The sequence below is a fragment of the Lactuca virosa genome, chromosome 5 (genome assembly GCF_052849685.1).
Source record: "Lactuca virosa cultivar CGN04683 chromosome 5, Lactuca_virosa_CGN04683_v6, whole genome shotgun sequence".
NCBI lineage: Eukaryota > Viridiplantae > Streptophyta > Magnoliopsida > Asterales > Asteraceae > Lactuca > Lactuca virosa.
This window is the reverse complement of record NC_136430.1, coordinates 373,956,945-374,017,892: the sequence shown is the minus strand read 5'-3', so window position 1 is coordinate 374,017,892 and position 60,948 is coordinate 373,956,945. Positions and strand designations below refer to the sequence as shown.

At 36.1% G+C, this 60,948-nt stretch overlaps 2 protein-coding genes and 2 pseudogenes across 3 annotated transcripts; 2 read left to right on the top strand and 2 right to left on the bottom strand.

The window, feature by feature from the left end:
- The first annotated feature begins 8,869 nt into the window (after positions 1-8,869).
- Positions 8,870-10,778, top strand: LOC145117326 (vacuolar protein sorting-associated protein 28 homolog 1 pseudogene; annotated as a pseudogene). The gene is made up of 3 exons (XR_013712603.1): positions 8,870-9,079; positions 9,670-10,299; positions 10,547-10,778. The product of XR_013712603.1 is annotated as a vacuolar protein sorting-associated protein 28 homolog 1 pseudogene (transcript).
- Positions 10,779-12,401: 1,623 nt separating this feature from the next.
- Positions 12,402-13,336, bottom strand: LOC145113653 (pentatricopeptide repeat-containing protein At2g15690, mitochondrial-like; annotated as a pseudogene).
- A 483-nt stretch (positions 13,337-13,819) lies between these two features.
- Positions 13,820-19,625, top strand: ELF8 (binding protein). Its single transcript, XM_079053626.1, has 23 exons — positions 13,820-14,188; positions 14,447-14,513; positions 14,620-14,814; positions 14,897-14,997; positions 15,093-15,146; positions 15,270-15,386; positions 15,497-15,560; positions 15,637-15,851; positions 15,949-16,134; positions 16,226-16,318; positions 16,491-16,559; positions 16,646-16,738; positions 16,832-17,122; positions 17,210-17,290; positions 17,401-17,559; positions 17,639-17,734; positions 17,804-17,905; positions 18,000-18,107; positions 18,204-18,428; positions 18,502-18,768; positions 18,847-18,918; positions 18,988-19,254; positions 19,349-19,625. Exons 1-23 carry the CDS (start codon positions 14,048-14,050, stop codon positions 19,487-19,489), a joined length of 3,204 nt encoding a protein of 1,067 aa, XP_078909752.1. The 5' UTR covers positions 13,820-14,047; the 3' UTR covers positions 19,490-19,625.
- Positions 19,626-21,697: 2,072 nt separating this feature from the next.
- Positions 21,698-23,429, bottom strand: LOC145117324 (uncharacterized). Its single transcript, XM_079053624.1, has 4 exons — positions 22,881-23,429; positions 22,415-22,772; positions 21,919-22,313; positions 21,698-21,832 (listed from the first exon to the last, which is right to left on the bottom strand). Exons 1-4 carry the CDS (start codon positions 23,107-23,109, stop codon positions 21,825-21,827), a joined length of 990 nt encoding a protein of 329 aa, XP_078909750.1. The 5' UTR covers positions 23,110-23,429; the 3' UTR covers positions 21,698-21,824.
- Between the last annotated feature and the right edge of the window lie 37,519 nt (positions 23,430-60,948).

Genomic DNA, 60,948 nt, shown 5'->3' with positions numbered 1-60,948 from the left:
TGCAACGTTTGGAGAGTTAGGCGAAGGTGTCTTTCATGCTCTGCCTTTGTCTTGGAGTAAATGAGGATGTCATCAATAAAGACGATAACAAAACGGTCGAGATAAGGTTTAAATACCCGATTCATCAAGTCCATGAATACGACAGGGGCATTTGTTAGGCCGAAAGGCATAACGGTGAACTCGTAATGACCATAGCGGGTTCGGAAAGCAGTTTTGGGGATGTCTTCTTCCCGTACTTGAAGTTGGTGATAACCCGAGCGAAGGTCAATTTTTGAGAAGCATGAAGCTCCTTGAAGCTGATCAAAAAGGTCGTCGATCCGAGGTAACGGATATCGGTTCTTGATGGTTAATTTATTTAACTCCCGATAATCGATACACATACGAAACGAACCATCTTTCTTTTTGATGAAGAGAACCGGGGCTCCCCAGGGTGAAGTACTAGGGCGGATAAATCCCTTATCGGTTAATTCTTGGAGCTGACTTGCCAATTCTTGCATCTCGGCTGGAGCCAACCGATATGGAGACTTGGCTATTGGAGTAGCCTCAGGAACGAGATCGATGCGGAACTCTAGCTCACGTACTGGAGGGAGTCCAGATACGTCATCAGGAAAGATGTCGGGAAAGTCTCGTACTATCGGAATATCTTCGATCTTCTTTTCTTTGACCTTTTTTTCCACCACATGGGCTAAGAAAGCCATATATTCTTTTCGTAGATATGATCGAGCTTGAGTACATGACATAAGACTAAGCTTTTTCGAATGAGTCTCGCCATAAATACGAAGACTTTGACCGTCGGCGAGAGGAATACGAATGAACTTATCATAACATACTATTTCAGCATGGTTTTGGGATAGCCAATCCATTCCTACGATGATGTCGAAGCTACCAAGTTCCATAGGAACTAAATTGACAGAAAATTTATGACCGCAAAAATCGAAAGTGCAATCTTGGATGACTGCATTGAGTGAAACGTATTTTCCATCGCGACTTCTACGGTAAAGTGCTCATCAAGAATCGTGCGAGATGTGTGAAGTGTGGGCTCAAATTCCAAAGACACAAAACTTTTATCGGCACCTGAATCAAAAAGTACTGACACGTAGCAGTCATTTATGAGAAACGTACCATTTACGACCTTGTTATCGGTCTTTGCTTGGGTTGCGGTAATGACAAAGGCTAGGCCTTTGGGAGCTGGAACCTGCACTGTTGGATTTGCCTGGGCTTGGGTGTTGATGATATTGACTAGCCTAGGACACGCATTTCTGAAATGGGTGGGGTCACCACAGTTGAAGCATGTTCCAGTTGGATATCGGGTTTGTGTTTGCTGATTTGAGGGTAGATAGAGTGGTCGCTGAGTTTTTGGTGCACGACATGTGTCCGCCAAGTGGCCATAGCGACCACAATTCGTACAGAGGCGACACGGGCTGGTGGTCATATGGTGATAGTTACAGTGGTTACATAGGGGGTGAGGTCCGGTATACGGCTTTTTATTCGGTTGGGCTTGTGGGGTAACTTGGGTGATAGGAGTAGCAGGGGTAATAACAGCATGGTTGTGGTGATGACTTTTCCGCTTCTTTTTGTCATGTCGGTGGGAGGACTCGGACTTGACAATTAGGGGGGTCTCAGGGGTCGGCTTTTCAGTTGACATCTTTGAACCCTTGCGTAGGAGGACACCATCGTTCATATTGTCCTCGTTGAGTTGACCTGCTATTTCAATGGCGGATTCTAGGGTAGATGGCCTGCTGCTGGTCACCGAATCACGGATCTGGCGTGGTAACCCTTTGATGTAGCGGCGTATTGCAGTTTTCATAGGTTGAACCATGTGAGGTAGGAGTCTCAAGAGATCATGGAATCTATTGGTGTAGGTCGCGTTGTCGCCTCCCTCCTGTTTCAGATTCCAGAATTCATCCTCGAGAGTTTGCAATTCGCTGTCAGGGCAGAACTTCTCCATCATGCGTTCTTTTAGTTTTGACCAGGTCATTCCCAAGGCAACAGCCTCTCCCTTTGCCCGTTTTTCTAGGTTCCACCATGTGATAGCATGACCTAGGAGGCACCCTGTAGCATGACGGACCATCAGGTCCTCAGGACACTCGCTATGGATGAAAGTACTCTCCATTTCTTCAATCCACGTGAGGAGTGCGGTGGCACCATCGATGCATTTGAAGTAAGGCGGATTGCAGTCACGAAAGTGCTTGAACGAGCAACGAGGAGTGGTTGCTGGAGCTTGTGGCTGAAGAGAATGAAGTTGGGTTGCAATTGTTGGGATGACGTTTGCTACCTCCTTGGCGATAAGGGCAGCTAGCCTTCGGTTGTTGCGAGCAGCGTATGGGGGTCGTAATGCCATCTACGAGAAACACTCATATGGACTTGTGAGTTATTTGTAAATTGATTATGGAAATAAAGTTTTTAGACATTGTTGGGTAAAATAATTTTAAAACACTTGTTGGGCCATGGTTAGGAGTGTTGGGCACCTTTTGGGCTTTCCATGGTTACTAAATGTGAAACATGTAGCACTTGCGTGGGCCCCCATAAAATTAAGTTTTCACATGTCTTTCCCACTTCTAGGCCCATTAGGGAACTTAATAGTCCAATGAGTTGGCCATTTTGGAGTGTATCCTTTCGGATACGTTTGATAAGGTCGGGTATTTTGATGGCTCAAAAGTAATGTGAATGACGCGCTTTGGCCTATAGGTTTGGGAACTCTCGCCTTTGGTCCCCAGGTAAGCAAATTGGTCCCTCGGTTGATTGGGATGTATACGAATGCTTACCTAGTCAGGACTTTCGGGCTACCGGCACCTCCCCCTTCCAGTTACTACGCGTCCATTACTATGATCCTACCCAACTAGAGTGGATGGCTTTGAATTTTCTATGAGCTCTAAGGAATATATACGTATATACAAAACTACTTGAATATGTGTATGATTTTCAGAGAAAGAGGAGAATATTCACAAGTGTATGCACACATATAAGTGTCAGGAGTAATACGTATGCACATAAGGGAGCAATTAACACACAAAGGCATTCCTAGAATTTTCTAAGTGCGAATTGCATACAGTTGTGTGTGCATTTTATAAACTAACATACGAGAGGTCCCTAGAGGCTATAGACTAGGTCAAGGCAATTAACCTAATTCCCTATAGTCAAGGGCTCGGATACCAATCTGTCACACCCCGATCCTTGTCGGAATCGATCAAGGCGTGATATATTGTTCAAAGTCTCATGACAACTATGTTATAATATGATTAGATTCAATTAAGTACTAAGTATGCAAACAAGATCCACCACATACAAATACAAATCCAAATACGAACAACATTTATTACATCAAATTTAAATAGTCTTGTGGATTTCTAAGGCACAACCTATTTTTCATCAACTTCATTCTTCAAATCTGCATCATGGGTAAAAACAAGCCAACTACGAGAGTGGGTGAGTAATCTAATTTTAGTAGAGAAAATTGTGAAGTTGAAACATTTATAATTTAAAATTTGTTTTCTTTTGAAGTCGGCAAACAATTGTATTTGAGATAACGGTTTATAAATCAAAAATTGATTAACAAATGATAACAACAACAACAATAAGTCCTCACCCTATATATACATATGCATATATATAAAAATATATATAGGATGGAGCATCTAATCATCATACACACTCAACCACGTGCGATCAATCACCTTAGCGTCCCAAGGCGGGGTGGTCAACCCAATAGCACTATTATTGTCCATAACGTACCTCAAGAATACGGGCATAGTCATGGAGATTAGACTAAAAATGGTAATGCACTACAAGTACATGTAGCGTAAACAAACAGTAGTTATACAATTAATGACTCACGTATAAATGTCTCAACAATGTCTCAATTGTGATAAAACAATAAAATGAAGTTGGAACATATTAGCACCACATGATACACCCCAAAAGTATTGAAAATTATAAAATATGGGGAAGATTACTCACTTTAGTCCCAAAACGGAATGCGTGTGTCGTACGATAGACGGTTCGGGTCAAAATGGCGTAGAACCTAATATAATTAATAGTTTTGGTTTAGGAACTGCTAAACGAGAATGGAGTATTAATACAAATAATTAGACACATATTCTTATATTAGATGAATTAACAATAATTCATTTTGATTATAATATTAAGGTATTCATTTGTTAAATGAATTTTAAATTGAATTAATTACTTTGCATAATTAATTTATATTTTCAATTTATGCCAGATTTTAATAATTTCTTATTAAAATAATAACTTGCCCAATTATAATTATTTATAGATTTTAACAATTATTTATATGAAATAATCATTAAAATGCATTTTTACATGCTTAAATACTTAGGAAAATGGTTTTAAATAGTAAACAGCCTTGAAAAATTATGAAATTATTAGAAAATCATTATTTCATACAATATTAATTACTGTAAAATTTTTATATTTTTCTGAACTGTTTTAGTATTTATTAATACTTTAATGATTAAACAACAACAAAAATCGGGAAAATAGTAAATGATTCCCAAAAATTCTGTAAAATTAACCATAGTTTTATAACATGATATAGAGCCCAGTGTATAAGTTTCAGATATTTGTGACTATGGGAAGTATTTTTTATATATTTCATTATTAATTAATCAATAAAATCATAAATAATAGTAAACAGTAATATAAATGCATGAAACTTCATAAATCATGTTTAATCAATATATAGGTCATCCCAGAATTTTCTCAGAATTTATTGAAGGCAAAAAGTATTTTATGTGAATTATTGCCCTACTTTATTGAAATAATTATAGTAATTCAATAAAAATAAGTTATTTTCTGAAAATTTCCAGAACTTCTTATTTTATTGATGGTATTCTGAGAAAAATCAGGTTTATGCATAAAATGAGTTTTAGATATTTTGGTGGATTTAGTTTGTTTCTTGTATGAATTTGAAACTTTTAACAACATACCTTGATGAATGCTTCAAGAGGGATGAAGATTTGAGTATAATAGATTGTTCTTGGATGGAATATGAGTATTTCTTGGAGGAAATTTCGAGATTGAGAGTGAGAGAAAGAATAGAGAAGGTTTAAGTGGTGAAGAGAATAATGTGTTGGGAGAAAAAGGAAGGAAAGTGGATGGGAGGTGTGAGTGGGAGACCATGAGAATAATCTTTTTGCTTTTGGTGGTCTTCATAATTTCCCACTAACACAAGCATCTTTTACATAATTAATATAAGAGTTTTATAAAATTTAAAGTAACGTTTATAAAAATAGAGTTTTATAAAATTTAATGTAAAGTTTATAAAAATGGAGTTTTATAAAATATAGGTTATCATTTGATTATAACAATCTACTTTGATTTGAAGTTTAATTATGACATTCAAGTTTGATTCTTTTAATTTAATTAGAGCATTATACTTTGATTTGATTTTAATATGGTATCATAATTTAATTTGATTATAGTTATAACGTTGTACTATACTATGTTGCTATTAACGTCAATTTATATCGTAGTGTATGGGTTTTGATCCTATTAGCGTCAAGTAATCTTGAGTAGGGTTTATTAAATTTCCAATTGGGTTGGGTTGACCCGAATCCATTTTAGGCGGATGTCACATACTACTCATCACATTATGACCTTAATAAAACAAACATGTTTTAAGGTAATCAGTACTTCAAGATGTCAATTTAAAAGACAACTGTGTACTTACATTTTCCCATTACTTTCAGATTGTGACAGTTCCACTTGAAAGTTAATGTAAACTATTTTCGAGTTAAGATAGTTATAAACTAGGGAAAACTTACATCTTTTCAAACGACAAACAGAACAGTCGAGTCGAGTACATTCAGTAGGAAGGGGCCTATAATACTAACTTTATGATTCCTTAGTTTATACATCAGGGATATATATTAATAGGATCCGACAAGTAGTAGGATGTGTGCTTTCCGCTTCATTTCCTGTTCCTTGTTTGGTTGTGGGCTTAGAGCAGATTCACCCAACCTACTATCTATCCGATCTTAGCTATATATACATATATATATATATATATATATATATATATATATATATATATATATTCCGTATACACCAAGTAATCATAAGGAGTACCAGGTATAGGTCAGGTCACAGTATACTATTTCAATACACCGTTTTCTAGTACAAAACATACTTTTCAAATATAGCATTTGGTAGACAAAACTAGAAACTTACCAGTGAAAGGGTTTAATCCATTTTATTAAACCAGTATAACTTAAAGGACCTTAAGTGGTTAATTCTATAATACCTTAGTTTATACATCAGGGTTATATATAATTAATACCCGATAGGTAGTTGGATGTGTGCTTTCCGCCTTACTTCCTGTTCCTTGTTTGGTTATGGGCTTAGGGCATATTCACACAACTAACTATCTATTCGATATTAGATTATATATAACTAGTATAAACTAAGTGATTATAGAAGGAACCATTGTGGTTACCATTTTTACTAAAAGAAATAAGGGTTTTCTTAAGGAATGTTTTCATCAAATATAAAGGAACTATTACAGTTAACTCCGTGAGTACCAGGTGAATACGCCAGGGTTATATACAACGATGATCTAACAAACAATGGGATGTGTGCCTTCCGCCTCATTCCCTGCTCCTTGTTTGGTTGTGGGCTTAGGGCAGATACACACAATCGATTATTTGTTTACTCTGGGTTTTATATAACTTGTATCCATTTAGTACTCATAGAAAGGATTGTAGAGTCATTTTTACTTACCTTTCATCAAAGTAGGAAATATAGGATTTTCTGGAAGAACATGCGAACTTTTCTAAAAGAACTTACAACTTACTTACAACTTCTTACGACTTACTTACATCACTAAAATCTTATGAACTCACCAGCTTAAATGCTGATCTACTCTTTCAAAATAACTTGTATTCCCAGGTAACTAGTAGACAGGTACGCGCACTGGGATTTCAGAAGATGGAGCATAGTAGCTTCATGTCTTGTTTTGTTATTTACTTTTGTAGTCTATGTTATGTGAACCACATACTTTGTAAACAATTTCTTTCTAATGAAATGGTTGTTTATTACTTTGATTACTATGATGCATGTCTTGTGATACTAAACATGACGTCCTCCACCCCCGAACATTTCCGCCGTTCCGGTTTTGGGGTATGACGGTATGTCAGACTCGTACTGAGGGCTTGATGGTATTTCAGTCCGAGGACTGATCTGGTCAGGGAGCAAGCCATACATAGGCCGTGGGACCCGAGGGCAAGCCATACTTATGTTGTGGGCTCATGGGTAATCCAATCTTTTAGTTATGGACCCATTGCATGTTGTTATTGTATATGTTATTTGGTTATGTGATGGTACTTTAGGGGAACTCACTAAGCGTTAGTTTCAGATTATGTTTCAGGTACTCCGGATGACCGCGGTAAGGCGAAGGCGTGGCCGTACACATCCTCTGTTTATGATATATGATTTTGGGAAAACTCTGATGTCGGAAATGTTTTGAAAACTATTTTGTAAACACTTTATGGTTTTTGGTTGTGTTTAGAAAGTTTAAATTTATCATGATTTTTATCGGTGTTACAACATACATGTTGTGCCGCTTTGGATCATGTTGCACCACTCTGGTAGATGTTATGCCAAAGTGGAAGAAGTTGCACCGGCCTTGGAGATCTTGCGCCACCTTGGAAGGAAGATGTGCAACTTAGAAGGAAGTTGCTCCATGCTTGAAGGATGTTGCGCCATCCTTGCACAAGATGGGCCATCATCATGCAAGATGTGCCATTTTGGTGCAAAGTGTGTCATTTTGGTTCCTTGATGTGCCATGGTATCCCTGAGGAGCCACACATGCTTAGAAGTTGGTGATGCTCGAGGAATGCACCATGCTGTGCCACAATGATGGATGTTGGGCCACTAGTGTTCATGATGTGCTACATATACATCATGATGCCCCATTATGTCTCATGGTGCTCCATCATGTGCGTTGTTGATGTTCATGTGTTGCATGTCATGGATGGATGTTCCAGAAGCTACTGCATGGCAGATTGTGATTGGTTGACACCATTCATGGGCCTATGACCTAATAGGCTTGGCCCATTAGGGTTTTAGGTATGATCTCTTTAGTATAAATAGGGATGGATGCTAAGTCATTTGAAATGTCTTGAATTCTAGAGTGATAGACGAATCTCTGTGAATTGTACTTGTAACCTCTGTTTTGAGAACTTTGAAATAAAAAATACCCCCTCCTGCTCGTGGATGTATGTCACCTTGACCGAACCACATATATACGGTGTCTTGTGTGCTTTTGATTTTGCTTGTTTTCCGCTTTACTTCCTAACAAGTGGTATTAGAGTTTGACAAGTGGCATCGGATTTTGTTACGAGTCTTGTGTGCTTTTGGTTTTGCTTGTTTTCCGCTTTACTTTCTAACAAGTGGTATTAGAGCTTGACAGGTGATATTAGATTTTGTTATGAGTCTTGACAAATATCGTCTAATTCCTAACACTTGGTCTAGAAGTGCAATATGATATCACAAAATACATAAAAACTTTGTACCATATTCTATGTAAGGTTGCATATTTCTACATTATGGTTGAATGCTATTGACAAAATTGTTTTGCTAGATTATATGGATTAAGAAAATCAATGCTAATGACTTTCAATTGTTTAACATAATCTAATAATAAAAACTCTGCATGACATCTAAAACATGCAATACTTTATTGGGTTTTTATGCTACTTTGTGATCTAGTTTTATATAGGGTTTGTGATGATCTTTTGATTCAAATGTTATGTGTTTCCCGACCTTGATGGTCATTAAAAAAAAATCTAAGTAATATTTTACAGTGAATAACAATAAAACAGAAACCCATCAAGGAGACTAAAATTTAAATTTAAGTAAGCTCAAAATGCAATAGGGAAGGATTAAGGAAGGAATTGAATTTTCTTCTTCCTTGACCAAATCGTTCTTATCATCGAAGACAAACCCTATACCTCGCTATAACACTAACTCATCGAAGCAGACGCTACAGTTCGCATATCTGGTCATCGCCCTATCATCGGTCGTTGCTCTGCTTTATCTTTGTCATTCATTGAATCAGGTAACGCCCTCATCTTCTTCTTCGTTGAATCAGTCGTATCTATTTCGATGTTCAAAATCTACATAGATTAACGATTAAACCCTAGTTTCATATACACTTTGCTGATTTAGAGCGAATTATGATTTTTTTTTTCTACTTTGTAACCCTAGTTTATCGAAGATTAGAGTTGATCTTGAATTCTATCAGCTTTCCAGTCTTGATAATCATTCAATAAAAGTTCAAACTGCTCCGACCGATCACTTGGTCCCAACTGGATCTTGGTTTCGTCTGATTTTATGTGCAATAGAACCCCATCCGTTTTCACATATTATGTTTTAAATTTTTTTTGACTAATCTAATCTTAAAGTGATATCGAATGTTATAAAGTTTTATATCCCCACAATTCACAAGAACAACATGCGCTTTGATCTCCGTTGACTAATTTTGAAGTGATTTCAAATGCTTTACGAATTAGAAAACTTGGATAAATGAGCTCTTTTGCATCTGTAGCTATCAAATTCTTCACTAGATATTCTTAACTTGTAAGCAATTATGGAATTAGACTGGAGATTCAGATGGTGTTCTGTTTTCACTTGTTGATATTTTGATAGATGGAAGTGAAGCTATGGAATGATAAACGTGAGAGAGAAATGTATGAAAATTTTGCTGAACTTTATGCAATAATCAAAGCCACAGAAAAACTGGAAAAAGCATACGTTCGTGATATAATCCCATCATCTGATTATGAAACAGAATGTCAAAAACTAATTGCACATTTCAAAACCCTTTCATCAAACCTAAAAGATACAGTCCCCAGTATCGAAAGATTCCATGACACATACAAAATGGACTGCCCTGCCGCCATGAACCGCCTGATAACCTCCGGCGTCCCCGCCACGGTGGAGCACAGGGCGGCAGCCTCCGCCTCCGGTGGAAGCTCAGCTGCGATTGTGGCGGAATGTGTTGCGAATTTCATCACTGCAATGGATACTTTGAAGCTGAACATGGTGGCTGTTGACCAAGTTTTTCCTTTGCTTTCTGATTTGTTGGGTTCGTTGAACAAAATGTCGATTTTGCCCCCGGATTTTGAAGGGAAGACTAAGATGAAGGAGTGGATTGGGAGGTTGGCAAAAATGGGGGCGGCTGATGAGTTGACTGAACAGCAGTCAAGGCAACTGCAGTTTGACTTGGATTCTTCTTATAATTCTTTCATGGCTGCATTGCCTACTGATGGGAATTGAGTAAGTTTTTAAAATCTTTGGTTTTTTTATTCTATCTGGTGGTTTTAAATTTATCATCTTTTTACCAATATAGGCAATGTACTTTTTTGTTTTTTAAAACCATGATAAAGTATAAGTATGCTGTCTATATTGGTAAAAAGAGTATAGCACATTGCTATTCCATGCAATTTACACTTTTAATATCAACACAGATAATTTATTTGTCACAATGTATAATTAGAATTATCACAATTTTGTCATGGAATAGGTTCATTTGGTGTTAATGCATGAAGTGTAGCATGAATTTGGATGGCTTGGGATTAGAAGCTTGATTTAGTTGTTGTGTTTGTAAGTATTCTTTTAGTATACATAGAACCATATAACATGTGCTTGTTTTGCTGCTTTCTTATGTTTGTACAAGGGTGGTTTTGTTTGTAAGGCAAGATGACTTACAATTTTTTGTAAATTGTTGAAGTTTTAAAACATTGTTTGATGTTGAATTTGTTAATGGTAAATTTACAATTTAATCAGCAGGGAGTAACCTTTGATTTGGTCCTAGATATAACCATGTTGACTATCATATATGATTTGGTACTTAGACTATCAAACAAACCCTTATACATTATGTCATTTCAGTTTATGTTTGACATACTAACAAAAAAGCTAGTGCTAACTTTTCATTAACATTAACAAGTTATCTTTTACAACTCTAGTAATGATTTATATAATACTTATGATAAGATAAAACGTACAACCTCAAATACAAATGTCATTAAGGAGTATATCTTTTATAAAAAATTATATTAATAGCATTAAAGTTTATCTTTTGCAAGAAAATTATATCAAAGAAGCGTAATAATGAAAAACAAATCGAGAGGCATAAAATTGCATCTAATTAGTATTATGATTTTTTTAGAGATGTTGAATGGGATGAATGGCACCATTGTTGTCTTTTTATACGTAGTTTATTTTTTAAAGCATGATACCAAAAATGGATAGAAATATAAATCCCAAAAATGCAGTAAAACAGGGGCAGTAATAAGTAAGAGTTAATCAACTTATAAAAAAAAAGTTATTTAAATCAACAATTATTTTTTAGTACAAGTTATTAAAAATAATTATTAACATTATAAAACCACAATAAATTAATAAACATTTTGAAACCCAAACATGCTTTCAAAGCCTATTCATGGACCATGGTATTTATTAAGAAATTGTCTTGAAAATAAAGTATATGTTATGATAGGTTTCACACTGAATTTGTATTTATAAAATCCTAATATGAAATATTTTGTATTCTTCTCATACGTTGTTAAATAAACATAAATTTTTTTTTTATCCAAAATACATGTCTACCAAATCACAAACGATCTTAACCTACAAACAAAAAATATATCAATTAGCCACAAAAAATGATATCAATTAGCCGATTCTGAATTAGTCTCATATGTCTTTAGTTATCCGTGGTCATCATGATGATTTTGTTTATTTTATTATTATTACTTTTTGTTTAAAATGTTTTCTTACTAATTATACTAGTTTGCATCTACAACAAATATGATTATTGTTTAAGAAGTAAAAGTTGATTCTACAATTGACGTATTATCAAGCTATAATAGGTACAATGCTAACAATATTTTGCGAACAAATTTGAATACACGGTATGACAATATTACAAAGGTTTATTGTCATTGTAGCCCAACAAACTTTAGTATATTGGTTTAAATGGTCGTTCGTGACTATTTTTTGACACGAACTTGTATTTTACCGGTTAATTTGGTACCTTTACCCATTTTTTTGAAAGTTAATGTGCCTTATCAACCGCCAACTAGGCAGGTGAGTCAACAATGACTCAGTGGTGAGTCGACTCATCGTTGCCACGTAAGCCAAAACCTAATTGCCACAAAGATAAAACTAATCCATCAGTTTACATCGGGACGTGAGGGCTTACTAACAGTAACAATGGAGCTTATTCTTCGTCATTAACGCCATGTACTTCTCCTACGTTCTAATTCCAAAACCAAAATCCTGGAAAGTGTAGGTGAGATTTCCGATGTGGTGGTGGGTGTAAACATAGAGAAGGGGGGGTGGCGGAGAAGACAACGGTGGAATCAACATTAGGGTTATTGCTCTAGATTTCGGTATTCATAGACTTTGTTCTTCTTCCCTTTAAGCATATTACTTACAGATTGATTAAGTAAAGGAAGTTTGTGTAATGTGATTGATGGTTGAAGAAATGTCATGGCTCGATCTTCGAGCTCGATATCACCATGGATTTGAGCAGAATTCATCAGTGATTCCCATATTTCACATGTAGGTTCAAAAGGAATGTTTTCGATGAACTCAAAAGCTTCGTTTAGATGCCCAGATTTCCCCAAAACATCAATAACCCCTAAATAATGATCAATTTCTGGATCTAGATTGTAGTCGTTCTTTATTGATTTGAAGTGTTTGAAGCATTCTTGAATTGAATTAATACTGGCACATGCTGAAATAAGTAATCAGGAAGTCTCCTTGTTTGGAGTTAACCCCAACTTTTTCATCTGGTCTGGTCGTATAAAACCAAACCTGCATCGGGTTCCCCGTTATATGTGTAGCCCTTTATCATTGAATGTCATAAGCTTAAGTCGTCTCGTTCACGCATTCTGTCGAACACCCTGCGTGCATCCCTCATGCTGTTTCATTTTATGTACAGTACTATCAATTTAGAGTTCAAATTCACAAAACCGTAGTAGGGAGATCGAATAAGAAGCTGTTGAACCTTCTTCCCCAATTCAAGATCGTCACACGAATCCAAAACAAGCTCAAAAACATCGGATCCTACGGGCACACCTTGAGACATTAACTCAATCGTTTCTTTAACCGACCCATTTTTGCATAGCCCCATTAAATCCACATCCGGTGGCGGAGATGGGTTGGTGCGTTTTCGTGTTTTGGGAAGAGTTGGTGGTTTTGTGGATGTGTTGAGTCGACGATTGGTGTTCGACTCTACCTGAGTCAACATCAGGGTCACCGCCGGAGCCGAAGAAAACAACGATGGAGCCGGAGAAGACAACATCGAAGCAGGTGAAGATGAAAGACGGTAAGGGATTTGATTGGATTCGGATTCTAAAGAAGCATTACATTAGGTGTTACACGTGGCAATTGAGTTGACATCTAAACCTGCTGATTAGGATGGGTGTCACCGGGTGGCCCCTTCAAATTTTCCAAAATGACCTTTTAAAACCTAAAAATACAAGTTCGTGTTCTTCAAATGCAAAAAATAGTCACGAGGGACCATCTAAACAAATATACTAAAGTTTGTTGGGCTACAATGACAATAACCCTATTACAAAACTTAAAACAATCATATCTCAGATCCTATCTTAACAATATTGAAATTTATATACAAAATTATTTTACAAATATATTTCCAACGTAAAACAAAAGATTATCGAAACCGGAGAATCCCAATTCGACCATAAATCAAAAAATTATAAGACCATAGATCCCATTTGGATTTTGTATATGAAAATTGAAAAATATTTTCATAACTCGATTTATATATGGAAAATATTTTCGATAATACTTCCAATTTCCAACGGTAAAACAAAATATTTGACGACTGCAGATGACGACGCCGGTGAAGGTTCAAGAAAGAATACCCTGGTGAGATACCGAGAGCAGCCACACTGTTAAACCTTACAAAATTCTTATATAACTTTCCGACGACAATCAGACTCCGGCGCTCTGTGACTGTCGACGGGAGCAAAAACCTAATTTCGAGTCAATGGCCTGTGTGTATATTCCGGTACAGAACTCGGAGGAGGAGGTACGAGTGGCTCTGGACCAACTTCCTAGAGACGCAACTGACATCCTTGACATTCTTAAGGCGGAACAAGCGCCTCTCGATCTCTGGCTCATTATCGCGGTTAGTTTCGTTCCTAAGTATTACCTAATAGATTTAGTTGCCGCTTAAAATTTTGAGTTTTATGAACGATTACAACTTTGCTTGAGATATATCGTGTTTATCTCAATTTTGTGCAATTTACTGAATCCCAATGACGATGATTCAAGACTATTTGATGTTTCGATCAAGGGCTATGCGATTATGGACCTTGTGGGAAAACCTGGTCTCTCCTTTTCGTGATTTAGGTCAAACTTTTTGTTAAATTTGGGTTTGATGCAGAGGGAGTACTTTAAACAAGGAAAAGTTGAGCAGTTTCGCCAAATTCTTGAAGAAGGGTCCAGTCCAGGTAAGTGCTGATTAGCATCAACAAACTTATTTAGTATCAAATGAATTGTTACTCTAAACATAAATTTGATATTCTTTTTGGCTCCATTAACCTGTTTGCTTTACAGAAATCGACGAATATTATGCAGACGTGAGATATGAAAGAATTGCCATCTTAAATGCCCTTGGTGCCTATTTTAGCTACCTAGGAAAAATCGAGACAAAACAAAAAGAAAAAGAAGATCATTTCATTTTGGCTACAAAATACTACAACAAAGCCTCCAGAATCGATATGCATGAACCTTCTACTTGGGTTGGTAAAGGTAAGCCTAATCAGATTTTACAGGTCAACTTTTACACATGCACTAGATCCCATAAGAACTTAAAACACACACTTGGTTACAGGTCAGCTTTTACTAGCTAAAGGAGATGTGGATCAGGCTTTTTCTGCATTCAAGATTGTGTTAGATGGAGACCGAGATAATGTTCCTGCCCTTCTTGGCCATGTATACTCCTATTATAATGTTCTTTATGCTGCTTATGAACCATATACATTTGTTTTTTGGTAGTTTAACTGATAACATATCTTTGGTTAATTTAGGCTTGTGTTGAGTTCAACCGTGGGAAATACTCAAATTCATTGGAGATTTACAAGGTTCTTTTCCATTGCAACTCTGTATCTGCTTTCTGCTTTATTGCTAGTATCTGCTATCACTGTTTCTGTATCCATACAGTATTTACTTGCCCTTTATTCTAATTTTTCATTTTCTTTTGAAAGAGGGTCTTGCAAGTATACCCTGAATGTCCTGCAGCTGTTCGACTTGGCATAGGTCTCTGTCGATACAAATTAGGTCAATTTGAGAGGGCAAAGCAAGCATTTGAACGTGTGTTGCAGGCAAGTCATATGCTAACTACTTTTTGTATAGTTTTTGTACTTTCTGAAACTGTGGTTGCTACTTTGCTAATGTCTATATGTGTCCATTGTTCAACTACTTATAACTGCAGTTAGATCCAGAAAATGTTGAGGCCCTTGTGGCACTTGGAATTGTGGATTTGCAATCAAATGAAGGTTGGTTTTATCTTGTTGATATAGTAAAATGTATGTTTTTATGACTCTTATTGATATTGTAATGTTGTTTTATTAGCTTCTGGTATTAGGGGAGCAATGGAAAAGATGCAAAGAGCCTTTGATGTCTATCCATACTGTGCAACTGCTCTAAATTATCTGGCAAATCATTTCTTCTTCACTGGCCAACATTTTCTGGTTGAGCAATTGACTGAAACAGCCCTTGCTGCAACTTCTCATGGCTCAACAAGAGCACATTCCTATTATAACCTTGCACGTTCATATCATAGCAAGGTTTGGACTTTTGTTCATATTTTTGCAACATATTGTTTTACATTTTAAATGATGTTTGTACATGGTGTAGCAATGCATTTTTGATATGTTAATGCAGGGTGATTATGAAAAGGCTGGATTGTACTACATGGCATCTGTAAAAGAAGTGAATAAGCCTCAAGAGTTCATTTTACCTTTCTATGGTTTGGGACAAGTGCAACTGAAATTGGGAGACTTTAAAAGCTCTCTTTCAAATTTTGAAAAAGTCTTGGAAGTTTATCCCGAGAATTGTGAGACATTGAAGGTGAGTTGCATATAATATGAGCAAATTTGCTTTAAACTCTACATGTTTTTTAACATCCTAGTGACTGAATTTGTACTTGTTATATGCACAGGCTGTTGCTCACATCTATCTTCAGCTCAACCAACCTACCAAGGCTCATGAAGCTCTGAAAAAAGCTGTCAGAATTGATCCACGTGATCCTGAGGTTATGTTTAATTACTGTTATGAGATGAAACTGTTGTGTCCTAGATTGATGAATCACAAAATTCGGTGGAATAGTACCCTAAAACAATATGAACACAGATGATTCCTTTTCAATGTAATTTCATTAAAGCTGTTTTTTTTTTCTATTCTAATATCTTAAAACAATGGTGCAGGCTTTTCTTGATCTTGGAGAATTGTTGATTTCAACGGACTCTGGAGCTGCTTTAGATGCATTTAAAACTGTAAGAAGTTGATGTCTCCTTTTTCTTAGATCATTTTCAGTGTTCATTTCTCTGCTGCATCTTTTTAGCTTGACTTTTTATGATAGGCACGAAATCTTTTAAAAAAGGCAAATGAAGAAGTATCAATTGAGCTTCTCAACAATATTGGTGTCATTCATTTTGAAAGAGGAGAATTCGAGGTTTGCTTCTTTCACCATATATATTTGGTGGATTTAAAAATCAGTTTATATGGTTTCATTCAAACATCTTTTATACATAATGTTTGAATTCAGCTTGCTCAACAAACTTTTAAGGAGGCTCTTGGTGATGGAATATGGGTGAAGCTAATAGATAGTGAAGCACAATCTGATTCTTTCAGAAAGGTGTTACATCAACCAATGGATGCCAGTTTAGCTGCTCGAATGTACAAAGACATGCAATTGTTTCATAATCTTGAGAAAAATGGTATTTCAGTGGAATTACCATGGGACAAAATTACAACATTGTCCAACCTTGCTAGACTGTTTGAACAGTTGCATAAAACAGAAACTGCTAGCATTTTATATCGTCTCATCTTGTTCAAGGTAATACATTTACATTTTTATATCTATATCGAGTGTGTTAAATTTTTACATGTTTATGTAAATTCTTTTTTTTTTCTTTTCTCTCAGTTTCCAGAGTATGTAGATGCTTACTTAAGGCTTGCTGCTATTGCAAAAGCACGAAATAATGTCCCACTCAGCATTGAATTGGTTCTTACTTCTTAATCTCTTCTTGACATCGTTTTTTTACATTTTATTATCTTTTATACGCCTTCGTTTTGTTTTTTAATGTAAAAAAACATGATGTTTTTGAATTGTAGATTCGTGATGCTTTGGAGGTGGATGACAAAAACCCAGATGCATTGTGTATGTTAGGTGACTTAGAGCTTAAAAATGATGATTGGGTCAAGGCAAAAGACACCTTTCGTGCAGCTAAAGACGCATCTAATGGAAAAGATTCTTATGCTACTCTTTGTCTGGTAAAATAACATGTTCCAAAAATCAGAAATATTGTAAATGTGATTTTAGTACTGTATTTATAAATTCTATTGAATATAGGGGAACTGGAATTACTTTGCAGCAGTAAGATCTGAGAAAAGAGCTCCTAAGTTGGAAGCTACACATTTAGAAAAAGCCAAGGAGTTGTACACAAAGGTATATGATGAAAGCATACTTCTTTAATTTTCATAAATATAATTATTTTCTACCTTTTTTATTTTTCAGGTTTTGGTAGAGCATCCAGCTAATATGTATGCTGCAAATGGTGCTGGTGTGGTGTTGGCTGAAAAAGGTCAATTTGATATTGCAAAGGAACTCTTTACACAGGTTATCAAATCTGTTTTTTGATTCTTGTTGAATTAAAACCTCAAAACAGGTCATTATTTAATTATTTATGATTTTCTTAATTTCTTCAAATCAGGTTCAAGAAGCTGCAAGTGGAAGTGTTTTTGTCCAGATGCCAGATGTATGGATAAATTTAGCACATGTTCATTTCGCTCAAGGCAATTTCCCATTAGCCATTAAAATGGTATCAAACACTTGTCCCCATATTATCTTTTTCACTTTTATGATCTGAAGAACTTGTTTTATAAAATTTTAATATTGTTTTAAACTTTTGTTGCAGTATCAAAATTGTTTACGGAAATTTTACTACAACACAGACAGTCAAATCCTTCTGTATTTAGCGCGAACACATTATGAAGCTGAACAATGGCAGGATTGTAAAAAGACATTACTCAAAGCCATTCACTTGGCACCTTCAAATTACACATTAAGATTCGACACAGGTGTTACCTTACAAAAGTTTTCAGCATCTACATTACAAAAGACAAAAAGGACTGTTGATGAGGTGAGTAGGTGACTTTATATAATAATCTCTAATTCTTTATATGATAAATAATAAATTTTTTTGATTCTTTTAGGTGAGAGCAACGGTTGCTGAGCTGAAAAATGCAGTTCGGTTATTCAGTCAGTTATCAGCAGCTTCAAATTTACAGATTCATGGGTTTGATGAGAAGAAAATTGAAACACATGTTGGATACTGTAAGCATTTGCTTGAGGCTGCAAAAGTGCATTGTGATGCTGCTGAGCTGGAAGATCAACAAAATAGACATAGACTAGAACTTGCTAGACAAGCAGCCATACGTGAGGAAGAGAGTCGATTAGCTGAAGAGCAGAAGAAAGTGAAGGTCAGCTAAATTTAATTATTTTATTTTGAAGTCATCAATTATTGTTTTTTTGTATTTATGTTGTGTGTTGGAAAGCAGTTGGAAAAAAGGAAACAAGAGGATGAGCTGAAAAAGGTGATGCAACAGGAACAGCATTTAGAGCGTATTAAGGTAAGTTGTTGGCTACAATCTTCACCACATAAAGCTAGTCTAGGTTTTTAAAAAGGTAGTTAACTACAGGAACATTGGAAGAGTAGCAGTGGGTCTAAGAGAAAAGATAGAGGTCAAGAGGATGAGGAGGGTGGACAAGGTGGCGAAAGGAGAAGAAGAAAGAGTAGCAACAAAAAGAGAAAGAGAGACAAGAAGCCCATGGATGATGATCAACAAGATTATGAAGAAACAAACTACTACCAACCAGACAATCAAACAAACGATAATGATAATGATAATCCACAAGATCTTCTCGCAGCTGCTGGCCTTGAAGACTCCGATGCAGATGATGACGCAGTAATCTCCCCCCCTCTCTCTCTCTCTCTCTCACACACACACACACAGAGTGACATTTTTTTTTTCTGATATTTGTTTTGTTTTGTTATATTAGGGTGGTGCACCTTCATCAAATACAGGAAGAAGAATACGGGGGTGGCCAGAATCTGAAGAGGATGAGCCGGGAAAGAGGCAACCTAGTTCCAGTCCAGTTAGAGACAACTCTGCTGAGATGCAACTAAGTGATGGAGAATAAATAGTCAAAGATGGAGATAGGTCAGTTTCTCAGTATCTTTCTTTTTAATTAACTTGAAAAATTGTATAATTATTTACTACTACAAATTACTTTAGTTTTGTACATTATATTTGGTAATTCCATCATATATTATTCATATATGCGTGAAGGAAGGTACTCTGAACTCTGAACCTGAAAAAGGGATTTAAGGTAGTGTAGTTGAGTTGAGTTGAGTTGAGTTGAGTTGGATTGGATTGGATTGGATGATCAGTTGTGGGGTTTCTTTAAAAGAAAGACTGATACTTGTTGATTTTTATTAATGAATAATAATAATAAATCCCCCTGTTGGTTTGGTGGTACATTGAATATGCTGCCTGTCTTTGGACTGGTGTGCAGATGCAGGTGTATTATTATAGTCCTTTTGCATTTATTATCATATCAGGTCATGGTCAAATTTGGACCACGTATTTTACCTTGCTTTCAGCACAATATGTCCAGAACACAACAGGTTATACTGCGATATATGATATGAGTGATACAAAAATTAGTAAAATTGAGAGAGGAAATGGTAAAAGTTAGGGGGGAGGGGGAATCTTAATCTGAATTTGAAGTGTGATATTATATATGCTTAAGAAGCCCATGCCTACACGTATAACAGAATATTATTGTCCAGTGAATGAAAGATACTTTTGTCAGAGACTGACTTGACCGGAAGCATCAAAATGTTGTATCACGTGCATCAAAGTTAGTAGACTTGTACCAAACCGCTCTTTCTGCAACCATGTGGTGTGGTGTGGTTATTCCAAATTCAGCCCCTCGACTATGGAGGTGATCAATACAGCCCCCCCTCCCATAGAATTTAGAAACGATGTCGTGGTGGACATAAATGTTTTGAGGTAGGATCAGATCCCCCATTTGGATCTAAAGTTAAAAATAAAAAAGCAAGGGCAGGGGTAGGGGGTGGATGTCAGTTTTTTAGTGAGTGATATCTGACAGAAGGGTGGTGTCAGGGGTCCCACAGATCAGTCGCTATGTGTGTTGAGTTTTTTCAGAGCAGAGTATAGCAGTGCAGAGTGCAGAGTGTTGGTTGGTTTGAATAAAAAGTACAGTACAAGTGTTTAAAGCTGGGTGATAAATGAAGATTCTCCTAACACACACACACACACACAGAGAAGAATTATTATTATTATTAGCGATCAGATTTTTCTGTCACACGCGTGTGCCTTCTTTAAAGTTTCTGTCATATAACTCCCCTTCCTTTCCCTTCCCACCAAACATTCAAATTCACTCTTTGGTGGTGGAATGTGGTGTATGTTTCCTTTTTCTTTCTTTTTTTTCAGAAACTCAATAATTACATTTAAGAATATGTAAAGATCATATTCCAATTTAGAATAAAAAAACCAAGATCATATTACAATTTGCTCCCAAAACAGTGATTTGATTGATGCATATCCACTTGAAAAAGTTTTTAAACGTTTAGTTAATAAGGACAAACGTTTTTTGTTTATATGCTGTCAGTTTAAGCTTATTGGGAAAGGATGGAAGGTAGGACAATAATTACGAAAAATAAATAGAGAATAATATGGACATGATAGTAAAAGAAACCCATAATAATTTAACAAACACATTTCCCCATTGCTTTATAGAAATATATGGGTTGATTTAAAGAAACATTTAGTAGGTATGTATGAACCAGGAAGGTAGCTTTTAAATCGCGATGAATACTTTCTAATTTCTGTACCTTTTCAAGTATTTTTGTTAATTTATCAGAACGTGAAATTGTAACAATAGTAATCCAGAATAATCGTTTTTAAAAGATTAGGACCCCGGATATTTATTTTTCAAATAAGTTCACATTCCAAGATTTCATATCTTGTGTACAATGATTTATTTGAGCTATTATTGATTTGATTTGTGGGAAGATGATATAAATGGAATAAGTTTATATGTTAAATTTATATATATGATTCTGAGGGTACTGTCCAAAGTAAGGATTAAAAAAATCATTTTTGTATATTGTTTTTCTTTTTTGTCCTATTGATGTGTTTTTTTTACCTTAGTTTCAGAGTGGAACAGAAGCAACCAGATAGAAAAACAAATAAAAAACCAAAAAGATGTTGAAGAAGATGTCAATCTACTTCTGCAAACATACAAAATATGCTGCAAAAATTTCAGAGTATTGATTGACCCCACATTATCAAAACAAGACAAAACCAACTAAAAAACTAATTAAATAAAAACACAGCAAAAGTTCTCATTACTTGACACTGTTTCAAGGTAACAACACACACACATCGAAAAGCTAACCAACTACTATTGTTAACACTTCTTTAGCCTCTATTCAACATTCCGTCACTTATTTATCTGCAAAATAACAAAAAAAAATAAAAATAAATAATAAATACATCACTAGCTATATCTTACCATCAAATTAAAAACGGTGAAATTACCATTATGGGTCAGGAAAAAGTCATGGGCAGAACTTGAAATCGAAATTGAGAGCTGAGTCGTGGAAGAATCTTGGTTATTTTCGTCATTTGGTGGCCATTCATCAAAAAAATGATGCATGACTTTCTGTGGTTCATCTTTTCTCCCAATTTTCAACCCCATTTGATGATTATAATAACTACCCTGATCTTGATGTTGTTCGTGTTGATATTGCAAGTATCCATTTTGATGATAATCAGAAAAACTCGTTTGCTGCTTTAAGTGAGCCAATGATGAGTTGGAATTGTTCATAGCAAGTGGTTCCAATTGCCACGAATCACTACTCTTGATTGTTCCTGAAGATTCCGAGAAAAATGAATGCTCATCTATCTCCTCTTTCATCCCCCCATAACTTTTTCTACATCCAAGAAAATGCATAACATAATAAGATAAAAGATGAGAAAGGCAAAAGTACAAGTGGTTAAAGCATGGTTCAAAAAAACACAAACAGAAACAAACCTGTATGGGTTAGATTCCAACAAGAAGTGATCTTGAGACGACAAAACATTACTCCCCATAGATCTAGAATAAGAAGAAAGTGGATGTGAATTGGGAGAAGGGTAGTTTGGGGATTTGGAAGAGATCATTGGAATAGGTGTTGGTGTTGGTGGTGTTTTGGAATTGGGATGAGTTGATAAGTTGACTTCCACAGGCTTTCTTGAACGGTTTCTGCCTCTATGCATGTGCCTTTCACAGTATTTGGAATCAGGATAAGCTTCTTTAGAACATCGCCATTTTTTACCATCTGTTCTTCTACATCTTCCTGGCTCTGGATCTATCTTTCTTCCAAAACCCATTTGAAAACAGTTCCATCCAACTGCAAATCCGATCAAAAAACCAAAAAAGATTCAATCTTTATGTTCATTCTTGATAATTACACACAAAAATCAAGAAACAGTAGAGAGAGAGGGAGAGAGAGATGTACTTGAAGGATGAGGTGGCTGGTGGTGGTGAAGGAGGAGCTTCGTAGAAGATTCGAGACTTTTCTTGATGGTGAAAAGAAGATCGGGAGGAATTGGCATACCGGAAATCATGTATTTGTAAACGAGTGCTTGGTGTTCGAGTTCTTGCCATTGACTTGCTGTGAATGGAAACCTGCCGCCATTGTTATTCCGTAGACTTCCACCACCACCACCACCTTCTGTACTCATCATCTTGAATCACTTAAATCTGTTCTTTGGATAACAAACATAAAATGAAAGATGAAAACCCTTGGATTTTGGATTTCTTGCTCTAAAAACCTCAAAAAGAGATGGAGAAATATAGGAGATGGGATGTGTTTGTGTGTGTTGTGCACTATATTATGACTGCAAAGACTGTTGCATCTGCTATGCTGCCTTTATGGCAGCTATTGTTTTTCTGACAAAATTTATACGGAAACCCATAATAATGAATTCTAGAGAGAGAAAGAAAGGAGAGAGAGAGAAGTGTAAGAGAGTTGGTATCTGAACGCACAGGGTGCCAGACAAAAGTGGCAGTGAGCATGATCATGAGAGTAGTTTGTACGGTTTTTTGCACACTTTTACTTTTACTTTTTTCATCTTTCTTTTTCTCTCTTTGTAAGATAAGATGTAACTGAGTTGGGAACTCGTTTTTTGACCTTTTTCTTGTTGTTGGTCAATGATGAGTCTCTTCTGAAAGTAGTCTTTAATCCCTATCTAAACCATATCCCAAATGGTCCATGATATGGGAGTACATTATATTTGTGACTAGTACGTTACAACCCATGAATGCTTTTAGGTTTTTTTTTGATAAAGTATTAAAGGTAGGGTGTTTGTTGTGTGATTTGTAGGCAAGAATGAGAGAAGATGTTACATTTAAAGGTGACACACAATAAGAGATTGAGTGAATAAGCATGCATGCCTCTTATCCGATTCGAAAAAAAAGTCTTTATGGGTTTATATAATTACGGCTTCTGGATTAACCAACTCATATTTGGTTTTACAAGCACCCTCACTTTACATTTTAATTTTAGTAAAGACCATATGAGGCCTTTGTCTTAATGACATGTTGATCTTGGTACTAATCAACTTGAAGTTGATGAAATGAAAAGTCTGTTGTCATCAAAATTTTCCATGAAGGGTATGGAGATCGTTGATGTGATCATTGGTATTAGGATTAAACGGTTTAACAAGGGTATTGATATGATGCAAAAAAACTATGTTGAAAAAAATCTCAAAAAGTTTAATTATAGTGATTTTTCTTCCGTGTGAGTACTTCAGGGACCCTAGTGTGGAGTTAATGTCAAATGAAGGCAAATCAATATCATCTCAAACAGTAGGTTGCTTGTTGTATGCCATGACAAGCACATACCTAACATCGTTTATGCAATTGGGAGCATGAGTAATAAGTCATAGAGAGAAAGTAAGTGTATAGAGTATGAGTATAGAGATTGAGATAGAGAGAGTGGAGGGAAAGAAGAAGAATGAGTATAAAAAATGAATAGAGAAAATAAAAGAATAAAAGAGAAGGAGAATGTGTATATAGAGAGAAAGTAGAAAAAAATGTGAATAAGTATACAGAAGGTGAAGAATGACAACGAGATTGAGTATCTTGTGAAAGTCTAATAACAACTTAAGTAGTTATAAGTCCATTACTATTGTTATTAGAGTAATGGTTGTGTTGTGAATCTTTAGTTGATAAATGAGTTTTGAAAAAGTTATACACCGAAGAGTGGTGTATTCTTATATCATCATTGTTATGTGTATCATTGTTAATAATTACTCACTAAGCTCTTTGTAGCTTATCTTTTTTGTGATGTATGTTTTGCAAGTAAATTTGTTTAAGCAAAGAAAGAAGAAGATAGATTGTGATACCTGGCTCAGATCATTGTATTTAATTTTCTTTAAACCGGTCATGTTGATAACTACTTGTACCAGATTGTTAATGTAAGTTATACCAATGTGTGTGTGTGTATTTTATAAATAATAAATAAGATTTTTTAGGTATATCTTGTATCAGGGGCGTAACCATATAGGTGTAAGAGTGGGTCTTGGCCCACACACACAAATTTAAGATTATGTAAATATGATATGTATGATGTATATTTTTGTTAAATAAAAGGAATTATAAAAAGAATTAGGATTGTGATATGGTCTATTACATTTAAAACTTGACATTTAATAGAAGGGAATACATTGTTGCATATGTCGATTATGCTCCATTTTAGATTATTTTAATGACGTAAGAGAACATCGTATGCAATTTAAATTAACAATTTAGTTTAGAATACATATATAGTAACATTTTGTTATCATTTGGAGAATTTTGTCACTCGTTCGTATTTTGTAAATTATTTTGTCTACCCTAAAAAAAATCATTGCTACGTCATTGTCTTGTATTAAAAACCAAGTGTTGCGACGAAGAATCTAAATTCTATATAACTTCATAGTTCGTGATTTCTTATCAATGCCTTGAAAAGAAGTTATTCCTTGAAGGGTTATCTCCATAATCTGAATTGCGTGCATAGAGTTAAAATATCCGATTCGAAAAGTGATCCAAAATCCTTCAAACTGATCCGAAAAAACCTTTGAATTTCAAAACCTACAATGTTCCTTCCAAACCGTAACATCGATAATACCTCTTACATACATTACACACAAACCAACACAATAAAGTTTTGGAAGCGGATAAGAAACACGCGGACTAGAATTGGTTTCTAGTCGCACATATTTGATTATGTCTTTTATGAATAGTTGCCAAAACATGAATATTGAAATACTAAAACAAATAATATTTTCAAAGTTTAAAGTAAATGAAGTTTCCCATGTTTTCAGCATCAAAAGTTGGGTAAGTTATTTTTGTTGTGTTTCATATTTCATATTTTTACTGTATATCACACTAAAATTGGGAAAATGTGTAATGTTTTTTTTTTTTTTAATTAATTCCCATACTCAACGAGTTTACGTATATATCTTGTTTTTGACTATGTAAATCATCTTTTCAAAGTTTCTCACAGGAAATGAAATTTGACCGGCAGTGGCCATACCGATCAACTGTTTAGATAAGAACGTAAATTTCAAAGGGCGACGTGTGTCCCATCCATGGAAAAGAAGAAATGCACTTATTTGAATTTGGTTATTTATGAAACACGTAATAATATAATGTATTTTGAAGACAACAACAATCCAAATTTGCAAGACTTGCAAAATAAAATATTCCAAATTTTTTGTAGAGTAAATAACATTTTTTGTCATTATGGTTGGTATTCGTATGTAGTTTTGATCCGAGTTTCGAAAAAATTATTTTTTGTCATTATGGTTGGTGTTCGTATGTAGTTTTGATCCGAGTTTCAAAAAAAAAATGATACGTATTGTTTTCATGATTTCAAAATGCTACACATTTGGTTTTTTTTATTATTACTGTTGAAAGTATTGATCAGTATAGCAAACTTATCATTTGTGTAAGATTAGTTTATGTTGCAGGGTTTGTTATGTATTTATTCTATATTTGGAGGATTGGTTGTGTTTATATAGTGTTGAAGGAATGAATGTTCGCAGGTTGATTAACCCAAACCCGATCCATAGGTTATTCATGGGTGAAGTTATGCCCCAGGTATTTAATGTTGAAGTCATGGTCATTTTTCAACAGATACACAACTCTTCTCTGATAGATCTCTCTCATTCTTACGTATTGTTCTCTGTTTAGGGTTTTCTTATTAGGGTTTTGTTTAGATTACTTTTCAGAGAAAATTTCTTGTTTGTAGTTGTTTGAGTGATTTAGTGTGAATGTAGTGAGGATTTTATCTTGTGTTTGTTTGATGTAAACCATCTGATTCATAGTGAATGGATTGATGATGTTGAGAATGTGTTGAGTTCATGTTTCTTATAAATTCTTACATGGTATCAGAGCGTAAGGCTCCAATTCTTCGTCTTCTCTTTGTTGAAGATTCCTTCTCCGATCATCAGTTCAAAAGGTATTTGTCTGATCTTTTTGGTTATTTTTTGTTAGATCGTTACAGCTTGTGTTAGATCTGATGTTATCTTCTTGAGATCTTTAGATTCTATACTCAAACCGAGACAATCATGTTTCGTTGTTGTTTCGATCTAGGGTTTCTACAGTGTTGTTCCTAAATCAAACAAATATCTGTTTTCTTTTAAGATCCTGGTACTGCGAGATCTTGTTTGTTCTTGTAGGTTGATCGATTGTGATTTGTGGCATATCTCACATTTGTTGTTGCTTTGAAGCTGGGTTCTGAACCTGTTCAACTGTTCTTGTCGATTAATCTCTTGTCTGAAATAACTCTCTAGGGGTCAGAGTGTATCACCGATAAACCCTAGTAGGGAACGGACAAGGGAGTCGACTTGTCTGTCATATTGTTAATCCTTCTGCACTGTGAGAGTTTCTTTGTTCCCTTTTATATTTTCTATTATTGGGAGATCTGTTTAGTTTTTTGTGCATCTGTTTAGTGTTTTCCTGGCTCTGTGTTGATCGTCCTGGGCCCCGACAAACGTGGTGTCCATTTGGACTGTTTAGATCAATACAGTTGTCTGATTTCTTGATATTTTACTTCTATTCATGTTATTGTTTGTTGTTTGTCTTTGATTTGTTCTCATGGCTGGTCCCAATGATCCTCCTGAAGGAAGTGGAAATGATGATTTGATTAATTTCGATGATCCTCTCTACGTCCATCCTTCTGATAATGCTACTACAACTATTGTTACTGTTAAACTAAGTGGTAATGAAAACTTTCGTATTTGGAGGAGTTCTATGTCTAGGGCCCTTAAAGCTAGAAACAAGTTAGCGTTTGTTGATGGTACTTTTAAAAAAGAGTCTGTTGATGCTAGTAAAGTATCGAAGTGGGAAAGGGCTAATGTTGTAGTTTGTTCATGGCTCTTCCGCTCTTGTCCTCTATTAATGATTCTATCTATGCCAGCCATACATATTCTGAAAATGCTCAAGAAATTTGGGATAATTTGTTTGAAACATATAACAAAGATGATGGGTATGTTGTGTTTAATATACATCAACAAATTAATTCTTTAAAACAAAATGGAATCTATGTTTCTAATTACTTTAAAAAGCTAGATGCTTTGTGGAAAGAATTTGATGGTTTGACTAGTCTTACTGAGTGTACTTGTGAGGCTGCTGTTAAACTTAATGATCATGCTAAGCTTATGAAACTTATGTAATTTCTCAGTGGTCTTGATGAGTCTTATAATCAAGTTAAAAGTCATATTCTCCTCATGGACCCCCTTCCCAATGTTAAAACAACCTTTTCTGTAATATCTCGTGAAGAGCCCCTTCAGAAAAATGGTTTTTTGTCTAATGAATCCCAATCTGTTCCCAAGAGTCAACCAAGTGCTTTTAATAGTAAATTTAATAATAGGTTTACTTCTAGTAACTATGGAAATAAAAACAGGGGACAAGTAGTTCACTGCAAGAATTGTGGTCTTAAAGGACATACCATTGAGAAATGTTATAAAATAATTGGTTATCCAAAAGATTTTAAACCCAGAAATGAAGTAAGTCAAAACAATCAAACAAAAAACTTTAATGTAAATTCTTCTGTTTTGACTTCTGGATCTTCTGAATCTGGAGAGTCAGAGTTTCATCAACTTACTAAAGACCAATATGTCAAGTTTCTTCAGCTGATTAGTGATAAACAGTGCAATGAGGAAGCATCTGTCAATTCCAATATGGCAGGTACTTGCTTGTTTAATACTTGTAGTTCTAAATTTGAATGTAATAAATGGATTGTTGATTCAGGAGCTAATCAACATATGATGGCTTCTGAATCTCTCTTGAGTGATACTGTGGATGTATCCAAGCTGAATGTTCTTATTAGTCACCCTAATGGGACTAATGCTAAAATTGAAAAATTGGAAACTTAAAAATATCTAATTCTTTAACTCTTTTTGATGTTTTTGCCATTCCTGAGTTCAATGTTAATTTGTTGTCTGTTCATAAGGTCTGTAAGGATAGTAAATGTGAGGTTGTGTTTAATGAACATGGTTGCAAAATTCAGAATTCACAATCAAAGGAGATGGTGGAGAATGGTAGGGAAGCTGGAGGTCTCTATTACATAGATAGTGTACCTTCAGGTATTTATGTTATTTCTAGCTCTACTGTTTGTTATGTTTCTAAGCTTACATAGCATTGTAAACTTGGTCATTCGTCTGATCAAGCCTTAAACTCCTTAAAAACTAAACTTAACTTTGGCAATGAGTCTTTGCCCCCTTGTGACATCTGTCACAAGGCTAAGCAAACCAGGAATTCTTTCTCTTCTAGTCAACATATTTCATCTAGCTTAGGTGAGCTGATTCATCTAGATGTGTGGGGTCCTTATAGGGTGTCCACTTTAGAAGGATTTAGGTTTTTTCTTACTATAGTGGATGATTTCACTATGGCAACTTGGGTATATTTGCTAAAATCTAAAAGTGAAAATTTTAATTGTGTTTCTGCTTTCTTTAATATTTTGTACAATCAATTTGAAGTTAAAATTAAAAAGATAAGGTCTGATAATGGTACTGAATTTTTAAATCATAACATGAAATCTTTTTTTGAAAATAGAGGTGTTATTCATCAGATTTCCTGTGTTCATACACCTCAACAAAATGGGGCTGTTGAAAGAAAACATAGACATATTTTAAATGTTGCAAGGTCTTTAATGTTTCAGTCTGGATTGTCATTAAATTTCCGGGGAGATGTTGTTCTAACTTCGCTTTTCTTAATTAATAGAACACCCGCTTCAATTTTAAATGGAGCCTATCCTTATGAACTTTTGTATAAATCATTTCCTAGTTTTAATAAACTTCGAGTTTTTGGGTGCCTCTGTTTTGCAACAAAATTGAACAATTTTGATAAATTTTCAGAAAGAGCAGAAAAGTTTTGTTTTTCTTGGTTATGCTTCTGATAAAAAGGGTTACAAAGTTTTAAGTCTTGATTCAAATCTTGTTTTTGTTTCCAAGTATGTAAAATTTTACGAGTCTGTGTTTCCTTTCAAGCATAAGTCATCTATTGGTGATAAATCTAGTTGTTCTATTGACCCAAGTGACCCATTTTCCTGTGATGAGCCTTTAACATCTAGTTTTCTTCAAGAAAACTTTGGTTTAGGTGATTTAGGAGTAACCCCTCAATCTGATGGTGCTGGAGCAGTTCACAACATGGCTGAGACCCCCACTAGTGAGGCCAACAACCAAAATGACGAGGCACGTGTGCCTCAGGTTAGTGTGGATGCTTCTGCATCACCTATTTTGGCTGAGGAAAGTAATGCATAACCTAATAATCCTTCTGATGGACAGTCTTTAGGGATCACTCGCTCTGGTAGGACTATCCTTTTACCAACTAGATTTAATGACTATATAGTTGAAAGTTCTCATAAATATGGATTAGAAAGGTCTGTAAATTACTATATTCTAACTAGTGAGAATAAATGTTTTGTGTCTAATCTTAATAAAACCTTTGAACCTAAAACTTATTCTGAGGCTTCTTCTGACCCAAATTGGATCAAAGCAATGAATGAAGAAATGGAAGCTTTATACATAAATCATACTTGGGATATTGTTGACCTCCCAAAAAATAGAAAGCCTATTGGTTATCGTTGGATTTACAAAATTAAGTATAAATCAAATGGTGAGGTAGAGAGATATAAGGCCAGACTTGTTGCTAAGGGATATAATCAAAGGGAAGGGATAGATTATGAAGAGACTTTTTCTCCAGTTGCAAAAATTGTCACTGTAAGACTTGTTATTTGTATTGTTGTTAATCATTCTTGGCCCCCTTTTCAACTTGATGTTAATAATGCATTTTTATATGGTGATTTGATTGAGGATGTTTATATGACTTTGCCTGAAGGATATCACTCTAAAAATGATACTAGAGTATGTAAATTAGTCAAATCACTATATGGTTTAAAACAGGCTCCAAGAAAATGGAATGAAAAATTGTGCTCTTCATTGTCAAGCTTTGGTTTCACTCAAAGTATTAGTGATTATTTTACTGGTATATGTAGATGATATAATTTGAATGGGAACAGTAGTGTTGAAATTGAAAATGTCATATTGTTTCTCAAATCTCAATTTAGAATAAAAGATTTAGGTTTATTAAAATAGTTTTTAGGAATAGAAGTTTTACCTGTAAATGGTGGTGTTTGTTTAAATCAGAGGAAATATTGATTGGAACTTTTGCATAAATTTGGAATGTTAGGGTGTAAACCTGTCAAGACACCTCTAGAGGTTAACTTTGTTTTTAGCCGTGAATGTGATGATAACTCTAATTATATTGTTAATATTACTGAGTTTCAGAAACTTATAGGGAAACTGATTTATATTACAGTAACCAGACCTGATATATGTTATGTAGTACAAGTATTAAGTCAATTTATGCATAAGCCTCAAAAATCACATATGAATGTAGCTTTTAGAGTGTTAAGATACTTAAAGGATTGTCTTGGAAAAGGTGTTTTATTTTCTAAGTCAAGTTCTCTTAATATTGTTGGTTATGTGGAACACCAAAAAACGTCACACTCTACTCTGAAGTCCAAATCTTCGACATCCAGATATGACGGAATACAAGAAAACTTCTCCGATTTGCTTCGCCGGAACAATAGATCTGACGGAAATCGCCACCAACAAATCTGTCATCCAGATCTGATGCTACCACCGTCGATGTGACTCCACCTCTACCACAACAAACGTCGCACCACCGTTGTTGCTGCCTACCATCGGTACTCATGGATCTGAAGCAAGGGAACTATCTCAGATCTAGACATAAGATGCATTGAAGGTGTTTGATGAAATGTTTCACTAAAAAAATGTATGTTTTTAAACATTGAATAATATGAATAAGTTTCTGAGTTAGTTTCTTAAGTTGTGAATTAGTGTTGTTTTATAATTATTAAGTTGTTAATGCATGGATTTTATACATATCTGATTGTTTCAATTAGAAAAAATTTGAAGCTATGAATGCATGATTTTTTATAAGTATTAAGTTGTAAATGCATGATTTTTTATAAGTATTAATTTGTGAATGCATATATTTTTTTTTTTCATAAGTTTTAGTTGTGATTAAATGAATTTTTTATAAGTTTTCAGCAGTGTATGTATGAATTTTATAAGTTTTAATGTGAATTTAAATGTGTTTTTATTATATTAGTGTTTTCTCAAATAATATGAATTTATGTTTTTTAAGTTGTGAATTGTGATGAGTGTATGAATTGCTATCTAATACAACCTCCAAACTCCAAACATCATCAGATTTAATTTTTAACCTGTAAATATATTTTATTAAACTGTGAATTTGTGTATTAAATTGTGAATTAAATGTATTAAGTTGTGAATTGAGTATATTAAGATGTTAATTTTTTTACGAAATTTATTTTTGCTTCTAAAATATAAGATGAAAGAAGCATTATATATAGATTTTATTTTCTTATAATAACATGTAAAATTTAAATTGTGAATATTATATAAATTAAAATTTGAAAGAAACACTAGCTTACATATATAAAGGTATAAATATAAGTACTAAGTACAGAATATAGATGTGAATGAATAGTTTTTGTGTATTAAACTGTGAATTTAACATATTAAGTCGTTAATTTTGTGTGTTGATTGTATTAATCTGTGAATTGATTGTATTAAATTGTGATTTTTTTATGAACTTTATGTTAAAATATGAATATTTGTATTAATTTTCTTTTGAATATTTTTTTGTGAAGTAAATATGTAAGAATGTATTAGTTTTTATAATTGTTGCATTAAACTCTAAATTATTGAAGTAATATGTTTATTAAACTCTTAATATAGTATTTAAGCTAACAATGCATGATTTTATATACAAATTTAGTTTGTAAGGAATGATGGTTACGACGTTGCCATAGATAGTTAGTGCTGACATGTGGTAGTTGGTGGTGGTGGTGGTAGAGTTTGGGCTTGACTTTCCTAAATTAGTGATATTATGATTGTATTTAAATTGTGAATTTTGTATACTAAACTATGAATGAATTGTATTAAATTTTGTATTTTGTATAATTTTTGTGTTAAAATATGAATCGATGTATGAATGAAAATATTAGATTGCAAAAATTACAATTTTGCCCTTTTCGTACCAAAAGTACAAAAAAAAATCCAGATTTTAACATGTTTAGTAAGTATTGTGTACATATTTACTTATAAAATGGGGTTCTTACGTTTCTTAATCTTTTGTGGTTCTCATTTGAACTACTCCCTATATATATATATATATATATATATATATATATATATATATATATATATATATATATATATATATATATATATATATAAACATGTTTAGTAAGTATTGTGTACATATTTACTTATAAAATGGGGTTCTTACGTTTCTTAATCTTTTGTGGTTCTCATTTGAACTACTCCCTATATATATATATATATATATATATATATATATATATATATATATAGGTTTAGGTTCTATGGAAAACAAAAAAAACCCTAAAACTCATAAAAATGTATTAAAAAATACTTAGAGATCACAAAACTTTTTTTTGAATTTTTTTATCAAAAAATCGCAGCTTTTAACATAAAATCGCTGAAAATTTTTTTGAAATTTTTTTTTTTACAAAAAAAAAAAAATATTGATTTTTTATTTTTTTTGCAACGAAATTGTCAAAAAGGCTGCGATTTTTTGATAAAAAAAATTTAAAAAAAAGTTTTGTAATGTCTAGGTTTTTTTTTATGCATTTTTATGATTTTTAGGGTTTTTTTGTTTTTTAAATAACCCTTCCCTATATATATATATATATATATATATATATATATATATATATATATATATATATATATATATATATATATATATATATATATATATATATATATATATATATATATATATATATAGGGGAAGGTTCACTTGAGATTAAAAAAAATGTAGAGATCTTGAGATTCAACCTCAACCACATATTTCTCGTTTGCCGCTCTAATGCTCCAGCGTACCGACAGCAACGAGGTATGCCTAATCATAAATGATTATATGACAAAGAGGTATAATCATATAAGATTATACATGTTTATACGTATATGCCTAATCATAAATGATTATACATATATGTCTGTTCACAGATTGAGTAATTATAAATAATTATGACAGTTGGTGGCAGAAGAGGTAGTGGTGACAGAGGTGGTGGTGGTTTAAGTAACGGATGTGACAGTGGTGGGGTCGGTTGGTGTCAGAGGTGGTGGTAGTTGTGGTGGCGGTGGCGGTTATGGTGGTGGGGATGGTGGCGGAGGAGAAAGGAACGGGCGACACTATATAATCGGTACACCGGAGGGTTAGAACGGCAGATGTGAAATACGTGGTTGAGGTTGAATCTCAAGAACTCTATTTTATTTTAATTTCAACGGAACCTATATATATCATACATACTTATAAAGCTAGCATTTTTTCTTGAATCTCATGAATTTGAAACCCCCTTTTTAACTAATGCAATTCAAAAGTTTTCTTAATTATGATTTAACACTCAAAAATTTTATAACTTATATTATGTTTAATTAGCATTTAGTGAAAAGTTTACTATAAAAAGGCAAATTTTTTGTGTCTTTTGTGTTATATAAAATCTTACATGTAAGAAGGATTTGAAGATATTGTGATTCAAAAGTTTTCATATAGTTGAAGCATTCACGATCCAAATATGATGATTTGAAGAAATGGGTTATGTCGCATCGATGATAATTGTAATATGATTTTTTCTTTCAACCAAAACAAATGAAGCTTTTCTATTCTTTCTTTATATTCAGTTTCTCATTTAATCTTTATATGTGATTTGTGTGTATTACTCAATATTGATGTGACTCTCCAAACATCAATGTTTTGCTTGGAATATTTTTCTGATTCTTCTTTTTCAAGAATAATATTCTGATTGCAGGTTAGTGAAGAATTGTCATCAAGTTTCTATGGTTGAATGGTGTTAAATGAAGAAAGAAGATTCATAAAATGGATATAAGTTTTTTTGTTTGAGCAAAGTTGACGAATGTTAGTTTTTTCTTTTGATTTAAATGTATGTTTATGTAACATCTTTATTTATATATTCAACCACCCAATGCTCTTATTTATTTGATTGTAGTTTTTCTATTTTGATTATGTTTATTTTCTATTATTTTTTTGTTGGGTTATCCTACACAACATATTTAAAAGACAATATTTAAAAGATAACATAATTTTGAACATTTGATATGTAATTATGATAGACTTATCATGATATGTTCTTCATATGAAAGTAATTTATCCATATTACTACGACAATAATTACATATGACATTTACGAAAAAATATATATTATATGTGATTTGTTTAACATGTATATGCACCTATGTATGTTATAAATTTATAATTAAATATCTTTATGTTTAGTAATTGAAGGGATTAAAATGATGCATCAAAACCAATTATTTGGACGAATATAATAATAATAATAATAATAATAAATATACATTTCCAAGTACCGCATTCATTTGAAACTAACACTACAACTCAAGAGTTTTCTAATTTATGTATATTTATTAGTTACAACTCAAGAGTTTTTAACTTATGATTATTAATTAGTAATCACTAATAACTTTTTATTTTCCTTTCTTTTATAAGGTTGTAAAGTTTTGCTCATTTAAAACATTAATGTATTTGAAAAGATTTGTGATTTAAATATGAAAAGTTAATATAAATGTTATAATAGATGTTTTAGTGTTTTTATGTTATTAAAAGTTATAGTGTTTATTTTTCATATTTTTTATTATTCGTTGTATATATACCTTTTTTTAATACAAATGTTATAATAGATGTTTTCTATTTTTATGTTACTAAAAGTTGCAGTTCATATTTTTGTTCATACGTTTTGTTACCCGTTATATTATCATTAATTTGATATATAATTTACACAATTTTAAACGATTTATAAAACTATCAAATAATTGTATATATCACAATGACTTAAAAATTAAACTATAATGTTTAATAAAACTAATATGTTAACTATATGTTTGATTTACTACTAACATTTTGGTTCTAAGCTCCAAGGACCGAGCTTCGCCTCCTGACCTCGGATTTTCGCAGATTCGCTCCATTTTCCCGGTTTTCGACCCCGACTTCGTTTTAAGCTCGTTTTTCATGATTTTAACGTGGGATTTTCACCCAAACTCGTATTTTGGCATAAGAGACCCTAAATATTCATAATTTAAGCACATAGTAAGGGAAATCCTTGCCTAAGGTCGGACGGAGCGGGTGCGGGGAACGGAAGCGGGGAGCTTCCCGCCCGGCGGAACACCGCACCGTCGGCGCGGGAAAGGGTTGTGCGGGAAACGGAGATGGGAGCCTCTCCCGCTCTCTCTCTCTCTTGCTGCGATTGGCCGGCCCTTTTTTTTTATTTTTTTTTGTTGAAAAACAACCGTTGAATAACGGTAAAAAATGTAATTTTTTTTTTGGCTGTAACGGCTATTTTTGTTTTTATTATTATTATTTTTATCCTTTTATCACTACTATAAATACATACATATAACTTAAAAACATCACACTATCCTCTATTCTCTCTACTTTATATCAACAAAAAAAAAATGAATCCCGACAAGCAAATCCCAACTTCCGATCGAAGGAAAAAAAGCCATGGTTCGAGTATAAACATCCCTCCTCGCAACATTTTTGCTATCGATTCATCCCCGCAAGGAGTTTACCGCCCCCAACTCGATGCTCCCATTCAATCCCCACTACAATTCCAATACCAAAATGTTGGCCAATATTACCCGATGCAAGTTCCAAATGTTCCGTCGCAAATGTTTTCAAACTTTGTTGTGTTTCCGGATCAACAATCGCCAAATCAACCTCAACCCCAAACTCAAACTGAAACTCAAACCCAAACCCAACACCACCACCAACTTGTCGATGAATCGGATGACGCGGAAGAAGAAGACATGGTTCCCGAAACTCAACCAACACCACCACCACAAAGACGTGAAGGGAAAAAACAAGTGTGCGAGGGTGTCGCACAACCGGGAAGACAAAAGCCGACAACATGGGTTCCACACGAAGAGCTAGTTTTGGTCAAAGCTTGGGTTGATATTTCTGAAGATTCGATTCAGGGAAACACACAACCGGGAGAACATTTTTGGTTTCGCATTTTAGAACGATTTCGAGAGGAGCTAGGAAAATGTGACGACTACCATACGAAACATCAACTTAATTCGAAGTTTCGAGAAATAGCAAAGGGGGTTTCAAAAATTAACGGGTTGTACAACAATCTAAAAACTCAACGAAAAAGCGGCCAAGGCGACGAAGAAATACTTCAAGAAGCGTTGCAGTTTTACCTTTGAGGAAGTCGGAAAACCATTCAAGTGGCACGATTGTTGGAAATTATTGGTCTGAAGTCCTAGGTGGAAAAAATACGAGCGGGATTTTATTTTTGGAGTCCAACAATCAAAGTGAACGAAAACGGGCTCTAGTGGTTACACAACCTCCTCCGATGCTCAGGTCGGTCTAGATTTAAATCAGGACGACGAACTCGAGCTAGAAGAAATTGAACGCCCAGTGGGTAGGGACAAAGCGAAGAGAAAGGGAAAAGGGACTTCTTCGAGTGCATCTGATTTCAGCGTGGACATTGACGAAATGCGGAAGATAACATCGTCGTTTAATCGATATAATCTAAATTTCTCCGAACGTTTGGCTTTCGACAAAGAAAAATAAGAAACAAAGAAAAAGGAGTGGGCGGAGAGACAAGAAATGGAAGACATGAAGTTTTTGATGGAAAACGTCGATCATCTCTCGGGACCGGCTCTCGAGCTCGTGATGAAGAAGAGGGAAAAAATTCTGAAAAAATATTTTTCGTAGGTCGTTGTTGGTTTGTTTGATTTTTAGTTTGTGTGTGTGTGTTTTTTTTTAATTTTCTACTTTTTTATATTTTAGGTTTAATGTAAGTTTTATTTTAATTAATGAAATGCTTTTTATTTTTAATTAAATTTTATGTTTAGTATTAATTTAAAAATTATAATTCATAACAAAAAAATTAATTTTATTTAATAAAAAAAAGAGTGAGGGAAGGGCTTACCACCCATTCCTTGGCTTTTAGGTGAGGGAAAGGAGAGTGAGGGAAAGAGGGGTATGGCCCACCAAAAGTGAGGGAAGCTTCCCTCCCACTCCTTCCAGTCAAAGAATAAAAATCTAGTGGGTTAGATTTGGAGGTGGAGTGTTGACTTTCTATAAGTTTATGACACAAACAACACTCCCCCCCATACCACTCCATGTCACTATTCCCACCTTACCTTAGTAAAATCAAGATCTCCCCATATCTTTTTCATCAGCTCACTCTCTACTCCCTCACTCTCCTCGCTATAAAACCCCACTCTCCTGCTCCCAAGACACACTTTTTACACACTCTCATACTCTCTCTTAAAACTCGAAGTTCCCTTTAGGAGTCACAAGTTCTTCCCCTGTTGTTGGTAAGATCTTCCTTCCTACACTTCACATTCTACACAACTTTACCAAAATCATAGATTTCTTACACAAATATCGACATATTTGTTCTTAGATCTTCGAATCTTCAAGCATCTCCCAAGTGTTCTTGACTTGGAAACTTCTTCTCTTCATCATCCATCTTAAGATATCACTCAATGTGAGTTCATACCCCCACATTTTCATGTTTTCTTCAAGTTTTAGGGGGATAATACAAGTTAAAATGCCAAAAACTTAACTAAACTCAAACAACAGCTTTCATCAGAAAAGTTGAGTCCTATCCACGAACTTTTTTGACCATCTTAAAATCAATATCTTTCAAAACTGTTTAATATGAAAATAGTTCAGGTGCATACCTTTAAAACGACTACTTGCACATCTCCATACGATTTTTGTACAATTTATGGGGATTTTTACAAAACTGCCTATCATTTCATAAACGAATTCAGACCAGTCTGTGAATATGGATATTTTCACACAAGTTAGAGACTTCCAAAAATCATAATAAAATTTATGAACAAACTAGACACGTTTTCTAAACTCTAAGAGTTTACGGATTTGGTTTTTGACTTCGTATGATTTTTCTATGACTTTTCTAAAACAGTGTAGAAAAGTTAAAAACAAGTTAACAGTTTACAATAGTCATAACACTTTGTAACATGTTGAGCAAAGTGTAACCTTTGATGACTTTGTATTTTTCATGTGTTTATCTATTGTGATATGTTTATATAGCAGAAAATACTCTATCAAGTATAAGGTGTGACATCCGCCTAAAATGGATTCGGGTCAACCCAACCCAATTGGAAATTTAATAAACCCTACTTAAGATTACTTGACGCTAATAGGATCAAAACCCAAACACTACGATATAAATTGACGTTAATAGCAACATAGTATAGTACAACGTTATAACTATAATCAAATTAAATTATGATACCATATTAAAATCAAATCAAAGTATAATGCTCTAATTAAATTAAAAGAATCAAACTTGAATGCTATAATTAAACTTCAAATCAAAGTAGATTGTTATAATCAAATAATAACATATCTTTTATAAAACTCCCTTTTTATAAACTTTACATTAAATTTTATAAAACTCTATTTTTATAAACTTTACATTAAATTTTATAAAACTCTTATATTAATTATGTAAAAGATGCTTGTGTTGGTGGGAAATTATGAAGACCACCAAAAGCAAAAAGATTATTCCCATGGTCTCTCACTCACACCTCCCATCCACTTTCCTTTCCTTTTTCTCCCAACACATTATTCTCTTCACCACTTAAACCTTCTCTATTATTTCTCTCACTCTCAATCTCGAAATTCATACAAGAAATACTCATATTCCAGCCAAGAACAATCTATTATACTCAAATCTTCATCCCTCTTGAAGCATTCATCAAGGTATGTTATTAAAAGTTTCAAATTCATACAAGAAACAAATTAAATCCACCAAACTATCTAAAACTCATTTTATGCATAAAACTGATTTTTCTCAGAGTCCCATCAATAAAATAAGAAGTTCTGGAAATTTTCAGAAAATAACTTATTTTTATTGAATTACTATAATTATTGCAATAAAGTAGGGCAATAATTCACATAAAATACTTTTTGCATACAATAAATTCTGAGAAAATTCTGGGATGACCTATATATTGATTAAACATAATTTATGAAGTTTCATGCATTTATATTACTGTTTACTATTATTTATGATTTTATTGATTAATTAATAATGAAATATATAAAAAATACTTCCCATAGTCACAAATATCCGAAACTTATATAATGGGCTCTATATCATGTTATAAAACTATGGTTAATTTTACAGAATTTTTGGGAATCATTTATTATTTTTCCCGGATTTTGTTGTTGTTTAATCATTAAAGTATTAAATAAATACTAAAACAGTTCAGAAAAATATAAAATTTTTACAGTAATTAATATTATATGAAATAATGATTTCCTAATAATTTCATAATCTTTCAATACTGTTTACTATTTAAAACCATTTTCCTAAGTATTTAAGCATGTAAAAAATGCATTTTAATGATTATTTCATATAAATAATTGTTAAAATCTGTAAATAATTATAATTGGAAAAGTTATTATTTTAATAAGAAATTATTAAAATCTGGCCTAAATTGAAAATATAAATTAATTATGCAAAGTAATTAATTCAATTTAAAATTCATTTAACAAATGAATACCTTAATATTCTAATCAAAATGAGTTATTGTTAATTCATCTAATATAAGAATATGTGTCTAATTATTTGTATTAATACTCAATTCTCGTTTAGCAGTTCCTAAACCAAAACTATTAATTATATTAGGTTCTACGCCATTTTGACCCGAACCGTCTATCGTACGACACACGCATTTCGTTTTGGGACTAATGTGAGTAATCTACCCCATATTTTATAATATTCAATACTTTTGGGGTGTATCATGTGGTTCAAATATGTTCCAACTTCATTTTATTGTTTTATCACAATTGAGACATTGTTGGGACATTTATACGTGAGTCATTAATTGTATAACTATTGTTTGTTTACGCTACATGTACTTGTAGTGCATTACCATTTTTAGTCTAATCTCCATGACTATGCCCGTATTCTTGAGGTACGTTATGGACAATAATAGCGCTATTGGGTTGACCACCCCGCCTTGGGACGCTAAGGTGATTGATCGCACGTGGTTGAGTGTGTTTGATGATTAGATGCTCCATCCTATATATATATATATATATATATATATATATATATATATATATATATATATATATGTATATATAGGGTGAGGACTTATTGTTGTTGTTATCATTTGTTAATCAATTTTTGATTTATAAACCGTTATCTTAAATACAATTGTTTGCCGACTTCAAAAGAAAACAAATTTCAAATTATAAATGTTTCAACTTCACAATTTTCTCTACTAAAATTAGATTACTCACCAACTCTCGTAGTTGACCTGTTTTTACCCATGATGCAGATTTGAAGAATGAAGTTGATGAAAAATAGGTTGTGCCTTAGAAATCCACAAGACAATTTAAATTTGATGTAATAAATGTTGTTCGTATTTGGATTTGTATTTGTATGTTGTGGATCTTGTTTGCATACTTAGTACTTAATTGAATCTAATCATATTATAACATAGTTGTCATGAGACTTTGAACAATATATCACGCCTTGATCGATTCCGACAAGGATCGGGGTGTGACAGATTGGTATCAGAGCCCTTGACTATAGGGAATTAGGTTAATTGCCTTGACCTAGTCTATAGCCTCTAGGGTCCTCTCGTATGCTAGTTTATAAAATGCACACACAACTGCATGCAATTCACACTTAGAAAATCCTAGGAATACCTTTGTGTGTTAATTGCTCCCTTAAGTGCATACGTATTACTCCTGACACTTATATGTGCATACACTGGTGAATATTCTCCTCTTTCTCTGAAAATCACACACATATTCAAGTGGTTTTAAAAAAAAAATGTATATACATATATTCCTTAGAGCTCATAGGAAATTCAAAGTCATCCACTCTAGTTGGGTAGGATCATAGTAATGGACGCGTAGTAACTGGAAGGGGGAGGTGCCGGTAGCCTGAAAGTCCTGACTAGGCAAGCATTCGTATACATCCCAATCAACTGAGGGACCAGTTTGCTTATCTGGGGACCAAAGGCGAGAGTTCCCAAACCTATAGGCCAAAGCGCGTCATTCACATTACTTTTGAGCCATCAAAATACCCGACCTTATCAAACGTATCCGAAAGGATACACTCCAAAATGGCAAACTCATTGGACTATTAAGTTCCCTAATGAGCCTAGTAGTGGGAAAGACATGTGAAAACTTAGTTTTGTGGGCGCCCACGCAAGTGCTACATGTTTCACATTTAGTAACCATGGAAAGCCCAAAAGGTGCCCAACACTCCTAACCAAGGCCCAACAAGTGTTTTACAATTATTTTACCCAACAATGTCTAAAAACTTTATTTCCATAATCAATTTACAAATAACTCACAAGTCCATATGCGTGTTTCTCGTAGATGGCATTACGACCCCCATACGCTGCTCGCAACAACCGAAGGCTAGCTGCCCTTATCGCCAAGGAGGTAGCAAACGTCATCCCAACAATTGCAACCCAACTTCATTCTCTTCAGCCACAAGCTCCAGCAACCACTCCTCGTTGCTCGTTCAAGCACTTTCGTAACTGCAATCCGCCTTACTTCAAAGGCATCGATGGTGCCACCGCACTCCTCACATGGATTGAAGAAATGGAGAGTACTTTCATCCATAGCGAGTGTCCTGAGGACCTGATGGTCCGTCATGCTACAGGGTGCCTCCAAGGTCATGCTCTCACATGGTGGAACCTAGAAAAACGGGCAAAGGGAGAGGTTGTTGCCTTGGGAATGACCTGGTCAAAACTAAAGGAACGCATGATGGAGAAGTTCTGCCCTGACAGCGAATTGCAAACTCTCGAGGATGAATTCTGGAATCTGAAACAGGTGGGAGGCGACAACGCGACCTACACCAATAGATTCCATGATCTCTCAAGACTCCTATCTCACATGGTTCAACCTATGAAAACTGCAATACGTCGCTACATCAAAGGGTTACCACGCCAGATCCGTGATTCGGTGACCAGCAGCAGGCCATCTACCCTAGAATCCGCCATTGAAATAGCAGGTCAACTCAACGAGGACAATATGAACGATGGTGTCCTCCCACGCAAGGGTTCAAAGATGTCAACTGAAAAGCCGACCCCTGAGACCCCCCTAATTGTCAAGTCCGAGTCCTCCTACCGACATGACAAAAAGAAGCGGAAAAGTCATCACCACAACCATGCTGTTATTACCCCTGGTACTCCTATCACCCAAGTCACCCCACAAGCCCAACCGAATAAAAAGCCGTATACCGGACCTCACCCCCTCTGTAACCACTGTAACTATCACCATATGACCACCAGCCCGTGTCGCCTCTGTACGAATTGTGGTCGCTATGGCCACTTGGCGGACACATGTCGTGCACCAAAAACTCAGCGACCACTCTATCTACCCTCAAATCAGCAAACACAAACCCGATATCCAACTGGAACATGCTTCAACTGTGGTGACCCCACCCATTTCAGAAACGCGTGTCCTAGGCTAGTCAATATCATCAACACCCAAGCCCAGGCAAATCCAACAATGCAGGTTCCATCTCCCAAAGGCCGAGCCTTTGTCATTACCGCAACCCAAGCAAAGACCGATAACAAGGTCGTAAATGGTACGTTTCTCATAAATGACTGCTACGCGTCAGTACTTTTTGATTCAGGTGCCGATAAAAGTTTTGTGTCTTTGGAATTTGAGCCCATACTTCACACATCTCGCACGATTCTTGATGAGTACTTTACCGTAGAAGTCGCCGATGGAAAATACGTTTCACTCAATGCAGTCATCCAAGATTGCACTTTCGATTTTTGCGGTCATAAATTTTCTGTCAATTTAGTTCCTATGGAACTTGGTAGCTTCGACATCATAGTAGGAATGGACTGGCTATCCCAAAACCATGCTGAAATAGTATGTTACGATAAGTTCATTCGTATTCCTCTCGCCGACGGTCAAAGTCTTCGTATTTATGGCGAGACTCATTCGAAAAAGCTTAGTCTTATGTCATGTACTCAAGCCCGATCATATCTACGAAAAGAATATATGACTTTCTTAGCCCATGTGGTGGAAACAAAGGTCAAAGAAAAGAAGATCGAAGATATTCCGATAGTACGAGACTTTCCCGACATCTTTCCTGATGATGTATCTGGACTCCCTCCAGTACGTGAGCTAGAGTTCCGCATCGATCTTGTTCCTGAGGCTACTCCCATAGCCAAGTCTCCATATCGGTTGGCTCCAGCCGAGATGCAAGAATTGGCAAGTCAGCTCCAAGAATTAACCGATAAGGGATTTATCCGCCCTAGTACTTCACACTGGGGAGCCCCGGTTCTCTTCATCAAAAAGAAAGATGGTTCGTTTCGTATGTGTATCGATTATCGGGAGTTAAATAAATTAACCATCAAGAACCGATATCCGTTACCTCGGATCGACGAACTTTTTGATCAGCTTCAAGGAGCTTCATGCTTCTCCAAAATTGACCTTCGCTCGGGTTATCACCAACTTCGAGTACGGGAAGAAGACATCCCCAAAACCGCTTTCCGAACCCGCTATGGTCATTACGAGTTCACTGTTATGCCTTTCGGCCTAACAAATGCCCCTGCCGTATTCATGGACTTGATGAATCGGGTATTTAAACCTTATCTCGACCGTTTTGTTATCGTCTTTATTGATGACATCCTCATTTACTCCAAGACAAAGGCAGAGCATGAAAGACACCTTCGCCTGACTCTCCAAACGTTGCAAGGAAATCAGCTCTACGCCAAATTTTCGAAATGCGAGTTTTGGTTAAACGAGGTACAATTCCTTGGTCATATTGTAAGTGACAAGGGTATTTTAGTCGATCCCGCAAAAGTTGAAGCAGTCCAGAATTGGAAAGCCCCACGTACCCCCAAGGAAATTCGGTCCTTCCTCGGTTTAGCCGGTTATTACCGGCGTTTCATTTCAAATTTCTCAAAGATTGCTTTACTGCTTACTTCTCTCACTTGCAAGGGTACACCATTTGATTGGGGACCCAAGCAGGAATACGCTTTCCAAACCCTTAAACAAAGTTTGTGTAACGCTCCGATTCTTACACTCCCTGAAGGATCCGAAGATTTCGTGGTATTCTGCGATGCCTCCAATCTCGGTCTAGGTTGTGTTTTGATGCAAAAGGGAAAGGTTATAGCTTACGCATCACGACAACTCAAAATCCACGAAAGAAATTATACGACTCATGATTTGGAGCTCGGTGCCGTGGTTTTCGCTCTTAAAATTTGGAGGCATCACCTTTACGGCACTAAATGCGTAATTTTCACCGACCACAAGAGCTTGCAACATATTCTTAATCAAAAGGAACTCAATATGAGGCAAAGACGATGGGTCGAGCTCCTAAATGATTACGAGTGTGAAATACGCTATCATCCGGGCAAGGCAAACGTCGTAGCCGACGCGTTAAGCCGAAAAGAACATGCCCATGCATTTCATCTAATATGTTCTCCTATCTTGTCCAAGCTCAGCGACCGAATTCGAGGAGCCCAACACTCGGCAATTACCGAAAATGACATGCCCACGGGAATTGATGGGGAGTTGGAAACTAAATCTGATGGTATTTTCTATTATCAAGATCGCATCTGGATCCCAGATCGTGACAATCTTCGTATATTCCTGATGGAAGAAATCCATAAAACCCGATATTCCATTCATCCGGGCACTGACAAGATGTATCATGGCCTGAGAACCAATTATTGGTGGTCGGGAATGAAAAAGGATATTGCCTTATTCGTGGCCAAATGTCTTACATGTTCCAGGGTCAAAGTAGAACATCAACGACCCTCTGGACTATTGGTCCAACCAGAAATCCCCAGGTGGAAATGGGAAGCGATCGCCATGGATTTCATAACCAAACTTCCCCGTACCACAAAAGGACACGACAGCATTTGGATAATCATTGACCGTTTGACCAAATCCGCTCATTTCCTTCCCATCCGTGAAAATTTCAAAGTCGAAAAACTTGCTCGGATTTACATCAACGAGATAGTTAGTCGGCATGGCATTCCTCTCAGCATCATTTCAGATCGTGATGGGAGATTTCTCTCTCGGTTTTGGCAATCACTTCAAACAACCATGGGAACCCGCCTCGATCTCAGTACCGCCTATCATCCTCAGACCGATGGTCAATCTGAGAGGACAATTCAAACACTCGAAAGTATGTTGAGGGCGTGTGTCTTGGATTTCGGAGGAAACTGGGACTCTCATTTACCGTTGGTGGAATTCTCCTATAATAACAGTTATCATTCTAGCATCAAGATGCCACCATTTGAGGCATTGTATGGCCGTAAATGCCGATCTCCTATTTGCTGGCATGAAATTGGTGAGTCCCACGTGATTTGCGAAACAGTGGATTCTCCAATCGTTGGTCCTGAGCTTATCCAGGAAACAACCGACAAAATCACTCAGATTCGCGATAACCTTCTCGCAGCTCGTAGCCGACAAAAGAGTTATGCCGACAAGCGACGCAAACCGCTTGAATTTACCCTGGGTGACATGGTCATGTTAAAAGTGTCCCCATGGAAATGTGTGGTTCGATTTGGACGCAAGGGTAAATTGGCACCACGCTACGTAGGCCCGTTTAAGATCATAAAAAGGGATCGGACCAGTAGCCTACGAGTTGGATCTACCAACAGAGCTTAAGAAAGTTCACCCAGTATTTCATATAGCCAACCTCAAGAAGTGTTTAGCAGACGAGAACCTTCATGTCCCTCTCGAGGATATCCAAATCGACGAGACAATGCAATTTATCGAGAAACCCTTGGAAATTGCCGACCGAAAGGAAAAGCAACTCAAAAGAAGTCGCATTCCCCTGGTTAAGGTCAGGTGGCAGTCGGCACGTGGACCTGAGTATACATGGGAGCGTGAGGATCATATGCGTACCAAATACCCACAACTTTTCTCTTAAGGTACTCTCTTCTTAAATTTCGGGACGAAATTTCCTAAAGTAGGGGAGACTGTGACATCCGCCTAAAATGGATTCGGGTCAACCCAACCCAATTGGAAATTTAATAAACCCTACTCAAGATTACTTGACGCTAATAGGATCAAAACCCATACACTACGATATAAATTGACGTTAATAGCAACATAGTATAGTACAACGTTATAACTATAATCAAATTAAATTATGATACCATATTAAAATCAAATCAAAGTATAATGCTCTAATTAAATTAAAAGAATCAAACTTGAATGCTATAATTAAACTTCAAATCAAAGTAGATTGTTATAATCAAATAATAACCTATCTTTTATAAAACTCCCTTTTTATAAACTTTACATTAAATTTTATAAAACTCTATTTTTATAAACTTTACATTAAATTTTATAAAACTCTTATATTAATTATGTAAAAGATGCTTGTGTTAGTGGGAAATTATGAAGACCACCAAAAGCAAAAAGATTATTCCCATGGTCTCCCACTCACACCTCCCATCCACTTTCCTTTCCTTTTTCTCCCAACACATTATTCTCTTCACCACTTAAACCTTCTCTATTCTTTCTCTCACTCTCAATCTCGAAATTCATACAAGAAATACTCATATTCCAGCCAAGAACAATCTATTATACTCAAATCTTCATCTCTCTTGAAGCATTCATCAAGGTATGTTATTAAAAGTTTCAAATTCATACAAGAAACAAATTAAATCCACCAAACTATCTAAAACTCATTTTATGCATAAAACTGATTTTTTTCAGAGTCCCATCAATAAAATAAGAAGTTCTGGAAATTTTCAGAAAATAACTTATTTCTTTTGAATTACTATAATTATTGCAATAAAGTAGGGCAATAATTCACATAAAATACTTTTTGCATACAATAAATTCTGAGAAAATTCTGGGATGACCTATATATTGATTAAACATAATTTATGAAGTTTCATGCATTTATATTACTGTTTACTATTATTTATGATTTTTTTGATTAATTAATAATGAAATATATAAAAAATACTTCCCATAGTCACAAATATCCGAAACTTATATAATGGGCTCTATATCATGTTATAAAACTATGGTTAATTTTACAGAATTTTTGGGAATCATTTATTATTTTTCCCGGATTTTGTTGTTGTTTAATCATTAAAGTATTAAATAAATACTAAAACAGTTCAGAAAAATATAAAATTTTTACAGTAATTAATATTATATGAAATAATGATTTCCTAATAATTTCATAATCTTTCAATACTGTTTACTATTTAAAACCATTTTCCTAAGTATTTAAGCATGTAAAAAATGCATTTTAATGATTATTTCATATAAATAATTGTTAAAATCTGTAAATAATTATAATTGGAAAAGTTATTATTTTAATAAGAAATTATTAAAATCTGGCCTAAATTGAAAATATAAATTAATTATGCAAAGTAATTAATTCAATTTAAAATTCATTTAACAAATGAATACCTTAATATTCTAATCAAAATGAGTTATTGTTAATTCATCTAATATAAGAATATGTGTCTAATTATTTGTATTAATACTCAATTCTCGTTTAGCAGTTCCTAAACAAAAACTATTAATTATATTAGGTTCTACGCCATTTTGACCCGAACCGTCTATCGTACGACACACGCATTTCGTTTTGGGACTAATGTGAGTAATCTACCCCATATTTTATAATATTCAATACTTTTGGGGTGTATCATGTGGTTCTAATATGTTCCAACTTCATTTTATTGTTTTATCACAATTGAGACATTGTTGGGACATTTATACGTGAGTCATTAATTGTATAACTATTGTTTGTTTACGCTACATGTACTTGTAGTGCATTACCATTTTTAGTCTAATCTCCATGACTATGCCCGTATTCTTGAGGTACGTTATGGACAATAATAGCGCTATTGAGTTGACCACCCCGCCTTGGGACGCTAAGGTGATTGATCGCACGTGGTTGAGTGTGTTTGATGATTAGATGCTCCATCCTATATATATATATATATATATATATATATATATATATATATATATATACATATGTATATATAGGGTGAGGACTTATTGTTGTTGTTATCATTTGTTAATCAATTTTTGATTTATAAACCGTTATCTCAAATACAATTGTTTGCCGACTTCAAAAGAAAACAAATTTCAAATTATAAATGTTTCAACTTCACAATTTTCTCGACTAAAATTAGATTACTCACCAACTCTCGTAGTTGACCTGTTTTTACCCATGATGCAGATTTGAAGAATGAAGTTGATGAAAAATAGGTTGTGCCTTAGAAATCCACAAGACTATTTAAATTTGATGTAATAAATGTTGTTCGTATTTGGATTTGTATTTGTATGTTGTGGATCTTGTTTGCATACTTAGTACTTAATTGAATCTAATCATATTATAACATAGTTGTCATGAGACTTTGAACAATATATCACGCCTTGATCGATTCCGACAAGGATCGGGGTGTGACATAAGGGTCCTTTGTAATTACAAATAATGCAAGATGAAATATAATAAGTATAGTTATGCATTGGTTAAAGTATTACATACACATGAAGGGTCTTACCATAATACAAACGGGTTTTCAATTTCCACATGATAAACTATAATAGGTATAGTTTAAGAAATTCATATCACTAATTTAGTACACAAAGGGAGATTCCACTTCCACCACAGAAAAGGTTTTTACTCAAACACTACACGTAAACTCGTTAACGTAAGTTGTGAGACAATTCTTCATTTGTACTCTTAGAGTACGGGTTAAAAATTCTTGTAAGTTATAACCAGAATCTCTTGTACGGAGAGCATGATAATTGTGTATAGATCTATATTGGGATTGACATCCACACCTTGCTGCTAGCTACAGCGGGACCTGCAGGTCTACGGGTGACAAAAGTCATAACAAATTCTAAGGCTTGAAAAACGTTGTAGCAGGTCATCCGGTTGTAGTATGGTTATAGCGACTCACATAGGGAGTTAACAACATTTAAAGTTTACGGGAAATTCTACTTTAAAAAGGGTTTTTATCTATTTAAAACTGCATTCTTCGTTATAAATACGAAACACACTCATATACTCGGTCTTGGGATTTAAGACTACATAACATTTTATAAGGAAAATATTGGATTTTTCTTGCGTATACATTACAATTACAAATAAGGGTTTTCCAATCACTACAACCAAAAACTTATGAACTCACCAACTTAATTGTTGACACTCTTTCAAAACTACTTGTATTCTCAGGGAATCAGTGAAACAAGTAACCAACTGCTTTTGAGGATGGGACGCAAGACGTCAATTTATACATTTTTGTCATCATAATGTAATTGATTTTGAAACATGTAACTCATACTATGGTGTAACTTTTTCAATTATATTTATGATGGTTGTATTTACTATGAGCACTATTATACTCGTTGTTGTGATACTATACATGAAGTCCGCCACCCCCGGACGTTTCCGCCATCCTTGGTTTGGGGGTGTGGCAGATTGGTATCAGAGCATTGTTTATAGTGAACATAGTATATCAAGCCATATAAGATATACAAACTATAAACACAAAGGGACTAAGATTCTATGATTTAAAGGTTTTCCCTATAATTATACTTTTAAAAGAAATAAAAACGTCATTTTTACGTAAAAGTATAAGTACATACATGCATACTGGTATAGTGTCACGTCTAAGGAAAATAAAAAAGTTAAAAATAGAGGAGTTGTGCAATGTGAATATGCCTTGGGATATGCAATCAAGTCTGGGAAGAATATAGCTTGATCACCTATATTCGTCCGAGAAGTGACTAGTATATGCCGGGGGATATTCATAGTGGACAACAAGTCTATCAACTTACCAACACCCAAACAAGAACCATGTTAAGAATCAAACACAACCGTTAAAATGCTATTGGAGTATTTTATGTTAACTAAGAACAATATTTCTAGATTCATTATGTGCCTCTTACACCCCTATTCTCGTACAGACGACATGGCAGGATTTCATTTACCCGGAGACCCCTACTTTCCGAACCAGGGGAACGGTGTGTAACTGTCACAACTGGCCAATTTAGGTTAAGATGTGAATTCCTGTACAATGTAATCTCCTTGAGTAACCTTACAAAATCTCATCTAGCGAAATTCAAAACTTCAATGCCATTTTAGTTCATACTTTCATATATTGTGATTCAAACCCAAAACTCGATCTAATAAGCCAAACTCAATCATTTTGGGACTTAGCCCAAGAATTCTCGACCCAAATCCTTTACTGCACCAAGAATTCGTTATTAGGCCCTATTGGGGCGATACTTTCTTCAAGTGGTCTTTTTGAACAGCAAACCTCTCTTTGGGCCTTAATGGGCTGAAAAATTTCCATTGAACTTTCCATTGGGCCGATAATTTCTCCTTGTGGCTTTGTTGGGCCGAAGACCTCTCTTTGAGTCCTTTTAAACCAAAAACCTGTTATTAAGCATCAATGGGTCAAAAATATTTATTGGGCCAAGCTAAAATCGAACTATTTTGGGCCACCTATTGGGCCGAAGACCCTCTTGGGCCAGTTGGTTTATATAAAAAAAATAAAAGAAAAAGATTAAGAGTGGTGGATTAAGGGGGTGACACCTCATATCTGTACACCAAATAACTATGCAATTTATCCACCATGCATCTAGGAACTTCACATCAACCATGGCTTAAGTCAAACCCTACTACCCTTCCCTATCCTCCTTAAATTCGGCCAAACCCCCACCATAACCTCTTCACTTTTCATTTCCAAACTCAAACTCTTAGTTATTCTCTCTCAAACTCAAAGAAACTCCCTCATCCTTTCCTTCACTTTCCGTGGATAGTATGTGTGTTTTCAAGTAGTTTCTCTTCAAGTTTCATAATTTGGTAAGTTATATGTTTAACTCAAGTATTTTTGCTTCATGTTTATGCTTATAACATTCAATTTACACACTTTCTTGTGTGATAAACTCCTTAGAACCCTCACAATTTCGAGATCTCACCAAAAACTCAAGCTAGGTTCAAAGATTCTTCTTCTTCTTCATCTACATCTCAAAAACCCTCAAGGTGAGTTCATACCCCCTATTTTCGATTTTTACTTTGTTTTGGGGGAGAATACAAGTTGTGTTGTGTAGATCTATGTGTGTATGCATGAATATGTGTGTTTTTCATGATTTATTTGGTGGTTATGTGTTATTTACTTCACAAATCTAAAAGTATGTTAAGAATATTAAGTTTATCACTTGGATCTACATGAAAACCTAGAGAAAAGTATGTGTTATCACATATAATACATGTAAACTAGTAGATCTGGGATTTATACACTTAAAATAGTAAAAATGAGTGTTGTGTTCCAAGATCTATAAACTAAACTCAAAAATCAGCATTTCACAGGAAAGTTTTGGTCCAATCTCGAACTGTTTTGACCACCTAAATGATAATATTTTTCAAAATTGTTTTACATTCAAAAATTTCAGGTTTCTACCTTTAAAATGACTACTCTCACATTTTCATACGATTTTGCTACAATTTTTGGCAAATTTTACAAAACTGCCTATCAGATTTGAAATATTTTCGGACCAACCTGTGAAGGTGAGCAATTTCACACTTGTTAGAAGCCATTAACAATTATGAGAAAATTTTTGAACAAATTAGACAAAATTTCCAAACTTCCAGAATTTACGGATCCAAATTTCGACTTACGATGATTTTTCTACAAATTTTCCAACAACTAGCTCAGAAAAGCCCAAAACCAGAAAATTGTGTGTTTTCACAAAAATCAAGCCAAAAATGATATTTTTGACAAAAATGGGTTTAAAATGTTATTTTTACCACAAACTAGTCATCAACACAATTTTTGAACAAAATGGAGATGAAAGTGTTATTCTTACAAAAATTGGGCCTTAATTGTAAATTTTTGGCTTATTGGGCCAATAACGTCATTTTTACAAAAAGTGGGCTTTTAGGCTATTTTAGTGAATACTTGAACCAAAACCAACGATAAACTAACAAGCGAATTAATTTGATCATTTTCTAGGTTATTGGGCCTTAGTGGCCCATTTATATGTGTGATAGGTCTGGTATACTATTTATATGTTTATTGGGCCTCATTGACCCATTAACATGTGCGACGGACCGTGGATACTATTTGCGTGCTATTTGGGCCTGTAAATACCTTACATGTGAAATGGGCTTTAGTTGTCCTTTCATATATATTTTGGGCCCATGTTATATAATCTCATTCCAATTGGGCCTTGAAATGATTTACATGTTTAGCGATGTCTTAGTAGTTCACTTACATGGATCATTGGGCCTGGAATGAGTTTATACCTTTTTCTTCGCGTAAATTCGATTAAGGATCTAGTGAGTTTTTATCGGTTGACACCTATTAAGTGTACGATCGTAGCTTGTAGTTATAACCATAGTCTCTTGGAGGGAGAGCGGAGATTTGTGTATAGATCTATACGGGGATGACACCCCACACCTGAGCTGTTCGCTACAGTTAGACTACCTCAGTCTAGGGTGACGAAAACCTTATAATCAAAATCGGCGTCCAACAACGCCAAGACGGGCGAAATTGTCATTATTTAGTATGGTTATGACGGCTCACTTTGAGGAATTAACGTTATGAAGTTTACGGAAGACCATTCTCTTTTCTTTTGGATTACTCGGAAACATAACTCTCACTGGTACTCAACCTCGGGGGTTGGTATGGCAGCTTTCTCTTTTACAGACAACATCGGGTTGTCTGGGAACATTCTCTATACATGCTCTTTACATTCTCTTTACCCTTTTAGTCAAATAAACAATAACATACATGCATTAATACAAGATCTGACACAAACATACTAAACAGTTTTAAGAAAATATAGGATTTTCTGGTGGTTTCAAAGTTATACAAATCATTTTCTCAAACATGCTTATGAACTCACCAACATTTTTATGTTGACCTTTTTAAATTAACTTGTATTCTCAGGAAACTGTTGAAGCAGGATGAACGAAACAAACTAATGGATATTGTGTTATATTTTGTTTCATCATAATCTGCCTAGCATATATGGGTGCTGGCCTACCCCTTCGGTCCTCTCGACCGGATACTGGGGACTATTTCACCCCTACCACTACCACATAAAACCCTAGCATATAAACATAAATCACATACTGCCTAGCATATCTGGGTGCTGGCCTACCCCTTCGGTCCTGTCGACCGGTAACCGGGGACTATTCCACCCCCTACTACTACTACATAATATCATATCACATATATCATAATCTGGCTAGCATGACTGGGTACTAAACTACCCCTTCGGTCCTATCGACCGGTAACCGGGGACTATTTCACCCCCTACTTTCACTATCACATATAACATATCATGCCGGCACATAACATATCAGGTAGTAGCAAACCTAGATGATATCACAAAGACCATCATCCAACATACAACTCCTACTGGTGGGTCGGCATTGTGGCCGTAGACCCACCGCTACTGGAAGGTAACTCACCTCACACTGCTGAAGTCCCGTACACACAATCCCCAGCTGCTGGATGACAGATTCCCGAACTGTCAACACCAAAATAACACCCAATTAATAATTGGGTCCCACTACATAACCATAAGTACATTCTTTGGGTAATTGCTACATTACCCCTAGCTTGGCTTATTCAAGCCCAAGGCTCAATCCATAGGACCAAAGTCAATTAGGAATCAAAGCCCAACACTTGGCCCAATTTTCCCAATTGGGCCTAGGCCTATACATGGTCTCATTCTAAGGCTCAACATCATATAATCATTAAGGCCCAAACTATGGCCCATCTATGGCCCAATTTTCCAAATTGGGCCCAACTCCTCATATGGGCCTTACCACAAAGCCCATTAATTATTCTAGTCCATTTGCTTGATCTTGGATGGCCCATTATTATCCCAATCATCAAAGCCCAATAGAAAGGCCCAACCTAAGGCCCAAGTGAAATTAGGGTTTCACATAAAATGATGATTAGGGTTGAGTTTCCTACTTAACCCATTAGGGACTTAATCCCCTAAGGACTTAATCCATTAAGTCCAGTGTTGCTTAGATTAATCTTTGCCAATGATTATTATTTAATATTTCAAGCTATTAAATAATTCCCGTGTGAGTCCCGATTAATTCTCAAAATTAAGGTGTCATTGCATTAGGGTTTTCCAAACCCTAATTAGGGTTTCTAATCCAAATATTAGCCCATTTATCAATTGTTGGGCTTTTAAGTCAATTAGGGATTTATTGGGCCTATTAGGCCCACTAGCATATCATTAAGCCCATTAGGGTTTCACTAAGCCCATTAAGGCTTCTTTGGGCCCATTAGGGTTTCTAGCACCCCAAACGAATCAACACAACGAGGCAAAGTACATCGCCACCTGACACGGCGGCCGGTGGCGGCAGCCACCACCCTAAGGTGGTGGTTTTCAACTTCTTTTCATTATTCTTCTTTCTAGTTACATATTACAATGCTAACTCCCATAATCATACACATACACACTAATATAAACACATATAGATAATGACCTAGCGGTGGCCGGCGACGGCATGTGGTGGCAGCCACCATGGCTGGCGGCCATGGTGGGTATTTTTTTCCATTTCCCGGCCATCAAACAACCCCTACACAACACCCACTCCACTGTAGCAATAAACCACACACACCAAAGCACGCACAGCCACCTTCTCCGGTGGCTAGCGGCGGCAGACTAGGGTAGCGACCCCTATGCATTTTGCTCGGACTCCGAAAGCAGCCACCCACATGGTGGCATTCAACGAACGGCAGAGACCCACGAAGGTGGAAGCAGCGGCTGATGACCGAACAGAAGCGGCAGCCATGCTCCAGCTCCCCGACGGCGGCAGCAGCAAAGTAACAATGACGGTTGGCGGCTCCCGGCCTCGTCGTCGACTGATCTTATGGATCCACCGACGGCGTAGGCGGCAGTCAGTCCTTGCGGTGGTCGATTTGAATCCTCATCAACAATGATGGCGCCGGAGATCGTAGAAGCGAAGTGGCGGCAGCCACACTTGGTGAAATAGCCGCGTAACGGCGCTGTCCATCTTGAGACCCAACCACGACCCTTCGACTGGTCCTTTCCAATGGCGGCGTCGATCTCAGCGGTTCTTCTCGGCAACCCGACGTCCGGCAATAGTAGAGATGGCGAAGAGGAAGGCAGGCGACGGCTGGAGTCTTCACATGGCGGCTAGAGAGAAATGAGTTAGGGTTAGGGTTTGCTTAACCCTTTATACCCGACTCCATTCAAGAGTTTGCCATAATGGCAATAACAGTCCTTCCATGCCCCTTTTATTCAAATGTAATCCGCATTTTACCTTTTTAACCTCTGCCATCTAAATACATTACAAAGTAGGTCCGGATTTTACTAAAACAGCCCCTCCTCTACAATTCTTTTCAAATGAAGTCCCAATAATTTACCAAGTAATCCCTGCCCTCATAATTCTTTACGGAACCCGTCCGAAACCTACACTTTTAACCCTTAACTTCTAAAATTGTGGCAATTAGCTCCTCGAGACCATCCTTATATATATAATTATTTATTTTAGGGCTATTATTCATTCATTAATTTGTTTATTTATTTAATAAATAAACAAGGTGTTACACGGTGGATGGTTGGAAGCAGAACCAGAAGAGGATCCCGAGGAAGTGTTCGAGGAGGAACCCGAAGAAGACCCCGAAGAGGACGAAGAAGAACAGGAATTGGAGGACGAAGAAGAAGAAGAAGAGGAACCAGATGAGGAAGTTATCAACCCTCCTTACATCGCCAGGGTGCCTGCGAACCGTTTTGGCTACAACGGGCCCGAGCCCCGTTGGGCAACCATGATTGAGAGATGGAGTCGTCAACAACGACAACGATCACCATTTTGCGATCAACGGGGTTACTACGACCTCAGTCATGGGGGACCAGCTGACAGAGCCCTCCCAGTCACGATCCATCAGATCACGAACCTTGGGGACCAGAATCGGGAAATGGCAAATCAAGTTCGGGACCTCAACGCTGTTGTGGAAGCATCCGATGCTCGTACCCGGGACCTGGAAAGAGACTTCTACCCCATGGACCAACTCATCGAGGACCTTACCACCGCTCGGGCGGAGGTAAGGGAATACCAAATAAGGCACGCAGCTCTCGAGGAGAGAGTGATCGCGGCCGAACGCCGGATTGCGGAGCTACAGGTAGCCTCGACCTCGTCTCAAGGCCACAGTGGACCAGCTGATACCACCCGCCTCAAGTAGTGTTGCACTACTCACATTTTGTTATAAACTGGGTTTATGGGTATGCGTTGGGGCTACTCTTCCCTGCAAGTAGGTTTAACCCTGCGTCTAAGTAATTACACTAGTCGAAGGGTCTAGGTTCTGTCAAAATTTTCTGTTGCGTTGATATAATGTAGACCTTTATAAGGTCAAATATGCTTAAAAACATGTACTAATTTGTATCAATGAAAATTGGCAGGCATTTTATTTATTGAGAGTTCACCTCAAATTGCATAACATGGCATTAAAAAACGATTTGCTTATGGTAACTCTGAGATTATTTAATATATACCTCGAGGTTATGTGTAATCAAGAGGCGATCGACTTAGAAATGGTGAGTCCGCCTTGGATCCTGTTCCTTGTTTGGTTGTGGGCTCAGGGCAGACTCATTAAGTTCGACGATCTGTTGAACCTTAGTTACACACAACTATTATACATTAGGTGGTCTTATGAGTGGGTCAGGCATGGAACAAAGATTACAAGATTTCATTTGAATCATTACTACTAAATTCATAAGTTTATTTATATATACTTATGCTATGAATTGTTAGCAACATTCGAAAAATCGGGAAATATTATACTTGAAAACTAATAACCTAGTTTTGCATCTCCCGACTGATAACCATTACTAAAAGACTTATACTCATGTCATCTTTGAAATTCTATATCAGAAAAATGCTGCCTCGTAGATCTGCTAGGCGCACCGGCAGAACGCAAACAAATCCACCACCGCCGCTCCCCAGTATGACCTTGTAATGTTCCAAGCTGCGGTCACGGCCGCAGTGGCAGCTGGTATGTCCCAAATCAGCACCGACGGTGCCAGAAGGACAGAGAGCGGTACTAATAACTCCACTCAAGGAGATAGCCAAGGGCGATCGAGAGAGTGTTCCTTTAAGGACTTTACTAATGGCAAACCCGATTCGTTCAATGGAAGCGGGGGAGTTATCGATTTGATGTAGTGGTTCGAGAGGACCGAATCTATCTTCAAAATCTGTGCGTGCCCCGAAGCCAACAAAGTCAAATTCGCAGCTCGCACTTTCACCGGCAGGGCCCTTACTTGGTGGAACGGCCACGTAAAATCCTTAACTCTCACTGTGGCTAATTCGATAAGCTGTGAGGATTTGAAAACCATGATGCTGAAGGAGTATTGCCTAAGGGGGAAGTGCAAAAATTGGAACAAGAACTGTGGAGTCTCAAGATGACGGGCTTTGACCTCACAGCTTACACTACCCGATTCAATGATCTAGCACTTCTCTGTCCGGCGATGGTCACTCCGGAAAGCAAGAAGGTGGAACGATATCTTTGGGGATTATCTTCCCAGATTCAAAATAGTGTGTTGGCCTCACGACCAACTAATTTCGAGAGTGCCAAGGAGTTGGCACAAAAACTCATTGATCATCGGGCCAGTCATGTCACCGTGACAACCACCTCCGATCAAGCACGACGAGGGAACAACAAGAGGAAGTTCTGGGATAATAAAAAGAAGCAACCGACGCAGGACCCCGCAAAGAAGCATCAAACTGTTGCCATCCATGCTGCCACTACTCCTTCCACTCCAGCACCACTGAGACAATATGCTGGAACCCTTCCCAAGTGCAACAAGTACAACTTTCATCACAACGGTCCTTTCCGAGAAATGCATTGCACCCGCTATAACAAAAAGGGGCATACCACCCGTTTCTGCAGGGCGTCTGCCCAACAAGCCAACCCGGCCACCAACGTCAGAGCAAGCCGAGCCTGTTATGGTTGCGGGGAGACTGGGCACTACAAGAGGGATTGCCCAAAGGCTGGAAATGCAAACACCGGCGGTGTCGGGAGGATCTTGGCCATAGGGCAAGGAGAAGCAAAGGAGGATCCCACGGTGGTTACCGGTACGTTTCTCCTCAATAACTCATATGCATGCATATTATTCGATAGTGGAGCGGAGAGGAGTTTCGTTAGCCATAAATTTAAACAATTATTAAAACAAAATCCTCAATCACTAAAAGATACGTACGTAGTAGAGATGGCTAATGGAAAAACAAAAAGCACTAATTACATATACTCAGGGTGTACCCTCACTCTAGACAATCACTCATCCAAAATCGATCTATTACCAATCTCAATAAAAAGCTTTGACATCATCATTGGCATGGATTGGTTAAGTTCAAATCGTGCTGACATTCTGTGTTATTACGAAAGGGTAGTACGCCTTAATCTGCCAAGTGGCGAAACTCTTGTCGTCTACGGCCACAAACCCAGTGCAAACCTACAAATCATCTCTTGCGTCAAAGCCCAAAAGTATCTTCGCAAGGAATACCACGCCTTCTTAGCCCACGTTGTGGATAAGAAACAAGAGGTGAAAAACATCAAGGACATTCCGGAGGTTTGTAATTTCTCTGACGTATTCCCGGAAGACCTTCCCAGAGTTCCACCCGCACGACAAGTCGAATTCTGAATCGACCTAATCCCCGGAGCTACCCCCGTAGCCAGAGCGCCCTACAGTCTAGCGCCAGCTGAGATGCAAGAACTATCCAGCCAACTAAACGAACTGCTGAGCAAAGGGTTCATTAGACCCAGCTTCTCGCCTTGGGGAGCACCAGTTCTGTTTGTGAAAAAGAAGGATGGATCGTTTCGCATGTGCATCGACTACCGCGAGCTGAATAAGCTTACATCAAAAACCGATACCCTTTGCCCCGAATCGACGACCTATTTGACCAACTCCAAGGGGAATCTTACTTCTCGAAGATCGACCTGAGGTCGGGATACCATCAGCTACGAGTTCAGGAGGAGGATGTTCCGAAAACGGCGTTTAAAACTCGGTATGGTCACTACGAGTTTGTAGTCATGCCCTTCGGTTTAACAAACGCACCCGCAGTGTTCATGGATCTAATGAACCGGGTGTGCCGGCCTTACCTAGACAAGTTCGTGATTGTCTTCATAGACGATATCCTGGTCTATTCCAGGAGTAAGGAAGAGCATAGTCAACATCTACGACAGGTATTGGAGACTCAAAGGGCGGAAAAATTGTATGCAAAATTTTCGAAGTGTGAATTTTGGATCCGAGAAGTGGACTTCCTCGGTCATGTGGTTAGCGAGAAAGGGATACACGTAGATCCCTCCAAAATGAAGGCGATTGAGAACTGGTCAGCACCAAGGACGCCTACAGAAATCTGCCAATTCTTAGGCCTCGCTGGCTACTACCGAAGGTTCATCCAGAACTTCTCCAAGATTGCCAAACCACTTACCACCCTGACCCAAAAGAGTGTGACTTTCAGCTGGGGAGAGAAACAAGAAACCGCTTTCCAAACATTAAAGCAGGCTCTGTGCAGTGCCCCGATTTTTTCCCTACCCGAGGGAACCGAAGACTTCGTGGTCTACTGCGACGCATCAAACCAGGGTCTGGGGTGTGTGTTAATGCAACGAGGAAAGGTCATTGCCTACGCATCGAGGCAATTAAAAACACACGAGGTAAACTATGCCACACATGACCTCGAATTGGGAGCAGTAGTATTCGCCCTAAAGATCTGGAGGCACTACCTTTACGGAACGAAGTGTACATCTTTACCGATCACAAAAACCTTCAGCACATCCTCAATCAAAAATAGCTCAACATGAGGCAGAGACGATGGGTAGAATTACTGAATGATTACGAGTGTGAGATTCGTTATCACCCAGGCAAGGCCAACGTAGTGGCTG

Coding starts and splice junctions, on each gene's coding strand:
- LOC145117324 (XM_079053624.1), bottom strand. CDS start 23,109: ATGATGAGTACAGAAGGTGGTGGTGGTGGTGGAAGTCTACGGAATAAC. Junction 22,773..22,880: donor CCAGCCACCTCATCCTTCAA/GTACATCTCTCT, acceptor TCGGATTTGCAG/TTGGATGGAACTGTTTTCAA. Junction 22,314..22,414: donor TTGGAATCTAACCCATACAG/GTTTGTTTCTGT, acceptor TCTTGGATGTAG/AAAAAGTTATGGGGGGATGA.
- ELF8 (XM_079053626.1), top strand. CDS start 14,048: ATGGCCTGTGTGTATATTCCGGTACAGAACTCGGAGGAGGAGGTACGA. Junction 14,815..14,896: donor TTCTACTTGGGTTGGTAAAG/GTAAGCCTAATC, acceptor ACTTGGTTACAG/GTCAGCTTTTACTAGCTAAA. Junction 16,560..16,645: donor CTTTAGATGCATTTAAAACT/GTAAGAAGTTGA, acceptor TTTTTATGATAG/GCACGAAATCTTTTAAAAAA.